A 72089-nucleotide genomic window follows, 5' to 3' on the forward strand; every position below is an offset into this window, starting at 1 on the left:
AAATGGTTTGTGTTTTTCCCCTTTCTTGGTTCTCTTCCTAAATGTCTCAATGGTACATTTTAAAAAAGTAATTAAAAAGTAATATGTAACTCCTACAAATCCTCCCCTACCTTCCCCCTCCTCAACACCTTGGTTGCATGTTTGTGTAAAGCTACTCACTTCAGTCAATCACTCAAAATCAAATCTTGAGATATTTCAATTTGAAAACATTTTAACCATTTCAGAGCTCTTTAAAAGCGTTTGGACTTCAAGACCTGGTTGAAACTTGTTTAGGTGAGGGGAAAATTGGCTTTTGCTTCAGTCTCTTCCAAAATCATGTTCGAAACTTAGGGGGAAAAAGTGTTTTTTACACTCATTTTTGGTGAAAAGTTCATTAAAAATCTTTAAATTCTTTCAAGTCTCACTGCAGCTTTGACAGAAGAAGTTGCTCCAAGTTTCTCCTTCCCCCCTTCAATGCTGTCGTTAAACATCCGACAAAATAAAGTCTAATTCCAAACGGAGCTCCAATCAGAAAGTGAATAAAGTGGTTAAACTTCCTAAGAAGGCGGCGAGGTTATCTATCCCCAGCCTAGGCGATGAGTTGGGATCAGTTTTTGGAGATGTTGTTTCCTCTTTTTCTGTTGCCGTTCCCTCCGTCTCTAAGACTCTGAGGTACAAACGGGGGCACAAACTATTTCCCTTTCTCGCAACATGATTTAAATGACCCTGGCTGATTTCCCTCTCTCTCTAACCCAGGGGTCACTGGACAATGATCAGGAGCAGGAACCCTGGCTGATTTCCCTCTCTCTCTAACCCAGGGGTCACTGGACAATGATCAGGAGCAGGAACCCTGGCTGATTTTCCCCTCTCTCCAACCCAGGGGTCACTGGGCATTGATCAGGAGCAGGAACCCTGGCTGATTTCCCCTTTCTCTAACCCAGGGGTCACTGGATAGTGATCAGGAGCAGGAACCCTGGCTGATTTCCCCTTTCTCTAACCCAGGGGTCACTGGATAGTGATCAGGAGCATGAACCCTGGCTGATTTCCCCTCTCTCTCTAACCCAGGGGTCACTGGGCAGTGATCAGGAGCAGGAACCTAGGCTGATTTCCCCTCTCTCTAACCCAGGGGTCACTGGACAGTGATCAGGAGCATGAACCCAGGCTGATCTCCCTTCTCTCTAACCCAGGGGTCACTGGATAGTGATCAGGAGCAGGAACCCTGGCTGGTTCCCCCTCTCTCTAACTCAGGGGTCACTGGATAGTGATCAGGAGCATGAACCCAGGCTGATCTCCCTTCTCTCTAACCCAGGGGTCACTGGATAGCGATCAGGAGCAGGAACCCTGGCTGATTTCCTCCTCTCTCTCTAACCCAGAGGTCACTGGACTGTGATCAGGAGCAGGAAACCTGGCTGATTTCACCTGTCTCTCTAACCCGGGGTCACTGGACTGTGATCAGGAGCATGAACCCTCGCTGATTTCCCTCTCTCTCTAACCAGGGGTCACTGGATAGTGATCAGGAGCAGGAACCCTGGCTGATTTCCTTCTCTCTCTAACCCAGGGGTCACTGGGCAGTGATCAGGAGCAGGAACCCTGGCTGATTTCCCCTCTCTCTAACCCAGGGGTCACTGGATAGTGATCAGGAGCATGAACCCTGGCTGATTTCCCCTCTCTCTCTAACCCAGGGGTCACTGGACTGTGATCAGGAGCAGGAACCCTGGCTGATTTCCCCTCTCTCTAACCCAGGGATCACTGGACAGTGATCAGGAGCGGGATATGCGTGGGATTGATCCGGGGCTATGGGGAGTGAGCGTGGCAGTGGGATTAGTTTGTGATTGATACAGGGCTATGGGGAGAGAGCAGTGCAGTGGGATTAGTTTGGATATAACACAGGGCTATGGGGAGAAAGCGGGGCAGTGGGCTTACGTTGGGGATTGATACAGGGCTATGGGGAGAGAGCGGGGCAGTGGGATTTGTTTGGGATTGATACAGGGCTATGGGGAGAAAGCGGGGCAGTGGGATTAATTTGGGGATTGATACAGGGCTATGGGGAGAAAGCGGGGCAGTGGGATTAGTTTGGATATAACACAGGGCTATGGGGAGAAAGCGGGCAGTGGGATTTGTTTGGATATAACACAGGGCTATGGGGAGAAAGCGGGCAGTGGGATTTGTTTGGATATAACACAGGACTATGGGGAGAAAGCGGGCAGTGTGCTTACATTGGGGATTGATACAGGGCTATGGGGAGAGAGCAGGGCAGTGGAAATAGTTTGTGATTGATACAGGGCTATGGGGAGAAAGCAGGGCAGTGGGAGTAGTTTGGAGATTGATACAGGGCTATGGGGAGAGAGCGCGGCAGTGGGATGAGGTTGGGGACTGATGCAGGGCTATGGGGAGAGAGCGGGGCAGTGGAAATAGTTTGTGATTGATACAGGGCTATGGGGAGAAAGCAGGGCAGTGGGAGTAGTGTGGTGATTGATACAGGGCTATCGGGAGAGAGCGCGGCAGTGGGATTAGTTTGGAGATTGATACAGGGCTATGGGGAGAGAGCGAGGCAGTGGGATTAGGTTGGCGATTGATAAAGGGCTAACAGGAGAGAGCAGGGCAGTGGGATTAGTTTGGGACTGAGACAGAGGGTTGTCAAGTAGCTGTTCCCAGTCCACTTTGGACAGATCCTGCCTTATCATATTAAAATCGGCCTGTTGTTTGCTAAATTTCCCCACTGAACTCATTGTTAATCTGCTTTATCAAAACGTGCCTGGATCTCCTGGTATATTTCAATACTCAACCTCGGTAGTTTAAAGAAAAGTGTTACCGTGATTTGATTTAAATGCAGAGGAGGGATTCACATGCGGATGAATGTTGGTCTGCAGATATCTGGGTACACCTTAGAAAAATGAAGCAAATAAAAGACAATTAAAGTCTGTTCTGGGTATTCTTACTGAGATTTGAATGAATTTTAGGCCGTGAGACTCACTGTCTTATACACAGGAGTGAAGGATTACATCAAACAAAGATAATGGCCCTGAAATCATGGTCTCCGTACCAACGACTTAGGCCTTGGTAGAGGCCCCGCAAGTTCCGTGTTTCTGTATGCGCTGAATCCCCGGACTTGCAATCTATCAAGGTTTGCTACAGAATCGATAGAGTAAAGCTCTCTTTAAATCAGCCCATCAAAAACTCCCAGGGCAGGAACAACACGGGTTAGATACAGAGTGAAGCTCCCTCTACACTGTCCCATCAAACACTCCCAAGGCAGGTACTGCACGGGTTAGATACAGCGTAAAGCTCCCTCTACGCTGTCCCATCAAACACTCCCAAGGCAGGTACAGCACGGGTTAGATATAGAGTAATGCTCCCTCTACACTGTCCCATCAAACACTCCCAAGGCAGGTACCGCACGGGTTAGATACAGACAAAAGGCTCCCTCTACACTGTCCCATCAAACATTCCCAAGGCAGGTGCTGCATGGGTTAGATGGGGCACTGGGATTAGTTTGGGATTGATACAGGGCTATGGGGAGTGAGCGGGGCAGTGGGATTAGTTTGCGGATTGATACAGGGCTATGGGGAGAGAGCGGGGCAGTGGGATTAGTTTGGGGATTGATACAGGGCTATGGGGAGAGAGCGGGGCAGTTTGATTAATTTGGGGATTGATACAGGGCTATGGAGAGAGCGGGGCAGTGGGATTAGTTTGGGATTGATACAGGGCTATCGGGAGAGATCGGGGCAGTGGGATTAGTTTGAGATTGATACAGGGCTATGGGGAGAGAGCGGGGCAGTGGGATTAGTTTAGGATTGATGTAGGGCTATGGGGGGAGAGCGGGGCAGTACGATTAGTTTGGGATTGATACAGGCCTATGGGGAGAGAGCGGGGCAGTGTGATTAGATTGGGATTGATGCAGGGCAATCGGGAGAGAGCGGGGCAGTGGGATTAGTTTGGGGATTGATACAGGGCTATGGGGAGAGCGCGGGGCAGTGGGATTAGTTTGGGGATTGATACAGGGCTATGGGGTGAGTGCAGGGCAGTCTGATTAGTTTCGGATTGATACAGGGTTATCGGGAGCGAGCGAGGCATTGGGAATAGTTTGGGATTGATACAGGGCTATCGGGAGAGATTGGGGCAGTGTGATTAGTTTGGGATTGATACAGGGCTATGGGGAGAGAGTGGGGCTTTGGGATTAGTTTGTGATTGATACAGGGCTATGCGCAGAGATTGGGGCAGTGGGATTAGTTTGGGGATTGATACAGGGCTATGGGGAAAGAGCGGGGCAGTGGTATTAGTTTGCGATTGATGCAGGGCTATGGGGAGAGAGCGGGGCAGTGGGATTAGTTTGGGATTGATGCAGGACTATGGGGAGCGAGCGAAGCATTGGGAATAGTTTGGGATTGATACAGGGCTATGCGGAGAGATCGGGGCAGTGGGATTAGTTTGGGAATTGATACGGTCGCTATTGTGTACTGCCGCTAATGCCACGCCTCATGAACGAATGTTTGTCTTTCCCCGGAAATCCACCTCAGGCGTATCCATGCCGTCATGGCTCTCCACCCCAGGTCCGGTATTCGTGCGAAGGCATGTGAGGGGCCACAAGACGGACCCTCTCGTGGAGCCAGTGTACCTACTCCACGCCAACCCCCAATACGCATATGTCCGGCACGCCGACGGAAGGGAGGACACCGTGTCCATAAAAGACGTCGCCCCAGCCGGTAATGACAACAACCACGGTGATAGCAGCGACAACGATCGCAGCAACTCTTACCCACCCACTACTCTTTCATCTCCCCCGGAAGAACATCGACCAATGGCACCCCCACCAACTACCCCTTCAACAACCCTGGCGGCACCCCCGGCAGAGACCCAGGAGGCTACCGGGGACACCCAGCCGACACCCGCAGCACCGCAACTGCCACGTCGGTCGCAGAGGACTATCAAACACCCGAACAGACTAAATCTATAGAAGGGGTGAATGTGATGAAATATTCCATTCATCACTGCCTGTGACTGTGGTCGGTAACAGTTTCATTTCCCTTCCCCCAGTTCCGTTTCCTCACCATTGTATTGTATATTGGAATGTGTTGTGTGTAGGGCTCCGCCCATACCTGGCCCCTATGTAAGCAAGCTCAGTCTGGCCACATATCCAGTACTGCAGCCCTCCGGATGGAAGATACCTCTCTCCACTACGTGTTACCTTCTAAGTTAATAAAAGCCTTGTTTTCTTTCGCTAACATCGAGTCTCGGAATTATTGAGGCACATCACTGGCGAGAGAGAGAAAGCTGGGGAGAGAGAGACAGAGAAAGCTGGCGAGAGACAGAGAAAGGTGGGGAGAGAGAGATAGAGAAAGCTGGAGAGAGACAGAAAGCTGGAGAGAGAGAGAAAGCTAGAGAGAGAGACAGAGAAAGCTGGAGAGAGAGAGACAGAGAAAGTTGGAGAGAGACAGAGAAAGCTGGCGAGAGAGAGAAAGCTGGAGAGAGAGAGACAGAGAAAGCTGGAGAGAGAGAGACAGAGAAAGCTGGAGAGAGAGAGACAGAGAAAGCTGGAGAGAGACAGAGAAAGCTGGAGAGAGACAGAGAAAGCTGGAGAGAGACAGAGAAAGCTGGAGAGAGAGAGAGAGAGACAGAGAAAGCTGGCGAGAGAAAGAGAAAGCTGGAGAGAGAGAGACAGAGAAAGCTGGAGAGAGAGAGAGAAAGCTGGCGAGAGAGGGACAGAGAAAGCTGGCGAGAGAGACAGAGAAAGCTGGAGAGAGACAGAGAAAGCTGGAGAGAGAGAGAGAGAGAAAGCTGGCGAGAGAGAGACAGAGAAAGCTGGCGAGAGAGACAGAGAAAGCTGGCGAGAGAGACAGAGAAAGCTGGCGAGAGAGACAGAAAGCTGGAGAGAGAGAGAGAGAAAGCTGGAGAGAGACAGAAAGCTGGAGAGAGAGACAGAAAGCTGGCGAGAGAGACAGAAAGTTGGAGAGAGTGACAGAAAGCTGGCGAGAGAGAGACAGAAAGCTAGAGAGAGACAGAGAAAGCTGGCAAGAGAGAGATAGAGAAAGCTGGTGAGAGAGAGACAGAGAAAGCTGGCGAGAGAGAGACAGAAAGCTGGCAAGAGAAACAGAGAAAGCTGGCAAGAGAGAGACAGAGAAAGCTGGCGAGAGAGAGACAGAGAAAGCTGGCGAGAGAGAGACAGAAAGCTGGCGAGAGAGACAGAAAGCTGGCGAGAGAGAGAGATGGAAAGCTGGAGTGAAATAGACACTAATAAATCCACAATCGGAACCACAGTAACATGCATTAAAATGTCTACCTGTGTCCAGGGGACGGTACCTGTGTCCAGGGCCGGTACCTGTGTCCAGGGTGCGGTACCTGTCTCCAGGGGGCGGGGCCTGTGCCCAGGGTGCGGTACCTGTTTCCAGGGGGTGGTACCCGTGTCCAGGGGGCTGTACCTGTGTCCAGGGGGCGGGGTCAGAGTTTAGGGGTGCTACCTGTGTCCAGGGGGCGGTACCTGTGTCCAGGGGGCGGTAATGTGTCAAGGGCGTGGGGTCAGTGTTCAGGGGGCGGGGTCAGTGTTTAGGGATGCTACCTGTGTCCAGGGGGCGGTACCTGTCTCCAGGGGGCGGGGCCTGTGTCCAGGGGGCGGGGCCTGTGCCCAGGGGGTGGTACCCGTGTCCAGGGGGCTGTACCTGTGTCCAGGGGGCGGTACCTGTGTCCAGGGGGCGGTAATGTGTCAAGGGCGTGGGGTCAGTGTTCAGGGGGCGGTACCTGTGTCCAGGGGGTGGAGTGAGTGTTCCGGGGGCGGTACCAGTGTTCAGAGGGCGGTAGCTCTGTCCAGGGGGCAGGGTCAGTGGTCAGGGGCGGTAGCAAAGTCCAGGGGGCGGGACCAGTGTCCAGGGGGCACAATCAGTGTTCAGGGGCGGGACCAGTGTCCAGGGGGCGGGGTCAGTGTCCAGGGGGCGGGGTCAGTGTCCAGGGGGAGTGGTCAGTGTCCAGTGGGCAAGGCCAGTGTCCAGGGGGCGGTACCTCTGCCTAGGGGGCGGGGCCTGTGTTCAGGGCGGTTCCTGTGTCCAGGGGTGGGGCCAGTGCCCTGGGGTCGGTTCCTGTTTTCGAGGGCGGGGCCTGTGTCCAGGGGCGGGGGCCAGTGTCCAGGGGGCGGTGCCTCTGTACAGCAGGCGGGGCCTGTGTCCAGGGGGCGGTACCTGTGCCCAGGGGGCGGTACCTGTGTCCAGGGGGCGGGGCCAGTGTCCAGGGGGCGGGGTCAGTTCCCAGGGGCGGTACCTGTGTCCAGGGGGCGTGGCCTGTGTCCAGGAGGTGTGGCCTGTGTCCAGGGAGCGGGCTCTGTGTCCAGGGGGCGTTCCCTGTGTCCAGCGGGCGGGGTCAGTGCCCAGGGGGCGTGGCCTGTGTCCAGCGGTCGGGCTCTGTGTCCAGGGGGCGGTCCCTGTGTCCAGGGGGCGGTGCCTGTGTCCAGCGGGCGGGGTCTGTTTCCATGGGGCGGGGCCTGTGCCCAGGGGGCGGTACCTGTGTCCAGGGGGCGATGCCAGTGTCCAGGGGGCGGTACCTGTGTCCAGGGGGCGTGGCCTGTGTCCAGTAGGCGTGCCCTGTGTCCAGGAGGCTGGCTCTGTGTCCAGGGGGTGGTCCCTGTGTCCAGGGGGCGTGACCAGTGTCCAGGGGGCGAGCTCTGTGTCCAGGGGGGACAAGCACGGTGGCATAGTGGTTAGCACTGTTGCCTCACAGCGCCAGGGACCCGGGTTCAAATCCGGCCTCGGGTGACTGTCTGTGTGGAGTTTGCACATTCTCCCCGTGTTTGCGTGGGTTTCCTCCGGGTGCTCCGGTTTCCTCCCACAGTCCAAAGATGTGCAGGTTAGGTTGATTGGCTATGATAAATTGACCCTTAGTGTTAGGGGGATTAAATACGTGGGGTTACGGGGATCAGGTGGGATATGTGTTGGTGCAGGCTCGATGGGCCGAAATGGCCTCTATCTGCACTGTGGGGTTTCTGTGATTCTGTGAAAACGGAGTGTTACTCCCAGTCCTGCCGCCCTTCTTCCCACCATTGTCCTTTTAGGCTCCGCGCTGACTAATCACTGGACCGCCTTGGCCTATTTCGAGGTCAATGCCTCAGATCGGAACCATACTGTACCCGGGGAGGCACCTCGTCACGTGGAGGTGCCTCAGGTGGGGCCGGCACATGAGGCAGGCCGTTCTCCAACGTCCCATTGGAGCGGCTGAGTCAATCTCACCATGCTCATGATCGTGGCTTGCTGTCTTCTTGACCTGCTTGTGGGCGGAAAAGCCTCATCCGGTTAATGTGAAACCATCTGATGTTGTTAGGTAACTGAACCGTGTATACCACAGGACTGGCTTTATCATCAATGGTAAATGGTCCATTGTACAGGGGTTCGAAAACTCCCACCCTCGCATAGTTTCGTACCATTACCTGGCTACCCACCTCCCATTCCTGGGGTTTACTCGGAGCCGGGTGTAGTCGCTGAGTCTTCCCAGTGCTGTGGGCAGCCCTCAAGATCAGTTCCTTCAAAGTTCCCCACAGGCCGCTCAGGAATTTGTCCCGAGTGACTTCTTTCATTTGCTTATCAGTCAGAGTGGGGTGTGAGGGGTTCGCATGGGTCTCCCTGTTACCAATCCATGAGGGGAGAGACCCGTTCCTTTGGATTTGTTACTACATTATCCCCATTAGGGGAAGTACTTCATCCCACTGAGTGTGCTGTTTGATAGAGCCAACTTCAATGAGCACTTCATTCTTTCCACAATCCGTGATGAATGCGGGTTGTGGGTTATGTGACATTTCCCTTCAATTCCAAACAATTTCAGGGTGGCCTCCATCACTTGACCTGTAAGATGACTTCCTTGATCTGATTCTACCACTTGGGGAAGCTCCCATCTGGAGAATAGCTCTTTGACTAGGGTCTTGGCTGTCCACAATGCTGTGGCCGACCTGCACGGGAAAGCTTCGACCCACTTTGTGAAATTATCCACCAAAACTAAACAGTATTTATTGTCTTTCTTAGTGGTGGCCAATGGTCCAATAAAATCTACCTGGACACACTGCCATGGTCCCTGTGGTCAATGGGGTGTCCGAAGGGAGCCTTTCTTTGATGTGGGTCAGGACTGTTTGCAGCACACACTAAACAGCTTTTACACTAATCTTCTACGTCCTCCTCAGATGAGGCCACCACCCTACCTCCTCGACCCGTTTCCGGGTTGTTTCGGGTCCAGGGTCCCCCCATGAGCTAGCTGCATGAATTCCTCCCTGTATCCCTCGGGCACAATCCACTTATCTCCTTTGAACAACATACCATCCCTGATGTTTACGTCTCTAGCCCCATAAGGCCCTTCTACAATCTGACCTGCTTCTCTTTCCTTAAGAACTGCTTTTAGCACTACATCTGTCAGCTGTATCGTTTTGTTATCCGGGGTAAGCGGAATAGTAACAGCCCGAGTGACGGCTGCTGCCACTCCCAATTGATACGGGTCCCACGGGACCTCTCGCTCCACTCCCACCTTAGCAAGCTTGTCCGCTTTCCTCTTTCCCTCCCTTCTGGGTTCTGCTTTAGAGTGGGCTTTGATCTTATGGCTATTGTATTCCTCACCTCCCCTGCTTATGACTCACACTATGGTTGCCAGCATTGGCGCATCTGCTGGTTTAAAACCTCTTCAAGCCCAAATCTCCAAATATTCTGTGCAAGAACTACGTGTAAACAGAGAGTCAGAGCAGATCGTATAGGGTGGGGGAATTTCGGTGGAATGTGTTACCGCATAAGTTACGGCAGCTAACTCTGCCAAGCACTAAGAGTGGTGCGTAACTTCATCGCCACTTCCATCCCTTTCTGTGGGTCGTAGATTCCACATCGTGTTTTACATTCCCCCTTTTCACAAAACTAGACCCATCCACATATATGTCTCTCCCCTCAGGGTGGATACCAGATCTAAGTCCGCCTTCTGTTTCCCACACCCCCTCGACTGTACAAGTGTGTGGTTCCCCCTTACATATAAAGTAGGGTGCTAGTTTTGGATCGGTTTATCGGTTTCACTTTCAGGTTCATCCATTCTAACTGTAGGGTCCATGTAGCCACCCGAGTGATAGACACTATTCCCTCCTTAATTCGGCCTTCCAACAGGAGGTGGGTTGGCGTGTGGTGGGTCAGGAGAGTGATGGGTGTGGTCGCCGGGAATATGGCAAAATGCTTCACCGCCCGGAATCTGGCCAGCAAGTATATCCCTTCTCCAGCTCAGCTAGCACTTCGGAGGCATAAGCAACTGGTCTCAGATGCCCGCTCACTTAGAAACATAGAAAAATAGGAGCAGGAGTGGGCCATTCGGCCCTTCGAGCCTGCTCCGCCATTCAATATGATCTTGGCTGATCCTCTATCTCAATACCATCTTCCCGCTCTCTCCCCATACCCCTTGATACCTTTTGTGTCTAGAAATCTATCTATCTGCTTCTTAAACATATTCAGTGAATTGGCCTCAATTGCCTTCTGTGGCAGAGAATTCCACAGGTTCGCGACCCTCTGAGTGAAGAAATTTCTCCTCATCTCAGTCCTAACTGTCCTACCCCGTATCCTGAGACTGTGAACCCTCGTTCTGGACCTCCTAGCCAGGGGAAACATCCTCCCTGCATCCAGTCTGTCGAGCCCTGTTAGAATTTTATACGTTTCAATGAGATCCCCTCATTCTTCTAAACTCTAGTGAATACAGGCCTAGTCGACCCAGTCTCTCCTCGTACAACAGTCCTGCCATCCCAGGAATCAGTCTGGCGAACCTTCGCTGCACTCCCTCTATGGCAAGTATATCCTCCCTTAAGTGAGGAGACCAAAACTGCACACAGTACTCCAGGTGTGGTCTCACCAAGGCCCTGTACAACTGTAGTAAGACATCTTTGCTCCTGTACGCGAATCCTCAAATTCAACTTCCTGCATTAAAACATCACTCAGACTGACGTCTGTTGCCGTTACTTCCAAAAAGAATTCCTTCTTCGGGTCCACGGCCCCCAATGCTGGAGCTGTTTGTAGGTCCTTTGTCAACTTTAAAAAAGCTCCCTCACAGCGCTCATCCCAATCCCATTCCACTCCCTTTCTGAGTAATCTCAACAAAGGAGCTGCCGTCGCTGCCTAATTCACAATAAATTCTCTACAGTCAGACCCAGGAATGACCTGAAAGCAGCTCTTGAACCTGGACAGTTCGTTGCTTTGCTTCATCTATCGTGTGCTCCCCTGATCGAATAGTCAATCCAAGAAACTGAACCTCCCTTTGCCCTAGCTGTGCCTTCTTGGGGTTTACCTTAAAACCTACGGCTGCAAACAACTCTAACAATTCCTGCTGTAGTTCCTCATGTTCCTCTTCGCTATCTGAGAACAGCAGTAAATCATTTACATCCTGCACAAGCTGGCCTGGGTGACTGAATTCTGTTAGCCATACACTGGTGGAAAATAGACGGGCTATTGTGGAATCCCAGTGGCAAACAAGTCCACGCGTATTGCTGACCTTTAAAGGTAAAAGCAAACTTATACTGGTCCTGCGAGTGTGAAGGAATCGACCAGAATCCATTAGATATATCCAGTACTGGGGACACAGGGGCAAAGCTGGGGATGTAATTAGGAAAGCTAATAGAATGTTATTGTTTATTGCGAGGGGAATTGAATACAAAAGTAGGGAGGTTATGCTTCAGTTATACAGGGCATTGGTGAGACCACATCTGGAGCACTGTGTACAGTATTGGTCTCCTTATTTAAGGAAGGTTGTAAATGCGTTGGAAGCAGTTCAGAGAAGGTTTACTAGACTAATACCTGGAATGGGCGGCTTGTCTTATGAGGAAAGGTGGGACAGGCTAGGCTTGTATCCGCTGGAGTTTAGAAGAGTAAGAGGTGCCTTGATTGAAACATCTAAGATCCTGAGGGGTCTGGACAGGGTGGATGTGGAGAGGATGTTTCCTCTTGTGGGAGAATCTAGAACTAGGGGTCACTGTTTAAAAATAAGGGGTCGCCCATTTAAGACAGCGATGAGGAGAAATTTTTTCTCAGAGGGTGGTGAGTCTTTGGAACTCTCTTCCTCAGAGGGGGTGGAAGCAGAGTCTGTGAATATTTCTAAGGCAGAGGTAGATCGATTCTTTGTAAGCAGGGGGGTGAAAGGTTATTGGGGGTAGGCGGGAATGTGGAGTAATCAGATCAGCCATGATCTTATGGAATGGCGGAGCAGGCTCGAGGGGCCGACTCCAGCTCCTAATTCGTATGTTCATATGTTCCCAATTAAATCAATCACAGTTGCTACCGTGGGAGCACAAGCAGGAATATTTTTATTGCGGACTCTAATCTACAGTCAGCCACCAGGAATTGTCTGACTTCTTTACTGGCCAAACAGGAGAGTTAACATGTGTCGCAATCGGCCTCAGGACCCCTTGTTCTACTAAGGACGCAACAGCTTTTTCTACGTCTGTCTCTGCTTCCTTGGGGAACGTCCACTGTTCCTGGGTCTGGGACATTGGCTCACCCCCCACACGCTCCTCTACTCCTGTCACCCTTCCACAATCCTGTCTGTGGGTAGCACAAGCTCCCTTGACATTCTGTACGATGGTTTGCTACCTCTCGGGAACACTGGCCGTTAGTGTTTCTATGTCATAGGGTCTTAGGAATCTTATGACCCGAAGGCAGTTTAACGATTACTTCCTCACCCCAGTCCACTCCGCCCCACAAACAGTTATTATCCACTGTCATATTGTGAGCCAACATCCAGTCAGAGCCCAGCACTCCCATTCCTGGCGGATCCCATTTCATTGGTATACGAATCCACTTTGTTTGGAGGGGTCCAACCATGAAGATGAAAGGATTCGACACCAGCCCAGCCACTGAGTTACCCCTGAAACCTTCTAAAACATAGAGGGCTCCTCTTGACCAGGGAGACGACATCGGGGAGGGAGAGTGGACTACCCTGCTTGACACTCCAGTATCTGCCAAATAGTACCTTCTCTCGTCCTCAATCACAATGTCTACACACGGTCTTCCCCAATCATCGTACCTGAGTGGACACAAGTACTCGGGCTGGGCGCGGCCCCGTCATGCTGAGGTCTGCCTGAGATCCTCTTTGAAATTTCCTTGAGATGGTTCAAGCTCCTTCATCTGCTTAGCTACATATCTAATGAAATCCTCATAACTGGGGGCCCTGGGCTGAGAATCTGCCACTGGTGCGGCAGCCTCAACCACTTCTTGCTTAGGTGATCTTTTGGGGAACGGGAACTTGCTTCCGTTGCTCCATCTCCGGTTGGAGAAGGATTGCGGAGCAGACGGTGGGTGTGTGGACCATCTGAGTGTCTTCTTCACCTTCACTGGGTCAGAGTGTGTCGGCTTTCTCCTCGCTCGCTTGTTCTGGACCTGACTGGTCAAGGGTCAAGCCAGACCCTGCTGTGATTGGCTGGCGTTAAATCAATTAATTTTGAGGCACAGAAGTGACAGATGTTTCTTCAACGGACGGAAAGTAAGGTTCTCAGGCTGAGGGCCTCACTTCCTGTCAGTGGGTCTCACTTCCTGCCTGGAGAGCCTCACTTCCTCTCTCTGGGTACCTCACTTCCAGTCTGGGTGTCCTCACTTCCTGTCTCTGGGTACCTCACTTCCAGTCTAGGGGACCTCACTTCCTGTCTTGGGCCTAACTTCCAGTCTGGGGGACCTCACTTCCTGTCTCTGGGTACCTCACTTCCAGTCTGGGGGACCTCACTTCCTGTCTTGGGCCTAACTTCCAGTCTGGGGGACCTCACTTCCTGTCTCTGGGTACCTCACTTCCAGTCTGTGGGCCCTCACTTCCTGTTTCTGACTACCTCTCTTCCTATCTCTAGGACCTCACTTCCTGTTGACCTTCCGTTCTGGTCCGGTACTTCTGGCGGGAGGCCATTGGCTGTGAAGATGGGGTTCAAGTCTCCAGCAAGGGGTGAGAGTGAGGCAATGCTGACACTTGAGCACATGAAACGAACGACACGGGCGGAGAAAACAGGCTTTAATTTTACAATGGAATTTATTTTGATAGATTCTGCAATTGACAGAAGAAGCGCCAGGGAAGGAAAGTTCTAACATGCCCAAAGTTCCCACCTCGATTCTCCACCAACAACCACTCGCTGCAAGAGGCTGTTATTATTTTATATTCCAAATAACAAAGGCCAGGTGGTATAAAGGCACAGGGAGCGAACGCGCTAGCGATCGAGAGAGTGGAGGGTCAGCTCTTCTATCCGCGGTGCACACGGCCTCCTGAATCTCGACTCAGTTATTCTGTTTTTTTGGACTTCATCGAGTTACTGGAAATGGCGGACTTCAGCACAACAGCACCCGCCGTCGCAATAACACCAACTGTCACAACACGTGTCACCACCGTCGCAGCCCCTGCCCCCATCGTCACAACACTTGTCCCCCCCGCCGCAGCACCTACCCCCACTGCCGCAGCACCTGTACCACCTGCCGCAGCACCTGCCGCCCCCGCCGCAACACCTGTACCCCCTGCCAAAGCAGCTGCCCCCACCGCCACAGCACCTGCTGACCCCACAACACCCACAACACCAATAAGGGTGCACTTTCCAACGTTTTTCCAGAACTTATTTTTGAAAGAATCGCAAAATATGTCGGTCTCCCTCTTCAATTTGTTACGCAGTTCCTTGGTCACCATCTTGATCTGCTCCGTGCTACCTCTCAGCTCCTTTTTAAAATCCTCTATCAGCTCCTTGGCTTTCACCTCCAACTGTTTCCTCATGTTATCTGGACGGGTCGTCAGGCTGCTGAAAGTTCCATCCGTACTTTGCTTCTGAATGCCAAATACAGAATGGGGTTAGATACAGAGTAAAGCTCCCTCTACACTGTCCCATAAACACTCCCAGGGCAGGTACAGCACGGGTAAGATACAGAGTAAAGCTCCCTCTACACTGTCCCATCAAACACTCCCAGGGCAGGTACAGCACGGGTTAGAGACAGAGTAAAGCTCCCTCTACACTGTCCCATCAAACACTCCCAGGGCAGGTACAGCACGTCGTTAGATACAGAGTAATGCTCCCTCTACACTGTCCCATCAAACACTCCCAAGGCAGGTACAGCACGGGTTAGATACAGAGTAAAGCTCCCTCTAAACAGTCCCATCATACACTCCCAGGGCAGGGACAGCACAGGTTAGATACAGAGTAAAGCTCCCTCTACATTGTCCCATCAAACACTCCCAGGGCAGGTACAGCACGGGTTAGATACAGAGTAAAGCTCGCTCTACACTGTCCCATCAAACACTCCCAGGGCAGGTACAGCACGGGTTAGATACAGAGTAAAGCTCCCACTACACTGTCCCATCAAACACCCACAGGGCAGGTACAGCACGGGTTAGATACAGATTAAAGCTCCCTCTACACTGTCCCATGAAACACTCGCAGGGCCGGTACAGCACGGGTCAGATACAGAATAAAGCTCCCTGTACATTGTCCCATCAAACACTCCCAGGGCAGGTACAGCACGGGTTAGATACAGAGAAAAACTCCCTCTACACTGACCCATCAAACACTCCCAGGGCAGGTACAGCACGGATTAGATATAAAGTAAAGCTCCCTCTACATTGATCCATCAAACACTCCCAGGGCAGGTACAGCACAGGTTAGATACAGAGTAAAGCTCCCTCTACACTGTCCCATCAAACACTCCCAGGGCAGGTACAGCACGGGTTAGATACATTGTAAAGCTCCCTCTACACTGTCCCATCAAACACTCCCAGGGCAGGTACAGCACAGGTTAGATACAGAGTAAAGCTCCCTCTACACTGTCCCATCAAACACTCCCAGGGCAGGTACAGCACAGGTTAGATACAGAGTAATGCTCCCTCTACACTGTCCCATCAAACACTCCCAGGGCATGTACAGCACGGAATAGACACAGAATAAAGCTCCCGCTACACTGTCCTATCAAACACTCCCAGGGCATGTACAGCACGGAATAGACACAGAATAAAGCTCCCGCTACACTGTCCTATCAAACACTCCCAGGGCAGGTACAGCATGGATTAGATACAGAGGAAAGCTCCCTCTACACTGCCCCATCAAACACTCCTGGGGCAGGTACAGCACGGGTTAGATACAGAGTAAAGCTTCCTCTACATTGTTCCATCAAACACTCCCAGGACAGGTACAGCTTGGGTTACATACAGAGTATAGCTCCCTTTACACTGTCCCTTCAAACATTTCCAGGGCAGTTACAGCACGGGTTAGATACAGAGTAATGTTCCCTCTGCACTGTCCCATCAAACACTCACAGGGCAGGTAAAGTATGGGTTAGATACAGAGTAAAGCTCCCTCTATTATGTCCCATCAAACACTCCCGGGGCTGGTACAGCACGGGTTAGATACAGAACTTAGCTCCATCTAAAAAAAAATAATCAAAAATCAACTTTTATTGTCATTGTTATTGCACAAGTGCAGTATAATAAAATGTAGGCTTGCGGCTCCCGAGAGTGTACATTTAGATTTAGATTACACTGCCCCATCAAACTCTCCCAGGGCAGGTACAGCATGGGTTAGATAGAGAGTAATGCTCCCTCTACACTGTGCCATCAAACACTCCCAGGGCAGGTACAGCATGCGTTAGATACAGAGTAAAGCTCCCTCTACACTGTGCCATCAAACACTCCCAGGGCAGGTACAGCACGCGTTAGATACAGTGTAAAGCTCCCTCAATACTGTCGCATCGAACACTCCGAGGGCAGGTACAGCACAGGTTGGATACAGAGTAAATTTCCCTTTACACTATCCCATCAAACACTCCCAGGGCAGGTACAGCACGGGTTAGATACAGAGTAAAGCTCCTTCTACACTGTGCCATCAAACACTCCCAGGACAGGTACAGCACGGGTTAGATACAGTGTAAAGCTTCCTCAACACTGTCCCATCGAACATTCCTAGGGAAGGTACAGCACGGGTTAGAAACATTGGAAATCTTCCTGTAGACTGCCACATCAAACACTCCCAGGGCAGGTACAGCATGGGTTAGATACAGTGTAAAGCTCCCTCAACACTGTCCCATCGAACTGTAGGGGTTGCAAAATTTCCCCTATTTCCCTGAAGATTGAAAAATATTGGTCCACATCGTTGACGAAGAATTGGGTGATGTGACTTGTCTACAATGTTTTAAAATGTGCCTAAAATCGCAAAAGACTGCTCTGAGATGAAAATGGCGTGGACAACAATGGAATCGAGGAGTTCATGGAAATATTCGCACACATTGAGACAGTACATCTTAATAAAGTCGTTCCCTGGAGTTTGGGCAATCACAAAAAGTTTTAAAATGGCCAGAAAAAGCATTGGCCAAGATACTGGGGCTTAAAAAGCAGCTCGAGAGGTCTGTGTGTATAAAGTGGGAGGATCTACAGCGGCAGTCAATGACATGCCAATCAAAGGGAGGTTCCCTTTGAAGCACTTGAAGTTGCTTATTAACTTAAGAGATTAGCCCACTTGAGAATGACTGCAGGACAATCGATTTGAAACTGCTTCTATTTCCATAGCCATTCAGAGCTCTCTCAGACAATGATAGAATGAAATCATGGAACGGATTTTGATTTGCAACAGTTTAAGAACTGAATGGGTTTAAATCACCCATCATTCTGGACAATAGAGCAGTTGCATTTCCCTTTTGTTTAAGCCAAGGTGGGCTCCGGTTTTGGGCGGGAACATTTCGGCCCCACAGTGCAGAAACATTAACCCAGTCCAACCACATTGAGTTAGCCAATCACAGCTTTTCTCTTGTGAATTGGAACTTTTTGGGCGCGAATTTTCCAGACAGGCAAATAGCAGGGGTGCGGGCTCACCAAGTATATATGATAGCTCCTGAGAAGCTATGGGTTTATTTTAACTTCCTGGGACCACAGGTGAGCCTCTCTCTCTCTCTCTCTCTCTCTCTCTCACTTCGCTGGACCACAGGTGAGCCTCTCTCTCTCTCTCTCTCTCTCTCTCTCTCTCTCACTTCGCTGGACCACAGGTGAGCCTCTCTCTCTCTCTCTCTCTCTCTCTCACTTCCCGGGACCACAGGTGAGCCTCTCTCTCTCTCTCTCTCACTCTCTCTCTCTCTCTCTCTCTCTCTCTCTCACTTCGCTGGACCACAGGTGAGCCTCTCTCTCTCTCTCTCTCTCACTCTCTCACTTCGCTGGACCTTTGGGAGCAGAGTTTCTGACTCCGGAGCAAAACAACGTAGTAAGGAGTTAGGGGCTGGTAATTAAGGGGATATTGCTAAGATTGTTTAATTTACATTGTAGCCATCTAATCCCTCGTTTTTACCGTCTGCATTCCCCCATTTAAGCAATTTTACTGCAATTACTGTGTTCGTGCGGTATAGTTTACAATTTGATTGCAGTTCATTTAGTTAATAAAACTTGATTTTTTCTCTCATCCAAACCACGTGTCCATTTTAATTTCATTAATTATATGTCCTTCAGCCAGAACTGGAAGGTGGGGTTGCGATTCGAAACCACTGTTTGAAAATTGGTTTATTGGAATTAGGTTTACAGTGTAGCAGCAGGCTCCCTGACCAGGTGAATTACCGTAAACCAGGTAAAAGATTGGAATTGGTCAGGGTGCAGGCAAAGGCTGTAAGACTAGGGAAACTACCTTAAACCAGGTAAAGGAAGGCCCCTACAGAACACTCCTAGGGCAGGTACAGCACGGGTTAGATATATAGGAAATCTTCCTCTAGACTGCCACATCAAACACTCCCAGGGCAGGTACAGCACGGGTTAGATACAGAATAAAGCTCACTCTACACAGCCCCAACAAACACTTCCAGGTCAGGTACAGCACGGGTTAGATACAGAGAAAATCTTCCTCTAGATTGCCCCATCAAACACTCCCAGGGCAGCTACAGCACGCGTTAGATACAGAGTAAAGCTCCCCCTACACTGTCCCATCAAACACTCCCAGGGCAGGTACAGCACGGATTAGATATAGAGTAAAGCTCCCTCTACACTGTCCCATCAAACACTCCCAGGGCAGGTACAGCACGGATTAGATATAGAGTAAAGCTCCCTCTACACTGTCCCATCAAACACTCCCAGGGCAGGTACAGCACGGGTTAGATACAGAGAAAAGCTCCCCCTACACTGTCCCATCAAAAACTCCCAGGGCAGATACAGCACGGGTTAGATACAGAGTAATTCTCCCTCTACACTGTCCCATCAAACACACCCAGGGCAGGTACAGCACGGTTTAGATACAGAGCAATGCTCCCTCTACATGGTCCCATCAAACACTCCCAGGGCTGGCACAGCAAGGGTGAGATACAGAGTAAAGCTCCCTCTACACTGTCCCATCAAACACGCCCAGGGCAGGTACCGCACGGGTTAGACACAGAGTAATGCTTCCTTTACACTGTCCATTGAAACACTCCCAGGGCAGGTAGAGTACGGGTTAGATACAGAGTTAAGCTCAGTTTACACTGTCCCATCAAACACTCCGGGGCAGGAACTGCATGGGATAGATACAGAATAAAGCACCCTCTACACTGTCCCATCAAACACTCCCAGGGCAGGTACAGCACGGGTTAGATACAGAATAATGCTCCCTCTACATGGTCCCATCAAACACTCCCAGGGCAGGCACAGCACGGGTGAGATACAGAGTAAAGCTCCCTCTACACTGTCCCATCAAAGATGCCCAGGGCAGGTACCGCACGGGTTAGACACAGAGTAATGCTCCCTCTACACTGTCCATTGAAGCACTCCCAGGGCAGGTAGACCACGGGTTAGATACAGAGTAAAGCTCACTTTACACTGTCCCATCAAACACTCCCATGGCAGGCACAGCACGGGTTAGATACAGAGTAACGCTCCCTCTACACAGTCCCATGAAACAATCCTAGGGCAGGAAAAACACGGATTAGATACAGAGTAAAACTCCCTCTACACTGTCCCATCAACCACACCCAGGGCAGATACAGCACGGGTTAGATACAGAGTAATGCTCCCTCGACACTGCCCCATCAAACACTCCCGGGGCAGGTACAGCACGGGTTAGATACAGAACGAAGCTCCCTCTACACTGCTCCATCAAACACTCCCAGGGCAGATACAGCACGGGTTAGATACAGAGTAATTCTCCCTCTACACTCTCCCATCAAACACACCCAGGGCAGGTACAGCACGGGTTAGATACAGAATAATGCTCCCTCTACACTGCTCCATCAAACACTCCCAGGGCAGGTACAGCACGGGTTAGATAGAGAGTAAAGCTCCCTCTACACTGTGCCATCAAACACTCCCAGGGCAGATACAGCATGTATTAGGTAGAGAGTAAAGTTCCCTTTAAACTGTCCCATCAAACACTCCCAGGGCAGGTACAGCACGGGTTAGACACAGGGTAAATCTCCCTCTACACTATCCCATCAAAGACTCCCAGGGCAGGTACAGCACGGGGTTAGATACAGAGTAAAACTCCCTCTACGCTTTCCCATCAAACACTCATAGGGCAGTTAAAGTATGGGTTAGATACAGAGTGAAGCTTCCTCGACACAGTCCCATCAAAGAATCCTACGGCAGGTACAGCACGGGTTAGATACAAAGTAAAGCTCCCTCTACACTGTCCCATCAACCACACCCAGGGCAGGAACAGCACAGGTAAGATACAGAGTAAAGCTCCTTCTACACTTTGCCATCAAACACTCCCAGGACAGGTACAGCACGGGTTAGATACAGTGTAAGGCTTCCTCAACACTCCCATTGAACACTCCTAGGGAAGGAACAGCACGGCTTAGATACATAGGATATCTTTCTCTAGACTGCCACATCAAACACTCCCAGGGCAGGTACAGCACGGGTTAGATACAGAGTAAAGCACCCTCTACACTGTCCCATCAAACACTCCCAGGGCAGGTACAGCACGGGTTAGATACAGCGTAAAGCTCCCTCTACATTGTCCCATCAAACACTCCCATGGCAGGTACAGCACGGGTTAGATACAGAGTAAAGCTCCCTCTACACTGTGCCATCAAACACTCCCATGGCAGGTACAGCACGGGTTAGATACAGAGTAAAGCTCCCTCTACACTGTGCCATCAAACACTCCCAGGGCAGGTACAGCACGGGTTAGATACAGCGTGAAGCTCCCTCTACACTGTCCCATCAAACACTCCTAGGGCAGGTACAGCACGGGTTAGATACAGAGTAAAGCTCCATTTACACTGTCCCATCAAATACTCCCAGGGCAGGTACAGCTCGGGTTAGATACAGAGTAAAGCTCCATTTACACTGTCCCATCAAATACTCGCAGGGCAGGTACAGCACGGATTAGATACAGAGTAAAGCTCCCTCTACACTGTCCCATCAAACACTCCCATGGCAGGTACAGCACGGGTTAGATACAGAGTAAAGCTCCCTCTACACTGTCCCATCAAACACTCCCAGGGCAGGTACAGCACGGGTTAGATACAGAGTAAAGCTCCCTCTACACTGTCCCATCAAACACTCCCATGGCAGGTACAGCACGGGTTAGATACAGAGTAAAGCTCCCTCTACACTGTCCCATCAAACACTCCCAGGGCAGGTACTGCACGGATTAGATACAGAGTAAAGCTCCATTTACACTGTCCCATCAAATACTCCCAGGGCAGGTACAGCTCGGGTTAGATACAGAGTAAAGCTCCATTTACACTGTCCCATCAAATACTCCCAGGGCAGGTACAGCTCGGGTTAGATACAGAGTAAAGCTCCATTTCCACTGTCCCATCAAACACTCCCATGGCAGGTACAGCACGGGTTAGATACAGAGTAAAGCTCCCTCTACACTGTGCCATCAAACACTCCCAGGGCAGGTACAGCACGGGGTTAGATACAGAGTAAAGCTCCCTCTACACTGTGCCATCAAACACTCCCAGGGCAGGTACAGCACGGGTTAGATACAGCGTGAAGCTCCCTCAACACTGTTGCATCGAACACTCCTAGGGCAGGTACAGCACGGATTAGATACAGAGTAAAGCTCCATTTACACTGTCCCATCAAATACTCCCAGGGCAGGTACAGCTCGGGTTAGATACAGAGTAAAGCTCCATTTACACTGCCCCATCAAACACTCCCAGGGCAGGTACAGCACGGGGTTAGATACAGAGTAAAGCTCCATTTACACTGTCCCATCAAACACTCCCAGGGCAGGTACAGCACGGTTAAGAAACAGATTAAATCTCCCTCTACATTGTCCCATTAAACACTCCCAGGACAGGTACAGCTCGGGTTACAAAAACCCTGACAATGTACAGACTTAATGAACATAGCCTGGCGATCGAAAAAGGTAGACACAGGCAGACCCGGCTACCAAGGTAGGACAGGATATGCTCTCACTGCAGTCAGGGAATGGTGGAGACAGAGATGCACTTCCTCACAGCTTGTAGAAAATATCAGGGCATAAGGGAGAATTTCTACCCAAAATTTACAAAAATATGCCCGGAATTCAGAAAATTGAATGACGACCAAAAACTCCCATACCTACTAGGGGAAGAGAGAAGTTGCATAACACTGGCGGCACACTATGTTACAGCTTGCCATAAACAGAGGGACAACCACTAAAGATAAGATAAAAGAATATATAAATTATATGAAAGTATATTTATACACTCAGGGATATATCTGTTTATCCACTCTATGGATAGATCTGTATTTTTGTGAACAAACATGAATGTTTTCCGATGCTTTGGCAACATAAGATGTAACTTGTCATGCCAATAAAGCGATTTGAATTGAATTGAATTGAGTATAGCTCCCTCTACACTGTCCCATCAAACACTCCCAAAGCAGGTACAGCATGGGTTAGATACAGAGTAAAGCTCCCTCTACACTGCCCCATCAAACACTCCCAGGGCAGGTACAGCACAGATTAGATACAGAGTAAAGCTCCTTCTACACTGTGCCATCAAACACTCTCAGGATAGGTACAGCACGGGTTAGATACACTGTAAAGCTTCCTCAACACTGTCCCATCGAACACTCCTAGGGAAGGTGCAGCACGGGTTAGATATACAGGAAATCTTCCTCTAGACTGCCACATCAAACACTCCCAGGGCAGGTACAGCAAGGGTTAGATACAGAGTAAAGCTCACTCTAAACTGCCCTTTCAAACACTCCCAGGGCAGGTACAGCATGGGTGAGATACAGAGTATAGCTCCCTCTACACGGTCCCATCAAACACTCCCAGGGCAGGTACAGCATGGGTGAGATACAGAGTATAGCTGACTCTACACTGTCCCATCAAACACTCCCAGGGCAGGCACAGCACGGGTTAGATACAGAACATAGCTCCCTCTACACTATCCCATCAAACATTCCCAGGGCAGGTACCGCACGGATTAGATATAGCGTAAAGCTCCCTCTACACTGTCCCATCTAACACTCCCAGGGCAGGTACAGCACAGGTTAGATACAGAGTATAGCTCCCTCTACACTGTCCCATCAAACACTCCCAGGGCAGGTGCAGCAAGGGTTAGATACAGAGTAAAGCTCCCTCTACACTGTCCCATCAAACACTCCCAGGGCAGGTACAGCACGGTTTAGATACAGAGCAAAGCTCCCTCTACACTGCCCCATCAAACACACCCAGGGCAGGTATAGCACGAATTAGATATAGAGTAAAGCGCCCTCTACACTGTCCCATCAAACCCTCCCAGGGCAGGTACAGCACGGGTTAGATACAGAGTAAAGCTCCATCTACACTGTCCCATCAAACACTCCCAGGGTTGTTACAGCACAGGTCAGATACAGAGTAAAGCTCCCTCTACACGGTCCCATCAAACACTCCCAGGGCAGGTACAGCACGGGTTAGATACAGAATATAGCTCCCTCTCTACACTGTCCCATCAAACACTCCCAGGGCAGGTAGGGCACGGGTTAGATACAGAGTAAAACTTCCTTTACACTGTCGCATCAAACACTTCCAGGGCAGGTACAGCACGGATTAGATACAGAGTAAAGCTCCCTCTACATTGTCCCATCAAACACTCCCAGGACAGGTACAGCTCGGATTACATACAGAGTATAGCTCCCTCTACACTGTCTCATCAAACACTCCTAGGGAAGTTACAGCACGGGTTAGATACAGAGTAAAGCTCCCTCTACACTGTCCCATCAAACACACACAGGGCAGGTAAAGTTTGGGTTAGATACAGAGTAAAGCTCCCTCGACACAGCCCCATCAAACACTCCCGGGGATTGTACAGCACTGGTTAGATACAGAGTAAAGCTCCCACTACAATGTCCCATCAAACACTCGGAGGACAGTTACAGCACAGGTTAGATACAGTGTAAAGCTTCCTCAACACTGTCCCATCGAACACTCCTAGGGCAGGTACAGCACGGGTTAGATACATAGGAAATCTTCCTCTAGACTGCCACATCAAACACTCCCAGGGCAGGTACAGCATGGATGAGATACAGAGTATTGCTCCCTCTACACGGTCCCATCAAACACTCCCAGGGCAGGTACAGCATGGGTGAGATACAGAGTGTAAGGATTCGCAATAATTTACAGTTCTGAAGATTAATTTTTTTGATTAAAATATCCCTGGGCGTTGTGCTTTTAAATTTCCAGGGTTAAAAATGGCTGTCACACCACATGGCCGAAGACAAAAGACTTGGAAAGCAGCTTTCTGTGTCTGGAAGCAAGATTCAATGGAGCTGCCAATCAAAGGGAAATCCCCACCACCGCCCCTGCAGCAGGACAATTGATGCCTGTTTGCAAAACGTTCTACAATGTTGACTCTAAGATCGAGTGCTTGAAACTGCTAGCATGAACAAAGGAACTTTGTTTGCTTAGCATTCAAGACTGTCAATCAATTGTGGTTACAAAGCAATTGAATGCTATTAGCATTTGTTTGTATATCGAGTGGATACATCTAAACTGCAGAAGAGACTTTTGGATCTTGAATGGGAACCGTTTAAGAACTGAATGGGTTTAAATCACCTAGCATTCTGGACAATAGAGCAGTTGTATTTCCCTTTTGTTTCAGCCCAGGGAGCTCTGGAAGACACATTAACCCAGTCCAACCATTCTAAGATAGCCAATCACAGCTTTCTCTTGTGTATTGGACCCTTTGGGTGGGGATTTTGCACACAGCCCTTGCAGGGCAGAATGGCAGGGGGCTCACTGGGTATATAAGATAGCTGCTGAGAAGCTATCACTCTCTTTTTACTTTGCTGGACCACAGGTGAGCAGGGTGTTCTGACTCCTCAGCAAGGCAACCTAGTAGGAGTTAGGGGGCGGTGATTTTAGGGTAATTGCTAAGATTGTTTAAGTAACATTGTAGCCATTTTATCCCTCATTATTGCCGTCTGCAACCCCCTGTTATATCGTTTTACTGTAATTACTGTGTTCGTGTGGTATAGTTTATTCTTTTGATTGTAGTTTATTTAGGTAATAAAACTTCATTTTTCTCTCATACAAACAACTTGTTCCGTTTTAATATCATTAATTATAAGTTCCTCCACTCAGAACTGAAGGAGGGGTAGCGATTCGAAACTGATGTTTGTAAATTGGTTTAGAGTGCAGCAGCAAAAGGCTGCTGAACAGGTGAATTACCGTAAAACAGGTAAAAGGTGGTAATTAGTCAGAGCTCAGAGGCAAAGGCTGCTGGCCAGGTAAATTACCATAAACCAGTTATAAGATGCCCCCCTTACACAGAGTATAGCTCCCTCTACACTGTCCCATCAAACACTCCCAGGGCAGGCACAGCACGGGTTAGATACAGAGTAAAGCTCCCTCTACACTGTCCCATCAAACACTCCCAGGGCAGGTACAGCATGGATTAGATACAGACTAAAGCTCCCACTACAATATCCCATCAAGCACTCCCGGGGCAGGTACAGCATGGTATAGATACAGAGTAAAGCTCCCACTACACTGCCCCATCAAACACTCCCAGGGCAGGTACAGCATGGGTTAGATACAGAGTAAAGCTCCTTCTACACTGTGCCATCAAACACTCCCAGGACAGGTACAGCACGGGTTAGATACAGTGTGAAGCTCCCTCAACACTGTCCCATCGAACACTCCTAGGGCAGGTACAGCACGGGTTCGATACATAGGAAATCTTCCTTTAGACTGCCACATCAAACACGCCCGGGGCAGGTACAACATGGGTTAGATAGAGACTAAAGCTCACTCTACACTTCCACATCAAACGCTCCCAGGGCTGGTACAGCACGGGTTAGATACAGAGTATAGCTCCCTCTTCATTGTCTCATCAAAAACTCCCAGGGCAGGTACAGCACAGTTTAGATACAGAGTATAGCTCCCTCTTCATTGTCCCATCAAAAACTCCCAGGGCAGGTACAGCACAGGTTAGATACAGAGTAAAGCTCCCACTACACTGTCCCATCAAACTCTCCCGGGTCAGGTACTGCACGGGTTAGATACAGAGTATAGCTCCCTCTACACTGTCCCATCAAACACTCCCAGGGCAGGTACAGCACGGGTTAGATTCAGAGTAAATCTCCCACTACGCTGCCCCATAAAACAGTCCCGGGGCAGGTACAGCACGGGTTAAATAAAGAGTAAAGCTCCCACTACACTGTCCCATCAAACACTCCCGGGGCAGGTACAGCACGGTTTAGATACAGAATAAAACTCCCTGTACACTGTCCCATCAAACATTCCCAGTGCATTTAAAGGACAGGTTAGGTAGAGAGTAAAGCACCATCGACACTGTCCGTCAAACTCTCCAAGGGCAGGTAAAGGACATGTTCAATACAGAGTAAAGCTCCCTCAACACTGTCCCATCAAACACTCCCAGGGCAGGTAAAGCACGGGTTAGATTCAGGGTAAAGCTCGCTCTACACTGTCCCATCAAACACTCCCGGGGCAGGTACAGCGCAGGTTAGATACAGAGTAATGCTCCCTCTGCACTGCCCATCAACACTCCCAGGGCTGGTACAGCACGGATTAGATGCAGAGTAAGGCACCATCTACACTGTCCCATCAAACACTCCCACTATAGGTACAGCACGGGTTAGTTACAGAGTAAAGCACCCTCTACACTGTCCCATCAAACACACGCAGCGCAGGTACAGCATGGGTTAGATTCAGTGTAAAGCTCCCTCTACACTGTGCCATCAAACACTCCCAGGACAGGTACAGCACGGGTTAGATACAGAGTAAAGTTCCCTCTACACTGTCCCATTAAACACTCCCAGGGCAGGTACAGCACGTTTTAAATACAGAGTAAAGCTCCCTCTACACTGTCCCATCAAACACTCCCAGCGCAGGTACAGTACGGGTTAGATACAGAGTAAAGCTCCCTTTACCCTTTCCCATCAAACACTCCCAGGGCAGGTACTATTATGTCCGTGTATAATTGAGACACAGACAGCAGGAGTTGATTAAAACAAGTCTTTACTGAATGGAGACAGTTGGGAAACTGAAACGACAGAAGGCTGGTAGTGCCTTTTATACAGGGGTGGTCACTGCCGGTACTGCAGTCTGAGACCAGCTATTCCCTTAAAGGTACATACACAACAATTCCTCCCCTTTTAGATAAACAGTACATAACTTTCATTTAACAACTAAATAATAACTAATTACAATTACAATTATGGTTGCTAGATACATTGGTTGAGGTTAAGCAATTATAAGTTCAGTCTTTGAGGAGGCTTCCTGATTCTGTCTGGATAACGCCTCTTTGGGGTATCAGGTTCTTCTGGTAAGGTTGAGTCGGGATCAATGTCGTTGTTTGGTTCGTCTGCTTCCAATATCACCGATTCTGCGGTAGATGCAATTGGTACTTTGGTTTCATCGCCAGGTGTATCAGATCGTGGTGTGGAGTTGATGTTTTCCAGTGACTCTAGAATCTGGTCAGCATGGCGTCTTACAATGCCCTCTCCCACGTCCACAGTATACATTAAAGGTCCTTGCCGTGTACAGATCGTTCCTGGCTGCCATTTCTCTGTGCGGTAGTCCCGGGCCAAAACTGGTTGACCTATCTTAAAACTCCTGGTCGGCCTTTCATTCATATTCTGAAACTGCCTGTTCTCCACATCTCTTCGGACGTTTGGCTTAACCAAATCCAAGCGGCATCGTAGTCTTCGATTGAAGAACATCATGGCTGGAGTTTGGTTGGTAACCGCATGTGTCACATTCCGGTAGGCAAACAAGCAGTTATCCACCTTGTGTTGTAGGGGTATATCTTCATTACACATTGCCTTGATAGCCTTCTTGAATGTTTGAACAAACCTCTCGGTCAATCCATTAGTGGCTGGATGATATGGGGCGGATGTGTAATGCTTAACACCATTGTTCTTTAAGAACCTCCGGAACTCTTCAGACACAAACTGTGGTCCATTGTCAGAGCAAATCTGTTCAGGCAGCCCATTCCTGGCGAATATGGTTCGTAAGACTGTGGTAGTTTTTTCTGTGGTGGTTGAGGACATTTTTATTACCTCTGGCCACTTTGAATGTGCATCCACCACAATTAAAAACATCGAGTCCATAAAGGGACCAGCAAAATCAACGTGCACACTTTGCCATGGAGATGAGGTCCACTCCTATGGATGTAGAGGAGCTTGTGGTGGGGCGTTTTGGACCTTCTGGCATCCTGTACAGCTCTTGGTCATCTCTTCGATTTCTCTATCGATTCCCGGCCACCACACAAACGCTGTGGCTAAGTTCTTCATTTTTACCCCACCCAGATGACCCTCATGAAGCTCATTGAGTACTCTATCCGTCAATTTGGGTGGAATTACTACTCTGGATCCACACATCAAGGTCCCTCTGCACACTGACAGCTGTTCTCTTCTCGGCGAGAATGCTGGCAGCAGTGGTTCACCATGTGCTGGCCATCCCATCACCGTTAAATCATAGACCCAGGAGAGTGTCGTATCATTTCGTCTTTCCTTTTCTATGTTTGCATTCGTCACAGGGAGACATTCGACTAAAGCCGAGTGGAATAACTCCACTGGATCCACTGCCAGTTCTTCTTCCACCGTCGGTAATGGTGGGCGCGACAATCCATCAGCATTCCCATGCTGTTTAGTTCCCTTGTACTCGATGTCGTATTGGTGTGCCTCTAGGAAAAGGGACCACCTCTGCAGCCGTTGTGCCGTCATTATCGGTACGCCCTACTGAGGGTTGAAAATGGAGATGAGAGGTTGATGATCAGTCAGTAGAGTAAATTTCTGACCGTGATTGAACTTCTTCACCCCCCACACCAGGCTGAGGGCCTCTCTGTCAATCTGGGTGTAGTTACGCTCGGCTGAAGTTAACGACACAAAAGCTATCGGCATCTCTGAACCATCAAGGAATTTATGTGACAGTACCGCCCCAATGCCATAGGGAAATGCATCACACGCCAGTCTTATCGGTAGTGATGATTTGTAGTGAGCCAATACTTCTCTTGAAGTCATTAGGTCCTTACTCTTCTGAAAGGCCCGCTTACATTCATCGCACCATCTCCATGCTACTCCCGTTCGTAGTAGGGCGTTCAGTGGATGCAGCATTGTGGACAAATTCGGCAAAAACTTATGGTAGTAATTCACCAATCCGAGGAATGACCTCAGTTGCGACATATTTTCAGGTGCCGGAGCCATAACTATCGCTTCAATTTTGTCAGGGGACTTATGCAATCCCTCTTCATCAATCACGTGACCACAATACGATATCTGCGTCTTAAAAAATTTGCACTTGGGGTGATTGGCTCGTAGCCCATGTTCACATAGTCTCGTGAGCACATGCTCTAGGTTGGCAAGGTGTTCACTGTCATTTTCACCTGTCACCAGGATGTCGACTAAGTAACACTGAGTCCCCGGAATCCCTTGCAGGACGTGTTCCATTGCTCTTTGCCATATTGCCGGAGCTGATGCTACTCCAAATACCAGTCGATTATACTGGTAAAGACCTTTGTGAGTGTTTATCGTGAGATACTTCCTAGAGGATTCTTCAATCTCCATCTGCAAATATGCTTGTGCTAGGTCAATTTTTGTAAAACACTTCCCTCCAGATAGTGAGGCGAAGATATCTTCTGTCCTTGGGAGAGGATATTGTACTGTGTGAAGGACTGGGTTCACCATCACCTTGAAGTCCCCACAGACGCAAACTTTCCTTGGCTCCTCAGACTTATTGTTTAACGTTTTCTTCATGACAGGAATGATGGGTGTTGCCCACTCGCTCCAGTCTACCTTAGATAACACGCCTGCATTCTCCAGATTCTCCAGCTCTGCCTCGACGGCTGGGCGAGTTGCATATGGTACCGGTCTTGCTTTGAAAAACTTGGGAATTGCATTCTCCTCTATTTTTATCGAGGTGGTTACGCCTTTAAGAGTGCCCAGTTCTTGTTGAAATACCTCTTTGGCATCAGCTAAGATTGTTGACAATCTTCCAGGAGTGACGTCGTCATCCTTTTTACCAGCCACCGTCAGTGCCTGAATGGAGTGCCAGTGTAAACTTATCTTTCTGATCCGTTCACGTCCCAATAACGGTGGTCCACCATCTTGCAGAATGTAGAGATAAAATTTCCGTATTTTCTTGCCGTTGTATTCGACAGGCACCCTTATTTTTCCTCTGGGGTATACTTTTTGCCCCGTATACGTCCTCAAGACAATGGGTGTCTCTCTCAAGGGTATGTGTGAGAATAGCCGCTCGTAGTCTCGTCGATTCATGATGGTTAGCGCTGATCCTGTATCCAATTCCATTTTGACTTGGGACCCTGCTATCGTGAGGGTGACCCAAATGGTTCAGTGATCCTCTTTTGCGATTACGTTGTGAAGTTTGAGACAGCTTAGTCTCTTGTTCCCGGATTCACTATCGCTCCTCTGGTCTTCGGAACTACTGTCCGTCATCTTTTGTACTTTCCTGTACAGTTCCTTAGTAGCCTTTTTGTTGTCATTGGTCTTCTTCCCAGACCTGCAAACTCGTGCAATGTGTCCCATCTTTCCGCATTGCCTGCATATTTTGTCCTTGGACCAGCAGTCCTTCTGGTGATGGTTTGTTCTGCCGCAGCGATAACATTTTGCAAATCCCTGTGTCATTTCGTGGATGCCGTATTCCTGTGGCTTTTGTTGTATTTCTGCAGCTCCCCTGGCTGCTGCTTCGTACGATACTGCCACGCTGAAAGCCTTATCCATCGTCAGCTCTTTCTCTGAGAGTAACTTCTTCTGGATTCCTTCACTTAGGAGTCCACAGACAAATTTGTCCCGTAGGGTATCTGCCAGTCCTGCTCCGAACTGGCAGTGCTTTGATAGCTTGCGTAGTTCCGTAAGGTACTCAGCATTGCTCTCATCTTTATGCTGAGTTCTCCTGTGGAATTTAAATCTTTCTGCTATCAGCAGCGGTGCAGGGTTTAGGTGTTCCTGTAGGATAGCAACAATTTCGTTAAAACTCTTCGCCTTCGGTTTGGCTGGAGCAATCAGGCCCCGCAATAGGCCGTACGTTCTTGCGCCCAATAAGTTTAGCAGTACCGATACCTTTTTCTCATCGGCTATTTCGTTTGCCTCGCAATATACCTCGACTCTTTTCACATACGTGGTCCAGCCTTCTATTGTATTATCAAAGGCAGTGATATGGCCAGGCTTCGGCATCTTGGAAATCTAAAATGGCGCCTCCCGCGCTTTGCCTTCTTCCCCGATTTAACAAAATGGCGCCTCCCGCGCTTTGCCTTCTTCCCCGCTGGATTAAGATGGAGCCACCCGTGCTTTGCCTTCTTCCCTGCTGTTGCTAGCGCTGCTTTCCGCGGTTTCCGTGGCAACCTGCAGCTCCTCGCGGCTTTCTGCGCGTTTAATATTTTATTATTTTCCCGTCGTGGAACAATACTGTGGGACTCTTGCCTCCCTCTTCTCGGGTCTGTACGCTGCCCGGCTTCGTAGCACCGGCCGCGCCCTGTGTGCTTCACCCTCTCCTCTACCCGACAACGCTGATCGGCCCCATTGCAAGCCACCCGCTCGAGTTCTAGACCGCCGCAGCCCAGGAAGGATCAGCGTACTACCTGCCACCAGCCCGATTAGCTGAAGCACTATCGACAGGAACCAAGCCCCGCTCTCGACAGCCTCTCCTGCAATTCTTCAACTCCGCTGACTCAGGGGTGGAAGCCCACAGTCGACGCCCATTTCTACTGTTTCTTTCTTCTTTCTGGCCTCGACTTCTGCTCACTTGGCTTCAGGGATGGATCCCATGAGGTGGTGCAGACTGTAGGTAAGTTCGTATCAGCTCGTTGCCAGTATTATGTCCGTGTATAATTGAGACACGGACAGCAGGATTAGATTATAACAAGTCTTTACTGAATGGAGACAGTTGGGAAACTGAAGCTACAGAAGGCTGCTAGTGCCTTTTATACAGGGGAGGTCACTGCCGGTACTGCAGTCTGAGACCAGTTATTCCTTTAAAGGTACATACACAACAGGTATAGCACGTGTTAGATACAGAGTAAAGCTCCCTCTACACAGCCCCATCAAACACTCACAGGGCAGTTACAGCACGGGGTTAGATACAGAGTAAAGCTTATCGACACTGTCCCATCATCACTTCTAGGGCAGGTAAAGCACGGGTTTAGATACAAAGTAAAGCACCCTCTACACTGTCCCATCAAACACTCCCAGAGCAGGTACAGCATGAGTTAGATGCAGAGTACAGCTCCATCTACACTGTCCCATCAAACACTCCCAGGGCAGGTTCAGCACAGGTTAGAAACAGAGTAAAGCTCCCTCTACACTGACACATCTAACACTCCAGGGCAGGTACAGATGGAGTTAGATACAGAGTAAAGCTCCCTCTACACTCTCCCATCAAACGCTGCCAGGGCACGTGCCGCATGGTTTAGATACAGAGTAAAACTCACTCTACACTGTACCTTCACACACTCCCAGGGCAGGTACACTACGGGTTAGATGCAGAGTAAAGCTCCCTCTACACTCTCCAATAAAACGCTCCCAGGGCAGGTATAGCACGGGGTAAATACAACGTAAAACTCCATCAACACTGACCCATCAAACACTACCAGGGCAGATACAGCACGGGTTAGATATAGATTAAAGCTACCCCTACACTGTCCCCATGAAATACTCCCGGGGCAGGTACAGCATGGGTTAGACACAGAGTAAAGCTCCCTCTACAGTGGTCCATCTAACAGTCCCAGGGCAGATAGAGCACGGTTTAGATACAGAGTAAATCTCCCCCTACACTGTCCCCATGAAACACTCCCAGGGCAGGTACAGCACGGGTTAGATATAGAGTAAAGCTCCCTCTACACTGTCCCATCAAACACTCCCAGGGCAGGTACAGCACTGGTTAGCTACAGAGTAAAGTTCCCTCTACACTGTCCCATCAAAAACTCCCACGACAGGTAAAGCATGGGTTAGATACAGAGTAAAGCTCCGTCTAAACTGTCCAATCAAACACTCCCAGGGCAGGTACAGCACGGGTTAGACACAGAGTAAAGCTCCCTCTACACTGTCCCATCAAACACTCCCAGGGCAGGTACAGCACGGGTTAGATACAGAGTAAAGCTCCCTCTACACTGTCCCATCAAACACTCCCAGGGCAGGTACAGCACGGGTTAGATACATTATAATCTCCCCCTGCACTGTCCCCATGAAACACTACCAGGGCAGGTACACAACGGGTTAAGTAAAGAGTAAATCTCCCACGACACTGTCCCATCAAACACTCCCAGGGCAGGTACATCATGGGTTAGCAACAGAGTAAAGCTCCCTCTACACTGTCCCATCAAACACTCCCAAGACAGGTATAGCACGGGTTAGATATAGAGTAAGTCACCATCTACACTGTCCCATCAAACACTCCCAGCGCAGATACAGTACTGGTTAGATACAGAGTAAAGCTCCCTCTGCACTTTCCCATCAAACTCTCCCAGGGCAGGTACAGCATGGTTAGATACAGAGTAAAGCTTATCGACACGGTCCCATCATCACTACTAGGGCAGGTAAAGCACAGGGTTAGATACAAAGTAAAGCACCCTCTACAATGTCCCATCAAACACTTTCAGTGCAGCTACAGCACAGATTAGATACAGAGTAAAGCTCCCTCTACACTGTCCCATCAAACACTCTCAGTGCAGCTACAGCACAGATTAGATACAGAGTAAAGCTCCCTCTACACTGTCCCATCAAACACTCCCAGGCAGCTACAGCACGGGGTTAGATACAGAGTAAAGCTTATCGACACTGTCCCATCAAACAATCCGAGGGCAGGTAAAGCACGGGACTAGATACAAAGTAAAATACCCTCTACACTGTCCCATCAAACACTCCCAGAGCAGGTACAGCATGACCTAGATGCAGAGTAGAGCTCCATCTACACTGTCCCATCCAACACTCCCAGGGCAGGTTCAGCACAGGTTAGAAAAAGAGTAAAGCTCCCTCTACACTGACCCATCAGACACTCCCAGTGCAGGTACAGAACGAGTTAGATACAGAGTAAAGCTCACTCTACAATGTCCCATAAAGCACTCCCAGGGCAGATACAGCACGGGTTAGATACAGAATAAAGCTCCCTCTGCACTACCCCATCAAGCTCACCCAGGGCAGATACAACACGTGTAAGATACAGAGTAAAGCACCCTCTACACTCTCCCATCAAATGCTCCCATGGCATGTACCGGATGGTTTAGATACAGAGTAAACTCGCTCTACACTGTCCCAACAAAAACTCCCAGGGCAGTTACACTACGGGTTAGATACAGAGTGAAGTTCCTCTACACTCTCCAATAAAACGCTCCCAGGGCAGGTATAGCACGGGGTAAATACAGCTTAAAACTCCATCAACGCTGTCCCATCAAAAATTCCCAAAGCAGATACAGCACGGGTTAGATACAGAGTAAAGCTCCCCCTACACTGTCCCCATGAAACACTCCCAGGGCAGGTACAGCACGGGTTAGACACAGAGTAAAGCTCCCTCTACACTGTCCCATCAAACACTCCCAGGGCAGGTACAGCACGGGGTTAGGTACAGAGTAAAGCTCCCTCTACACTGTTCCATCCAACAGTCCCAGGGCAGATGCAGCACGGGTTAGATACAGAATAAAGCTCCCACTACATTGTCCCCATAAAACACTCCCAGGGCAGGTGCAGCATGGGTTAAGTAAAGAGTAAAGCTCCCACTACCCTGTCCCATCAAACACACCCAGGGCAGGTACAGCACGGTTAGCTACAGATTAAAGTTCCCTCGACACTGTCCCATCAAAAACTCCCATGACAGGTACAGCATGGGTTAGATAAAGAGTAAAGCTCCCTCTACACTGTCCAATCAAACACTCCCAGGGCAGGTACAGCACGGGTTAAACACAAAGTAAAGCTCCCTAAACACTGTCCCATCAAACACTCCCAGGGCAGGTACATCACGTGTTAGATACAGAGTAAAACTCCCGCTACACAGTCCAATCAAACACTCCCAGGGCAGGTACACGACGGTTTAGATACAGAGTAACGCTCCCTCTACACTCTCCAATGAAACGCTCCCAGGGCAGGTATAGCACGGGGTAAATACAGCATATTACACCATCAACACTGTCTCATCAAACAATGCCAGGGCAGATACAGCACGGGATAGATACAGATTAAAGCTCCCCCTACACTGTCCCCATGAAATACCCAAGGGGCAGGTACAGCAGGGGTTAGACACAGAGTAAAGTTCCCTCTACACTGTCCCATCAAACACTCCCAGGGCAGGTACAGCACGGGTTAGATACAGAGTAAAGCTCCCTCTACACTGTCCCATCAAACGCTCCCAGCACAGGTACAGCATGGGTTAGATACAGAGTAAAGCTCCCTCTACACTGTCCCATCAAACACTCCCAGGGCAGGTACTATTATGTCCGTGTATAATTGAGACACGGACAGCAGAAGTTAATTATAACAAGTCTTTACTGAATGGAGACAGTTGGGAAACTGAAACTACAGAAGGCTGCTAGTGCCTTTTATACAGAGGTGGTCACTGCTGGTACTGCAGTCTGAGACCAGTTATTCCCTTAAAGGTACATACACAACAGGTATAGCACGTGTTAGATACAGAGTAAAGCTCCCTCTACACAGCCCCATCAAACACTCCCAGGGCAGTTACAGCACGGGGTTAGATACAGAGTAAAGCTTATCGACACTGTCCCATCATCACTCCTAGGGCAGGTAAAGCACGGGTTTAGATACAAAGTAAAGCACCCTCTGCACTGTCCCATCAAACACTCCCAGAGCAGGTACAGCATGAGTTAGATGCAGACTACAGCTCCATCTACACTGTCCCATCAAACACTCCAAGGGCAGGTTCAGCACAGGTTAGAAAAAGAGTAAAGCTCCCTCTACACTGACACATCTAACACTCCAGGGCAGGTACAGATGGAGTTAGATACAGAGTAAAGCTCCCTCTACACTCTCCCATCAAATGCTCCCAGGGCACGTGCCGCACGGTTTAGATACAGAGTAAAACTCACTCTACACTGTCCCTTCACACACTCCCAGGGCAGGTACACTACGGGTTAGATGCAGAGTAAAGCTCCCTCTACACTCTCCAATAAAACGCTCCCAGGGCAGGTATTGTGCGGGTGCCAGTCAGTTCCTTCTGTGGCCTCTAGATGGCACCTTCACTTGTTTTGACTCTAGCCCTTTGTTAATTGTTCCTTAGCTTCCTGTTAATTCTTAACGGCCTGTTAGCTGTTCATGGGTTGCACCTGGTTTTCTTGTGTATATAAGTTCTATGGTTGTTTCACTCTGTGCTCAGTCCTCACTAGGGACTAGCCATTGTTCTGTGGCTCCTGACTTTAACTAGTTGGGTGCCATGGTTCTTTCGAGCTTTGTGTTTAGGATGTATTCTCGAGCTTTGTGTTTAGGATGTATTCTCGAGCTTTGTGTTCTTGTTGTTCGTAGTCTTGATAAGGTCTGGACTGGCGTGTTGCCATGCTGGCGCTTGTCTTGAGCTCTTGAGAAGCCTGTTACCCGGCAGCAGCCCCTCGTGATAGTTTGTCTCGAGTCTCGTCTCGGCAAAGCTGGTTGTGCCTGTGGTAAGCTTATCCCAGCTCAGTTTGGACAAGTATGATGCCTCATGGAAGCTGTCCTGAGTTCTTATTCTTGACGAGTCGTTTTGTAACTTGTCTCGAGTTCTATGTATATTGTTCTTCTCTCTAGTTCTATGTATGATGTGGTGTTCCAATCTCGAGTTCTATGTATATTGTTGTGTTCCTGGTATGAACCTAGTTATGTGTGAATCTAGTTAAGTAATGAATAAAGTACGGTTCCTTAAGATTGTATACCTGCCTTTAGCCTGGTTTCTGCACTTGGGTCCAGAACCTACCTTACCCGGAGATCACGGCCTCGTGGCTCCCCAAACCCTGACAGGTATAGCACGGGGTAAATACAACGTAAAACTCCATCAACGCTGACCCATCAAACACTACCAGGGCAGATACAGCACGGGTTAGATATAGAGTAAATCTCCCTCTACACTGACCCATTAAACACTCCCAGTGCAGGTACAGCATGGATTTAGTAAAGAGTAAAGCTCCCACTACACTGTCCCATCAAACACTCCCAGGCCAGGTACAGCACGGGTTAGCTACAGATTAAAGTTCCCTCTACACTGTCCCAGCAAAAACTCCCACGACAGGTACAGCATGGGTTAGATACAGACCAAAGCTCCCTCTACACTGTCCAATCAAACACTCCCAGGGCAGTTGCAGCACAGTTTAGATACAGAGTAAGGCTCTCTCTGCACTCTCCCATCAATTACTCCCAGGGCAGGTACAGCACGGGTTAGATACAGAGTAAAGCTCCCTCTGCACTCTCCCATCAATCACTCCCACGGCAGGTACAGCACTGGTTAGACACCGAGTAAAGCTCCCTATACACTGACCGATCAAACACTCCCAGCGCAGGTACATCACGGGTTACATACAGAGTAAATCTCCTTCTAAACTACCTCATCAAACACTCCCAGGGCAGGTACAGCAGGGGTTAGATTCAGAGTAAAGTTCCCTCTACACTGTCCCCATCAAACACTCCCAGGGCAGATACAGCACGGGGTAAATACAGTGTAAAACTCCATCATCACTGTCCCATCAAACACTCCGAGGCCAGATACAGCACGGGTTAGCTACAGAGTAAAGCTCCCCCTTTACTGTCCCCACGAAACACTCCCAGGGCAGGTACAGCACAGGTTAGACACAGAATAAATCTCCCTCTGCACTGCCCCATCAAACACACCCAGGGCAGATACAACACGTGTAAGATACAGAGTAAAGCTCCCTCTACACTCTCCCATCAAACGCTCCCAGGGCAGGTACCGGATGGTTTAGATACAGAGTAAACTCGCTCTACACTGTTCCAACAAAAACTCCCAGGGCAGTTACACTACGGGTTAGATACAGAGTAAAGTTCCTCTACACGCTCCAATAAAATGCTCCCAGGGCAGTGTATTGATTTCTTTGTGTGTTCAATGACGAGACATTTATGAAAGAGAATGTCTTTTAATCTAAAGCTTTGTTCAACTCTTTATACAGCTTTACAGGAGACACGATGCTAGTGATGCATCTAGAACGAAACTGAAACTGAAACTAACTGCCTTGCTTCTCTCGGTCACATGCCCTCTGCTGGTCAGGCACAAGCAATCAATACATGCAAACATGCTATTAAGGCATCATAATCGAACAGGCAAATACCATCTCTGTTTGCTGATATCATTACATCTCCTTTTCTTAAAACAAAAGTATTTTACTTTTAACTAACAACATGTTTTCTTTGTATTAATCTGCATTTTAACTGTAACACTTAATGAACTTACATTATCATTATCATGATCAAGGTTCTTTAACCTTGCTTTGTGTGTACACATGAAATATGTCAATACACTAGAACTTGAAGAAAGAATAAGATAACATTACTTCCTTCTATAACAATAGTCCTTAAATTTGCTCAATGAGTCTCTCAGGAGGCTTCACGTGTCTTGAGGATTTTCTGATTGATTGTCCTTGAATCTGAGTTGTTGCCTCAGATGATTGGTTCTCAGCTGTGCGATCAGGTTGTTCAACAGTATCAGTCTCTTGACCTGCTGTGGCTGGTCCCATGAGAAGATCTCGATGATTTCTTCTCAGAACAGCACCCTCATCTGTCTGAATGGTGTATGATCTTGGTTGAACTTCACTCAGGACAGTTCCCTTCTGAGTCCATGTGTTTGTTTTGTCTTTCAACCTTACTTGGTCACCAGTGTGGAGTTCAGGTAGGTTTTGTGTTCCTCTGTCATAGTAGTACTTTTGCTTTTCTTTCTGTTGTTCTTTGAACTTCCTCACTTTCTCCCCCTCTTTTGTTTTCAGGAGGTTCTCCGGGATGGGTAGGTTTGACTTTAGCCGATGTCCCATCAGGAGTTGGGCTGGTGACTTACCACACTTGAGCGGCGTTGTGCGGTATACAAGCATGCTTTGGTAGAAGTCAGTTCCACTGTCTTTTGCCTTGTACATCAGTCTTTTCACTGTCTTGACCGATTTTTCCACTAATCCATTGGACTGTGGATAGTGAGGACTTGAGGTTGTGTGGACAAAGTCCCACTCTTTGGCAAAGTGTCGGAAACTTGCATTGTAAAACTGGGGTCCGTTGTCTGTGAAGACCTCGCTTGCCACGTCATGTCTGGAGAATATGGCTTTCATACATGTTATCACAGCAGCTGCAGTGGAGGTGTACAGTCTACAAACCTGTGGATACAGGGAGTAATAGTCTGTGACTACAAGATAGTCCTTCCCTTGACATACGAATAGGTCAGCGCCTACCTTCTGGTAAGGTCTGTCTGGTGCTGGGTGTGGCTTTAGTGGTTCTACCGGATTGCTTGCTCGATATTTCAGGCATATTGTGCAGTTTGACACCTCATTTGTCACATCTTGGTTGATTCGTGGCCAGTACATCACCTCTCGTGCTCTTTTCTTACACTTTTCGATTCCCAGATGTCCTCCATGGATCTTTTTTAACATCTCTTTTCTCAGACTCTTTGGGATAACAATTTTAAATCCTTTGTAGATGATGTCTTCGACCAGTGATAGTTCCGCCCTACAGTTCCAGTACTCTGCTATATCAGGTGAGCAGTCTTGCTTCATGTTGGGCCATCCATCCAAGATGCTTTTTCTCAGCCGTCTCATTGTTTCATCTTTGTTTGTCTCAGCCTTTATGAGCTCCGTTTTTGCATCTGCTATGGGCAGTGCACTTGTGATCATGTCCACGTAGGCATTCACTTTTTCATCCATTGTGGTGTTTGCGGGCTCACTTGGGTCAACAGCTCTGGACAACGTGTCTGCTGTATACATCAGCTTACCCGGTGTGTACGCAACATTCAGTGTATAGCGTTGCAGCCTGATCATCATTCTTTGTATTCTAAGCGGAGAGCTATTTAGTGGCTTTTGGAACAATGCAATCAAGGGCTTATGGTCAGTCTCTACACTGATTGCTTGTCCTGCCACAAACTGGTGTAATCTTTCACAGGCGTATGTGATGCTGAGCAGCTTCTTTTCTATTTGAGCATATCGCGTCTCCGCGTCTGTCATTGAGCACGATGCATATGCAATAGGTTGCCAGTAGTCATATTGTTGCAGAAGAACGGCACCGAGCCCACTCTGTGATGCATCTGATGATATCTTGATGGGTCTCGCTGGGTCATAAAACCTCAGAACTGGTTCCTCTGTGAGCAGTTTCTTTAGATCGCTCCATGACTTCTCATGCTCATGATTCCATTCCCATTCTATGTTCTTTTCAGTTAGTCTTCTCAGTGGCGCCATCTTTTCTGAGAGGTTGGATATGAATTTCCCCATGTAGATGACCATTCCATTAAACCTCTGCACGTCCTTTTCTGGGTCTAATTTTCTTAAAATCAGTCTCTGATATCACATTAACTTGTGCTCCAGTATCCAATTTAAATGGAATGTGTATGTCATTCACTTTTAGTGTCAACATCCAGTCTCTTTCTTCTTTTTTGTTTTCAGACACAACATCTACATAGAACTCCTCTATGTCGCTTTCATCTACTGCATGGACCTTGCTTTGTTGCATTTGGTTCTTACAGCAACGGGCATAATGGTTGTTCTTGTTGCAACAATTGCATATTTTACCATATGCTGGACACTTTCTTGGTGGATGCTGTGTACCACATCAACTACATGACTTTCGATTGTCCCTTTCATTTTCGTTCACTGGCCACGCCTCTTTTTTCATATTGGCGCTCTTTTTGTTAAACAGTTTGTGTCCGTTCTTACTCACTGCATCCACGTTGCAGCTACTGTCACTGAACAGCTCCTTTGCCTGCGACTTCATAGTCTCTGTAGCCTTACACAGTGCTATGGCTTTTCCCAGGTCTAGATCTTGCTCTCTTAGCAGTCTTTCCCTTAGACCATTATTCAGAATACCACACACCAGTCTGTCTTTTATCAGCGAGTCTGTCAGTCCCCCAAATTCACACGATTTGTTTCTGTTTCTCAGTTCAGTCACATACTGATCAATAGTATCACCCATTTTCTGTACACATGTGAAAAATCTGTGCCTCCCAAACGTCACATTATGTTTAGGTATGCAGTAGACCTCAAACTGTTCCATTATTTAATCTAGCTTCATTTTGTCTCCATTAGCAGCAAATGTGAAGTTATTATACACCTCCAGTGCTTCATCACCCACGACGTGTAAGAACAGTGACGATTTCCTTTTATTACTTTTCTCGTCAGCTCCGATTGCTGATAAATACAACCCCACACGTTGTTTGAACCTTCTCCAATTTTAAGCCACATTACCTGTCAACTGAAGCGTCGCCGGTGGGAGTAAACCTTCCATTTTTCACTTCGTTAGCTATTCTCTAATGGTAAGCAACGATGTTCTCTTTTGGCTTGCTAATTTGTGGAGAGCTGATTTAACTTCAGATTTGTGGAGAGCTGATTTAACTTCAGATTCTTTCTCTTGATCTCTTTCAATCACCTCTGACACCATGTATTAATTTCTTTGTGAGTTCAATGACGAGACATTTATGAAAGAGAATGTCTTTTAATATAAAGCTTTGTTCAACTCTTTATACAGCTTTACAGGAGACACGATGCTAGTGATGCATCTAGAACGAAACTGAAACTGAAACTAACTGCCTTGCTTCTCTCGGTCACATGCCCTCTGCTGGTCAGGCACAAACAATCAATACATGCAAACATGCTATTAAGGCATCACAGTCGAACAGGCAAATACCATCTCTATTTGCTGATATCATTACAGGCAGGTATAGCACGGGGTAAATACAGCGTAAAACTCCATCAACGCTGTCCCATCAAACATTCCCAAAGCAGATACAGCACGGGTTAGATACAGAGTAAAGCGTCCCCTACACTGTCCCCATGGAACACTCCCAGGGCAGGTACAGCACGGGTTAGACACAGAGTAAAGCTCCCTCTACACTGACCCATCAAACACTCCCAGGGCAGGTACAGCACGGGGTTAGGTACAGAGAAAATCTCCCTCTACACTGTTCCATCCAACAGTCCCAGGGCAGATACAGCACGGTTTAGATACAGAGTAAAGCTCCCACTACACTGTCCCCATAAAACACTCCCAGGGCAGGTACAGCATGGGTTAAGTAAAGAGTAAAGCTCCCACTACACTGTCCCATCAAACACACCCAGGGCAGGTGCAGCACGGTTAGCTACAGATTAAAGTTCCCTCTACACTGTCCCATCAAAAACTCCCACGACAGGTAAAGCATGGGTTTGATACAGAGTAAAGCTCCCTCTGCACTGTCCAATCAAACACTCCCAGGGCAGGTATAGCACGGGTTAAACACAAAGTAAAGCTCCCTAAACACTGCCCCATCAATACACTCCCAGGGCAGGTACATCACGGGTTAGATACAGAGTAAAACTCCCTCGACACTGTCCAATCAAACACTCCCAGGGCAGGTACACTACGGTTTAGATACAGAGTAACGCTCCCTCTACACTCTCCAATGAAACGCTCCCAGGGCAGGTATTGCACGGGGTAAATACAGCATATTGCACGATCAGCACTGTCCCATCAAACAATCCCAGGGCAGATACAGCACGGGATAGATACAGATTAAAGCTCCCCCTACACTGTCCCCATGAAATACCCTCGGGGCAGTTACAGCAGGGGTTAGACACAGAGTAAAGCTCCCTCTACACTGTCCCATCAAACACTCCCAGGGCAGGTTCAGCACAGGTTAGATAAAGAGTAAAGCACCCTCTACACTGACCCATCAAACACTCCCAGGGCAGGTACAGCACGAGTTAGATACAGAATAAAGCTCCCTCTGCACTGTCCAATCAAACACTCCCAGGGCAGGTACACTACGGTTTAGATACAGAGTAACGTTCCCTCTACACTCTCCAATGAAACGCTCCCAGGGCAGGTATTGCACGGGGTAAATACAGTATATTACACCATCAACACTCTCCCATCAAACAATCCCAGGGCAGATACAGCACGGGATAGATACAGATTAAAGCTCCCCCTACACTGTCCCCATGAAATACCCTCGGGGCAGGTACAGCAGGGGTTAGACACAGAGTAAAGCTCCCTCTGCACTGTCCCATCAAACACTCCCAGGGCAGGTTCAGCACAGGTTAGATAAAGAGTAAAGCACCCTCTACACTGACCCATCAAACACTCCCAGGGCAGGTACAGCACGAGTTAGATACAGAATAAAGCTCCCTCTGCACTGTCCCATCATGTTGTGTCTGTGTGTTAATAGAGACACTGAAGGCAGGAGTTGGTTTCACAGGTGTTTAATGAACAAAGTCTGGAGGTGAACTAACTGATACAACACAATATACAGGCTTATATTGCCCGAGTGGCCATTACCGGCATTACAGTACACAGGGGGCTCTTAAAGGCACATACACTACAATTCCTCCCCTTTAAGCCAACCAGTACATAATGTTTTAAGTAATCATTAATTACATGTTACAAGAACAATAATCTACACATTGCTGCAGTTAATCAATTATTAGTCAGTCTCTCTGGAGGCTTCCTGACTCGGTCCGTATAATGCTTCGGTGGTGTAGTAGTTTCTTTTGGCAAGGTTGATTCGGCTTGAATGCCAGTGTCCGGTTCATCTGGTTCCAGTATCACCGGATCGGAGGTAGATGCTATGGGTATCTCTACTTCATCAGTAGGCGTATAGAGTTGTGGTGTAGGTTGTCCCTTTTCGGATGACTCTATGATTTGGTCAGCATGGCGCCTTATTATGCTTTCTCCAATGTCCACGGTATACATCAGCGGTCCTAGTCATGTGCAGATAGTTGCAGGCTGCCATTTCTCGGTACAGTAGTCCCTGGCCAAAACTTGTTGACCTATCTGGAAGGTTCTAGTTGGCCTTTCATTCATGCCTTGAAATTGCCGGTTCTCCATGTCCCTTCTGATGTTGGGCTTGATCAAATCCAGCCGGCATCTTAGGCTTCTATTGAAGAACATCATGGCAGGAGTTTGGCTTGTAACCATATGTGTTGCATTCCTATATGCAAACAAGAAGTTAGCCACCTTATGCTGAAGTTTTATGTCTTCATTACCCATGGCCTTTATGGCCTTGAAGGTCTGGACAAACCTTTCAGCCAATCCATTGGTGGCGGGATGGTATGGGACGGACGTGTAGTGCTTAACCCCATTGTATTTTAAGAATTTCCTGAATTCTTCGGACAAAAATTGCGGTCCATTTTCAGAACAGATCTGTTCAGGCAGCCCATTCCTGGCAAATATGGTCCTTAATACTGTGATGGCTTTTTCCGTGATGGTGGAAGACATCTTTATTACCTCTGGCCACTTGGAGTGTGCATCAACCGCGATTAAGAACATTGAGTCCATAAATGGACCAGCAAAGTCGATGTGTACCCTTTGCCATGGAGATGAGGGCCACTCCCATGGATGTAGAGGGGCTTGTGGTGGAGTGTTTTGGACCTTCTGTCATCCTAGGCAGCTCTTGGTCATTTCTTCGATGTCTCCACCTATACCTGGCCACCATACAAACGCCCTGGCTAGGTTCTTCATTTTCACTCCACCCAGATGCCCCTCGTGAAGCTCCTTTAGAACTTTATCCTGGACTTTGGGTGGAATCACCACTCTGGATCCACACATCAAGGTTCCTCAGCACACTGACAGCTGTTCTCTTCTTTGCGAGAATGCTGGCAACAGTGGTTCGCCATGTGCTGGCCATCCCTTCACTGTTAAATCGTAAACTCGTGAGAGAGTCGGGTCATTTCTCGTTTCCCTTTCAATGGCAGAATTTGTTACTGGTAGACATTCGACTATGGTAGAGTGGAACATCTCCACTGGGTCTACGGTAGGTGCCTCTTCTACCATTGGCAACGGTAGGCACGATAAACTGTCAGCATTCCCATGCTGTTTTGATCCTTTGTATTCTATGTTATATTGGTGTGCCCCTAGAAAAAGGGACCACCTCTGTAGCCTTTGCGCTGTCATAATGGGAACACCCTTTTTAGGGTTGAATATGGAGATGAGGGGTTGATGGTCAGTCAACAAGGTAAATGTTTGTCCGCGTAGGTAATGGTTGAATTTCTTCACTCCCCATACCAGGCTGAGTGCTTCCCTGTCGATTTGGGCATAGTTACACTTAGCTGAGTTCAATGAGCGTGACGCAAAAGCTATCGGCCGTTCTGAGCCATCAGGGAATCTATGCGATAATACCGCTCCTACGCCGTAAGGGGATGCATCGCACGCCAGTCTGATTGGCAGTGATGGGTTGTAATGAGCCAGAACTTCCTTGGACGTGATTAAGTCTTTGCATTTATGGAAGGCACGTTTACAGTCTTCGCTCCATTTCCAAATTACTCCTGTTTGTAGCAGCTCATTAAGAGGGTGCAGAAGAGTTGATAAGTTCGGTAAAAATTTATGATAGTAATTTATTAATCCCAGGAACGACCTTAATTGTGAAACATTTTCAGGTGCTGGGGCTTTTATGACCGCTTCATTTTTTTCAGGGGACTTATGCAACCCTTCCTTATTAATTATGTGGCCACAATATGATATTTGATTCAGGAAAAATTCGCACTTGGGGCGATTTGCTCGTAGGCCCCGTTCTCTCAGCCTAGTGAGCACCTGCTCCAAATTGGCAAGGTGCTCGTTGTCGTTTTCTCCTGTTACAAGGATGTCGTCTAGGTAGCATTGAGTCCCCGGAATCACTTGGAGGACTTGCTCCATAGCTGTTTGCCAGATAGCTGGAGCTGATGCTACTCCGAAAACCAGTCGATTGTACTGGTACCGGCCTTTGTGTGTATTTATCGTGAGATACTTTTAGAGGCCTCTTCAACCCCCATCTGTAGATATGCCTGTGCCAAGTCAATTTTGGTGAAACGTTTCCCTCCGGATAGTGAGGCGAAAATATCTTCTATCCTCGGAAGTGGATACTGTACCATGTGAAGGACCGGGTTTACAGTCACCTTGAAGTCTCCACAGATGCGAATTTTTCTCTGTTCTTCAGATTTATCATTATTCAACGTTTTCTTCATGACCGGGACGATGGGTGTTGCCCACTCGCTCCAATCTATCTTGGATAATACGCTTGCCTTTTCCAAATTCTCCAGCTCTGCCTCGACTGCTGGACGAATTGCGTATGGCACCGGTCTTGCCTTAAAAAACTTGGGAATTGCCGCACCTTCCACTGTTATTGAGGCGGTGATGCCTTTCAAGGTTCCTAGTTTCTCTTGAAACACTTCCTTGGCATTGGCCAAGATGTCTTTTAATCATTCAGGTATGACGTCATCGTCATTTTTTTCCTTACTGGTCACCGTCAGTGCCTGAATGGAGTGCCAGTCTAAACGTATCTTCCTGATCCATTCACGTCCCAACAGCGGTGGACCACCATCTTGTAGAACGTATAAATACAACTTCTGTATTTCCTTGCCGTTGTATACAACAGGCACCCTTATTTTTCCTTTGGGGTATACTTTCTGCCCCGTATATGTTTTCAAGATAATGGATGTGTCTTTTAAATGTATATGCGGAAATAGCCGCTCGTAATCCCGTCGATTTATGACGGTCAGAGCTGATCCTGTATCTAGCTCCATTTTAACTGGGGACCCTGCTATCGTGAGGGTAACCCAAATGGTCTGGTAATCTTCTTTGGCAATTACATTATGTAATTTGAGACAGCTTAGTCTCTTGTTTCCGGAGTCGCTATAGCTCTTCTGGTCTTCGGAGCTACTGTCCGTCATCATTTGTACCTTTCTGTACTTTTCTTTATTGATTTTTTTTTCCTGTCCATGGATTATTTTTGTCCAGATCGGCATACCAGTGCAATGTGTCCAATCTTTCCGCATTGCCTGCATGTTTTGTCCTTGAACCAGCAGTCCCTCTGGTCATGGGTGGATCTGCTGCAGCGATAACATCTCTCGAAAACCTGTGTCATTTCATGGGTGCCGAATTCCTGTGTCTTTTGCTGTATCTCTGCAGATCCTCTTGCGGCTGCTTCAAATGATACAGCCATACTGAAAGCCTTGTCCAGTGTCAAATCTTTCTCAGAAAGCAGCCTTTCCTGTGTTCCTTCACTTAGGAGACCGCAGACGAATTTGTCTCGAAGATAATCTGCCAGTCCTGCCCCGAATTGGCAGTGCTTTGATAGCTTTCTTAATTCAGTCAGGTAATCAGCGTTACTTTCATTCTTGTGTTGATTCCTCTTGAAGAATTTGAATCATTCTGCTATCAGCAGCGGTGTTGGGTTTAAGTGCTCTTGTAGGGTATCAACAATTTCCTTAAAATTCTTGTCATTTGGGTTGGCTGGAGTGATTAAGTTTCGTAACAGCCAGTTTGTCTTTGCGCACATTAGATTTAGAGGTACTGACGCCTTTTTATCATTTTCTATTCCATTTGCGGTGCAATATACCTCCACTCTTTCCACATATGAGGTCCAATCCTCTATATCGTTATCAAAAGCATCAATATTGCCAGCCTTAGGCATCCTGGGAAAAAAATGGTGCTTTCCGTGCTTTTCTTTCTTTCCTGCAGAAAAGATATGGTGCTTCCCGTGCTTTCCCGCCACTGCTGCCGATGATAACGCTGTTTTCCGCGTTTTTTAAAAAAAAATTTTTTATTTACAGGTGGAGACTCGTTCCCGCCGGACTCTCTCTGCTAGGTCCGAACGCCGACCTGCTAGCAGCGCCGGCCATCTCCCGAGTGCTCCCCCCCCCGTCTGTTACTGTTTGCCTCCGCCTTCGTTGCTTGGCCTCGCTGCAGAACCAGCCGATGGAGCCCCAGGCCACCGCCAAGGAAGGATTATTGCAGGACCTGCCACCAGCTCGGCGAGCTGGTGAAACCACAGCATTTTTTTTTCCTTGCTTTCCTTCGATTCTGGACGTCTGAGGATTCAATGTCATAGAGTCATAGAGTTATACAGCACGGATAGAGGCCCTTCGGCCCATCGTGTCCGCGCCGGCCATCAAGCCCTGTCTAATCTAATCCCATATTCCAGCATTTGGTCCGTAGCCTTGTATGCTATGGCATTTCAAGTGCTCGTCCAAATGCTTCTTAAATGTTGTGAGGGTTCCAGCCTCCACAACCCTTTCAGGCAGTGAGTTCCAGACTCCAACCACCCTCTGGGTGAAAAAGTTTTTCTCAAATCTCCTCTAAACCTCCCGCCCTTTACCTTGAATCTATGCCCCCTAGTTACTGACCCTTCTACTAAGGGAAAAAGCTCCTTAGTATCCATCCTATCTATGCCCCTCATAATTTTGTACACCTCAATCATGTCCCCCCTCAGCCTCCTCTGCTCCAAGGAAAACAAACCCAATCTGCCCAGTCTCTCTTCATAGCTGAAGCGCTCCAGCCCTGGTAACATCCTGGTGAATCTCCTCTGCACCCTCTCCAAAGCTATCACATCCTTCCTGTAGTGTGGCAACCAGAAGTGCACACAGTATTCCAGCTGTGGCCTAACCAGTGTTTTATACAGCTCCATCATAACCTCCTTGCTCTTATATTCTATGCCTCGGCTAATGAAGGCAAGTACCCCATATGCCTTTTTTACCACCTTATCCACCTGTTCTGCCGCCTTCAGGGATCTGTGTACTTGCGCACCCAGATCCCTCTGACCCTGTGGCTTGCCTAGGGTCTTACCATTCATTGTGTATTCCCTTGCCTTGTTAGTCCCCCCAAAGTGCATCACCTCGCACTTTTCCGGGTTAAATTCCATTTGCCACTATTCCGCCCATCTGACCAACCCATCTATATCATCCTGCAGACTGAGACTACCCTCCTCGCTATTTACCACCCTACCAATTTTTGTATCATCCGCGAACTTACTGATCATACCTTTTACATTCATATCCAAGTAATTAATGTAGACCACAAACAGCAAGGAACCCAGCACCGATCCCTGTGGTACCCCACTGGCCACAGGCTTCCAGTCACAAAAACAACCTTCGACCATCACCCTCTGCCTTCTGCCACTAAGCCAGTTTTGTATCCAGTGTGCCAAGGCACCCTGGATTCCATGGGCTCTTACCTTCTTGACCAGTCTCCTGTGTGGCACTTTATCGAAGGCCTTACTGAAATCCATGTATACCACATCCAATGCGTTACCCTCATCCACACACCTAGTCACCCCCTCAAAAAATTCAATCAAATTAGTCAGACATGATCTTCCCTTGACAAAGCCATGTTGACTATCCCCGATTAATCCTTGCCTCTCCAAGTGGAGACTAATTTTGTCCCTCAGAATTTTTTCCAATAATTTTCCTACCACTGATGTTAGGCTCACTGGCCTGTAGTTCCCTGGTTTTTCCCTACTCCCCTTCTTGAATAATGGTTCCTCATTAGCGGTTCTCCAGTCCTCTGGCACATCCCCTGTGGCCAGAGAGGTTCTGAATATATGTGTTAGAGTCCCCGCAATCTCTTCCTTTGCCTCACACAGCAGCCTGGGATACATTTCGTCCGGGCCTGGGGATTTATCCATTTTTAGGCCTGCTAAAACCGCCAATACCTCCTCCCTCTCGATGTTAATATGTTCGAGCATATCACCGTCCCCCCGCCCTATTACTATGTCTACATCGTCCCTCTCCATAGTGAAAACAGATGCAAAATATTCATTTAGAACCCCTCCTTCATCTTCTGGCTCCACACACAGATTGCCACTTTTGTCCGTAATGGGCCCTATTTTTTCCCTAGTTATCCTCTTACCCTTAATATACTTATAAAACATCTTAGGATCTTCCTTTATTTTGCTCGCCTGTGTTATTTCATAGCCTCTCCTTGATCTCCTAATTTCTTTTTAAATATCCCCCTGCACTATTTGTACTCCTCTTGGGCTTCCACCGTCTTTAGCCTTTTGTATCTGCCAAAAGCCCTCCTTTTTTTTCTAATCCATTCTCGTATATCCCCTGACATCCAAGGTTCCCTGTGGTTTTTGGAACCACCCTTGACCTTTACGGGAACATGTTGCCATTGTATGATCTCAATCTCCCTTCTGAAAGCCTCCCATTGCTCCGACGTGGATTTTCCTACAAGTAGCTGATCCCAGTCCATTTTGGCCAGATCCTGCCTTATCCTATTAAAATCGGCCTTCCCCCAATTTAGAACATTTATTTCCGGCCCATCCCTGTCCTTTTCCATGACCACCCTAAATCTCACCATATTATGGTCACTGTCACCAAAGTGCTCACCTACTAGCACTTCTTCCACTTGGCCGGCCACATTCCCTAGAATTAGGTCCAGCAACGCCCCCTCTCTTGTAGGACCTTCTACATGCTGGCTCAAAAAGCTCTCCTGGATGCACTTTAAGAATTCTACACCCTCTGTGCCTTTCACACTCTGACTATCCCAGCTAATATTGGGGAAGTTGAAATTCCCCATTATTATTACCTATTATTTGCACATTTCTCTGAGATTTGCCTACATATCTGTTCCTCTATCTCCCCCTGACTGTTTGGAGGCCTATAGTACACTCCCAGCAAACTGCTTGCCCCCTTTTTGTTTTTAAGCTCCTCCCATATGGCCTCATTAGAGGAACCTGCTAATATGTCATCCCTCCTTACTGCAGTAATTGACTCCTTAATTAATATTGCGACACCCCCTCCTTTATACCTCCCCCCCTGTCTCGCCTGAAGATTCCGTACCCCAGAATATTGAGCTGCCAGTCTTGCCCCTCCCTCAACCATGTCTCCGTGATAGCAACAATATCATACTCCCATGTGTTTATCAACACCTTCAGCTCATCCACCTTATTTGCAAGACTTGAGGTGCTGCCGAATTGCAGGTAAGTCCGTTTCCAATTCATCGCCACTGTTGTGTCCGTGTGTTAATAGAGACACTGAAGGCAGGAGTTGGTTTCACAGGTGTTCACTGAACAAAGTCTGGAGGTGAACTAACTGATACAACACAACATACAGGCTTATATAGCCGGAGTGGCCATTACTGGCATTACAGTACACAGGGGGCTCTTAAAGGCACATACACTACACATCATACGCACCCAGGGCAGGTACACTATGGGTTAGATACAGAGTAAAGCTCCCTCTACAATCTCCGATGAAACACGCCCAGGGCAGGTATAGCATGGGGTAAATACAACGTAAAACTGCATCAACACTGTCCCATCAAGCACTCCCAGGGCAGATACAGCACGGGTTCGATACAGGGTAAAGCTCCCTCTACACTGTCCCATCAAACAGTCCCAGGGCAGATACAGCACGGGTTAGATACAGAGTAAATCTCCCCCTACACTGTCTGCATGATACACTCCCAGTGCAGGTACAGCACGGGTTAAGTAAAGAGTAAACCTCCCACTACACTGTCCCATCAAGCACTCACAGGGCAGGTATATCACGGGTTAGCTGCAGCGTAAAGAACCTCTGCACTGTCCCATCAAAAACTCCCACGACAGCTACAGCATGGGTTAGGTACAGAGTAAAGCTCCCTCTACACTGTCCCATCAAACACTGCCAGTGCAGGTACAGCACGGGTTAGATACAGAGTAAACCTCCCTCTACACTGTCCCATCAAACACTCCCAGGACAGGTACAGCACAGATTAGATACAGAATAAAGCTCCCTCTACACTGTCCCATCAAACACTCCCAGAGCAGGTACAGCACGAGGAATATACAGAGTAAAGCTCCCTCTACAATGTCCCATCAAACACTCCCAGGGCAGCTACAGCACGGTTTAGATACAGAGAAAAGCTCCCTCTACACTGACTCATCAAACACTCCCAGGGCAGGTACAGCACGGGTTAGATACAGAGTAAAGCTCCTTCTACACTGTCCCATCAAACACTCCCAGGGCAGCTACAACACGGGTTAGTTACAGAGTAAAGCTCCCTCTACACTGTCCCATCAAACACTCCCAGGGCAGGTACAGCATGGGTTAGATACAGAGTAAAGCTCGCTCTACACTCTCCCATCAAACACTCCCAGGGCAGGTATAGCACGGGTTAGATACAGAGTAATGCTCACTCTACACTGTCCCATCAAACACTCCCAGGGCGGGTACAGCACGGGTTAGATAGAGAGTAAAGCTCCCTCTACTCTCTCCCATCAAACACTCCCAGGGCAGCTACAACACGGGTTAGTTACAGAGTAAAGCTCCCTCTACACTGTCCCATCAAACAATCCCAGGGCAGGTACAGCACGGGTTAGATACAGAGTAAAGCTCCCTCTACACTGTCCCATCAAACACTCCCAGGGCAGGTACAGCACGGGTTAGTTACAAAGTAAAGCTCCCTCTACACTGTCCCATCAAACACTCCCAGGGCAGGTACAGCATGGGTTAGATACAGAGTAAAGCTCGCTCTACCCTCTCCTATCAAACACTCCCAGGGCAGGTACAGCACGGGTTAGTTACAAAGTAAAGCTCCCTCTACACTGTCCCATCAAACACTCCCAGGGCAAGTACAGCATGGGTTAGATACAGAGTAAAGCTCGCTCTACACTCTCCCATCAAACACTCCCAGGGCAGGTACAGCACGGGTTAGATACAGAGTAATGCTCACTCTACACTGTCCCATCAAACACTCCCAGGGCGGGTACAGCACGGGTTAGATAGAGAGTAAAGCTCCCTCTACTCTGTCCCATCAAACACTCCCATGGCAGGTACAGCTCGGGTTAGTTACAGAGTAAAGCTCCCTCTACACTGTCCCATCAAACACTCCCAGGGCAGGTACAGCACGGGTTAGATACAGAGTAAAGCTCCCTCTACACTGTCCCATCAAACACTCACAGGGCAGGTACAGCACGGGTTAGATACCGAGTAAAGCTGCCTCTACACTGTCCCGTCAAACACTCCCAGATTAGTTAAAATATGAAGTACCTGCTTGTCGATGTATTTTTGAAACCCCTTCAGCTTCTCCTCCTTCAGTCTTTCATTCCTGAAGCTGTTTGCCAGCTGTAAAGAAACGTTATTCAGTAGCTGGAAACGGAACAAATGTAGTGTCTCTCAATCCGCCCTCTCTCAGGGGAATATCTGTGCACTGACTGGTGTCTCTCAGTCCCCTCTCTCCCAGGGAGATATCTGTGCACTGACTGCTGTCTCTCAGTACCCCTCTCTCAGGAAGATATCTGTACACTGACTGCTGTCTCTCAATACCCTCTCTCTGAGGGAGATATCTGTACACTGACTGGTGTATCTCAGTCCCCTCTCCCTCGGGGTGTTTTCTGTACACCTACTGGTGTCTCTCAGTCCCCTCTCCCTCAACCAGATATATGTACACAGACTGGTGTCTCTCAGTCCCTCTCTCCCAGGGAGATATCTGTACACAGACTGGTGTCTCTCAGTCCCTCTCTCTCAGGGAGATATCTGTACACTGACTGGTGTCTCTCAATACCCTCTCTCTGATGGAGATATCTGTACACTGACTGGTGTCTCTCAATCCCCCCTCTCTCAGGGAGATATCTGCACACTGACTGGTGTCTCTCAGTCTCTCTCTCTCAGGGAGATATCTGTACACTGACTGGTGTCTCCCAATCCCCTCTCTCTGATGGAGATATCTGTACACTGACTGGTGTCTCTCAGTCCCCTCTCTCTCAGGGAGATATCTGTACACTGACTGGTGTCTCTCAATACCCTCTCTCTGATGGAGATATCTGTACACTGACTGGTGTCTCTCAGTCCCTCTCTCTCAGGGAGATATCTGTACACTGACTGGTGTCTCTCAATACCCTCTCTCTGATGGAGATATCTGTACACTGACTGGTGTCTCTCAATCCCCCCTCTCTCAGGGAGATATCTGTACACTGATTGGTGTCTCTCAGTCCCTCTCTCTCAGGGAGATATCTGTACACTGACTGGTGTCTCCCAATCCCCTCTCTCTCAGGGAGGTATCTGTACACTGAATGCTGTCTCTCAGTCCCTCTCTCTCAGGGACATAACTGAACATTTACTGGTGACTCTCAGTCCCATCCCCTCAGGCAGATATCTGTACACTGACAGTTGTCTCTCAATGCCCCCTCTGTCAGGGAGATATCTGTACACTGACTGGTGTCTCTCAGTCCCTCTCTCTCAGGGAGATACCTGTACACTGACTGGTGTCTCTCAGTGTCCCTCTCTCAGGAAGATATCTGTACACTGACTGCTGTCTCTCAATACCCTCTCTCTGAGGGAGATATCTGTACACTGACTGGTGTCTCTCAGTCACTCTCTCTCAGGGAGATATCTGTACACTGACTGGTGTCTCTCAGTCCCTCTCTCTCAGGGAGATATCTGTACACTGACTGGTGTCTCTCAGTCCCCTCTACCTCAGGGAGACAACGTTAAACTTACTGGCGTCTCTCAGTCCCTCGCTCACAGGGATTTATCTATTGACTGACTGATGTCTCATAGTCCCCTCTGTCTCAGGGAGATAGCTTTAGACTGACTGGTGTCACTCAGTCCCCTCTCTCTCAGGGAAATATCTGTACACTGACAGATGTCTCTCAGTCACCACTGTCTCAGGGAGATATCTGTACACTGACTGATGTCTTTCAGTCCACTCTGTCTCAGCAAGATATCTGCACACTGAATGGTGTCCCTCAGTCCCATCTCTCAGGGAGATTTCTCTACACTGACTGGAGTCCCTCAGTCCCCTCTCTCAGGGAGATATCTGCACTCAGACTGGTGTCTCTCAGTATTCTCTCTCTCTCTCAGCGAGATGTCTGAACACTGACTGGTGACTCTCAGTCCCCTCTCCCTCAGAGAGTTATCTGTACACTGACTGGTGCCTAAGGAGGGATGATATATTTGCAGGTTCCTCTAATGAGGCCATATGGGTGGAGCATAAAAACAAAAAGTGGGCAAGCACTTTGCTGGGAGCATACTATAGGCCCCCAAACAGTCAGGGGGAGATAGAGGAACAGATATGTTGGCAAATCTCAGGGAAATGTGCAAATAATAGGGTAATAGTCATGGGGGATTTCAACTTCCCCAATATAAACTGGGATACTCAGAGTGTGAAAGGCTTAGAGGATGCAAAATTCTTAAAGTGCATCCAGGAGAACTTTTTGAACCAGCATGTCGAAAGTCCTACAAGAGAGGGGGCGGTACTGGACCTAATTCTAGGGAATGTGGCCGGCCAAGTGGAAGAAGTGCTAGTCGGTGAGCACTTTGGTGACAGTGACCATAATACGGTGAGATTTAAGGTGGTCATGGAAAAGGACAGGGATGGTCCAGAAATAAAGGTTCTAAATTGGGGGAAGGCCGATTTTAATAGGATAAGACAGGATCTGGCCAAAGTGGACTGGGATCAGCTACTTGTAGGAAAATCTGCATCGGAGCAATGGGAGTCTTTCAGAAGGGAGATTGAGATCATACAATGGCAACATGTTCCCGTAAAGGTCAAGAGTGGTTCCAAAAACCACAGGGAACCGTGGATGTCAGGGGATATACGAGACGGGATTAGGAAAAAAAGGAGAGCTTTTGGCAGATACAAAAGGCTAAAGACGGAGGAAGCCCTAGAGGAGTGCAAAAAGTGCAGGGGGACACTTGAAAAAGAAATTAGGAGATCAAGGTGGGGCCATGAAATAACATTGGCGAGCAAAATAAAGGATAATCCTAAGATGTTTCATAAGTATATTAAGGGTAAGAGGATAACTAGGGAAAAGATAGGGCCCATTAGAGACAAAAGTGGCAATCTCTGTGTGGAGCCGGAAGATGTAGGGGGGGTTCTAAATGAATATTTTGCATCTGTGTTCACTATGGAGAGGGACGATGCAGGCATAGAAATGGGGCAGGGGGACTGTAATCTACTCGAACATATTAACATCGAGAGGGAGGAGGTATTGGCGGTTTTAGCAGGCTTAAAAATGGATAAATCCCCAGGCCCGGACGAAATGTATCCCAGGCTGCTGTGTGGGGCAAAGGTGGAGATTGCGGGGGCTCTTACACAAATATTCAGAACCTCTCTGGCCACAGGGGATGTGCCAGAGGACTGGAAAACCGCTAATGTAGTGCCATTATTCAAGAAGGGGAGTAGGGGAAAACCGGGGAACTACAGGCCAGTGAGCCTAACATCAGTGGTAGGAAAATTAATGGAAAAAATTCTGAGGGACAAAATTAGTCTCCACTTGGAGAGGCAAGGATTAATCAGGGATAGTCAACATGGCTTTGTCAAGGGAAGATCATGTCTGACTAATTTGATTGAATTTTTTGAGGGAGTGACTAGATGTGTGGATGAGGGTAACGCAGTGGATGTGGTATACATGGATTTCAGTAAGGCCTTCGATAAGGTCCCGCGCAGGAGACTGATCAAGAAGGTAAGAGCCCATGGAATCCAGGGTGCCTTGGCACATTGGATACAAAACTGGCTTAGTGGCAGAAGGCAGAGGGTGATGGTCGAAGGTTGTTTCTGTGACTGGAAGCCTGTGGCCAGTGGGGTACCACAGGGATCGGTGCTGGGTCCCTTGCTGTTTGTGGTCTACATTAACGACTTGGATGTGAATGTAAAAGGTATGATTAGTAAGTTCGCAGGTGATACAAAAATTGGTAGGGTGGTAAATAGCGAGGAGGGTAGCCTCAGTCTGCAGGACGATATAGATGGGTTGGTCAGATGGGTGGAACAATGGCAAATGGAATTTAACCCTGAAAAGTGTGAGGTGATGCACTTTGGAGGGACTAACAAGGCAAGGGAATACACAATGAATGGTAAGACCCTAGGCAAGATGGAGGGTCAGAGGGATCTGGGTGTGCAGGTACACAGATCCCTGAAGGCGGCGGAACAGGTGGATAAGGTGGTAAAAAAGGCATATGGGATACTTGCCTTCATTAGCTGAGGCATAGAATATAAGAGCAAGGAGGTTATGATGGAGCTGTATATAACACTGGTTAGGCCACAGCTGGAATACTGTGTGCAGTTCTGGTTGCCACACTACAGGAAGGATGTAATCGCTTTGGAGAGAGTACAGAGGAGATTCACCAGGATGTTACCAGGGCTGGAGCGCTTCAGCTATGGGGAGAGTCTGGTCAGGTTGGGTTTGTTTTCCTTGGAGCAGAGGAGGCTGAGGGGGGACATGATTGAGGTGTACAAAATTATGAGGGGCATAGATAGGATGGATACGAAGGAGCGTTTTCCCTTAGTAGAGGGGTCTATAACAAGGGGGCATAGATTCAAGGTTAAGGGTGGGAGGTTTAGAGGGGATATGAGAAAGAACCTTTTCACCCAGAGGGTGGTTGGAGTCTGGAACTCACTGCCTGAAAGGCTTGTGGAGGCAGGAACCATCACAACATTCAAGAAGCATTTGGATGAGCATTTGAAATGTCATAGCATACAAGGCTACGGACCAAATGCTGGAATATGGGATTAGATCAGGCAGGGCTTGAAGGTCGGTGCGGACACGATGTGCCGAAGGGCCCCTATCCGTGCTGTATAACTCTATGACTCTATCAGTTCCTCTCTCTCTCAGGGGTATATCTGTACACTGACTGGTGTCCCTCACTCCCCTCTGTCGGAGAGATATCTGTACACTGACTGGTGTCTCTCAGTCCCTCTCTCAGGGAGATATCTGTACACTGACTGGTGTCTCTCAGTCCCTCTCTTTCAGGGAGATATCTGTACATTGACTGGTGTCTCTCAGTCCCCTCTCTCTCAGGGAGATATCTGTACACTGACTGGTGTCTCTCAGTCCCTCTCTCTCAGGGAGATATCTGTACACTGACTGGTGTCTCTCAGTCCCTCTCTCTCTCCGGGTGATATCTGTACACTGACTGGTGTCTCTCAGTCCCTCTCTCTCAGGGAGATATCTGTACACTGACTGGTGTCTCTCAGTCCCTCTCTCTCAGGGAGATGTCTGTACACTGACTGGTGTCTCTCAGTCCCCTCTCTCTCAGGGAGATATCTGTACACTGACTGGTGTCTCTCAGTCCCTCTCTCTCAGGGAGATATCTGTACACTGACTGGTGTTTCTCAGTCCCTCTCTCTCTCCGGGTGCTATCTGTACACTGACTGGTGTCCCTCAGTCCCCTCTCTCAGGGAGATACCTGTACACCGAGTGGTGTCTCTCTGTCTCCTCTCTCTCAGGGAGATATCTGTACACTGACTTGTGTCCTTCAGTCTCCCTGCTCTCAGGGAGATATTTGTACATTGACCCGTTTCTCTCAGTCCCTCTCCCTCAGGGAGGTATCTGTACACTGACTTCTGACTCTCAGCCCCTCTCTTTCAGCGAGATACCTGTAGACTGACTGGTGTCTCTCAGTCCCTCTCTCTCAGGGAGTTATCTGTACACTTAATGGTGTCTATCAGTCGCCTCACTCTCAGGGAGATATCTGTACACTGACTGGTATCTCTTAGTCTCCTCTCTCACAGGGAGATATCTATACACTGACTGGTGTCTCTCAGTCCCCTCTCTCTCAGGGAGATATCTGTACCCTGACTGGTGTCTATCAGTCACCTCACTCTCAGGGAGATATCTGTACACTGACTGGTATCTCTTAGTCTCCTCTCCCTCAGCGAGCTATCTGTACACTGATTGGAGCGTCTCATTCCACTCTCTCAGCCAGGGATATCTCAGTACACTGACTTGTGACTCTCAGTCCACACTCCCACTCAGGGAGATATCTGTACACTGACTGGTGTCTCTCAGTCTCCTCTCTCTCACAATGTGATATCTGTGCACTGACTGGTGTGCCTCAGTCCCTCTCTCTCAGGGAGATATCTGTACACTGACTGGTGTCTCTCAGTCACCTCTTCCTCAGGGAGATATCTGTACACTGACTGGTGTCTCTCATTCCCTCTCTCTTAGGAGGATATCTGTAAACTGACTGGTGTCTCCCAGTCCCTCTCTCTCAGGGAAATATCTCTGCATTGACTGGTGTCTCTCGGTCGTTCTCTCTCAGGGTGATATCTGTACACTCACTGGTGTCTCTCAGTCCCTCTCCCTCAGGGATATATATGTACACTGACTGGTGTCTCTCAATCCCCTCTCCCTCAGGGATGTATCTGCACACTGACTGTTGTCTCGCAGTCCACTCTCTCACTCAGGGAGATATCTGTACACTGACTGGTGTCTTTCAGTCCCCTCTCTCTCAGGGAGATATCTGTACACTGACTGATGTCGCTCCGTCCCTCTCTCTCAGGGAGATATCTGTACACAGACTGGTGTCTCTTAGTCCCACTGTCTCAGGGACAGGTCTGTATACTGAATGGTGTCTCTCAGTCCCTCTGTCAGGGAGATAGCTGTACACAGACTGTTGTCTCTCAGTCCCTCTCCCTGAGGGAGATATCTGTACACTGACTGGTCTCTTATCAGTCCCCTCTCTCTCAGGGAGTTGTCTGTACACTGACGGATGTCTCTCAGTCCCCTCTCCCTCAGCGAGATATATGTACACAGACTGGTGTCTCTCAGTTTCCTCTCTCTCACAATGTGACATCTGTACACTAACTGGTGTCCCTCATTGCCCCCTCTATCAGGGAGATACCTGTGCACTGACTGGTGTCCCTCAGACCCCTCTCTCTCAGGGCTCTTTCTGTCCACTTACTGGTGTCTCTCAAACCCACTCTCCCAGGGCGATATCTGCACACTGACTGGTATCTCTCAGTCCCCTCTCTCTCAGGGAGATACCTGTACACTGACAGGAGTCTCTCAGTCCCTCTCCCTCAGGGAAATATCTGTACACTGACTGGTGTCTCACAGTCCACTCTCCCTCTGTGAGATACCTGTAGGCTGACCGGTTTCTGTCAGTCTCCTCTCAGTGCCAGTGAGATATCAGTACACTGATTGGTTTCTATCGTAATCTGGGATGTAATGTTTAAGATATCCACCAGATGGAGCCAAATACTAAGGGATCACATTCACCAGTTTTTAAGGTAATGTGGCATTGCATTGTGTGTATGACTCAGAGGTGAATCCTCCATCTTGCATCATGCAGTAAGAAATGCTGTGTTTTGCTTGCAGATTGTAAGAGATGTTTCTCTGCCACACCGTAGAATTAAAAGTTGGGTTTTGTTCCTTATATCTCGCTTATCTCAGTTTCTGACCTTACTACTCGGATATCACATATTGGCGACGAGGATCAACTGATCACATCGTGACGGAGAAAAAAAAAGAGCACTGAATAAAGGATCAACAGATCATGGCTGCTATTGTAGGAAAGATCTCTGCTTTTGATGTTCAGCCTCTGACCTGGGATGAGTACTGTGAGGTGCTGATGCATTTCTTTGAAGCAAATGATATGGATGATGTCGGAAAAAGGAGAGCTATTTTGCTCACTTCCGTGGGAAGTCAGATGTATCGTTTAATGGGAAACTTATGAAGTCCTGCAAAGCCGGGTGACAGTACATTTGCTGAATTAGTAGCCTTGCTGAAGGAACATTCAATCCCAGACCGAGTGAGATTGTACAGCGTTTCAAATTTAATTCACGGAACAGAAAACCGGGAGAGACTGTCTTGGACTATGTAGCAGTGTTGAGAAAATTGGCACATGATTGCAATTATGGGGACAACCTGAAAGACATGCTGAGAGATAGGCTCATTTGCGGGATAATGGATGATCGAATGCAAAAGAGATTATTGTCCGAGACTGGGCTTACATATGAAAAAGCACTGGAACTTGCTCAAGCCATAGAGACAGGGAACCGAGATGTGAAAGAAATACAAGGTTCCGGCTGGGCTACTAAAAAGCAAGTTGCAAGTGAGGTTGCTGTGCACAAGTTAAATATGCATCAGAAACCACAACGTAAGCATGTAAAGGCATGTTATAGATGCAATGGCGATCACCTGGCGAGGGAATGCAGGTTTCTGGAGGAAAAGTGCCACAAATGTGGGAAAAAAGGACACATAAAACATGCATGCAGGGCAAAAGCAAACCAAAAGGGGGAGGAAAGCAAAACCTAGGAATAGCAGTGAAAAAACAGGGAGCACATCACATCAGCGGAGAAGCTGAGAAAGATAACGACATGTTCATAATACATAGTATGGTAGAGAACATTCCAAAAGTGGATCCTATCACTTTGCAACTGACAGTAAATGACTCTAAGGTCAACTTTGAAGTGGATACAGGATGCGGCATAACCATAATGAACAGGGAGGAGTACTCAAAATTGTAGAACCATGCAAAAGTTCCAGAGTTAAAGTCTTGCTCTATGCAGCTTAAAATATATACCGGTGAACGAGTTGTGACATTGGGTACAGCTACTGTAACTGTGCAACACAGGGACACCGTGGAACAGCTACCTGTAGTTGTAGTATCGGGTTCTGGACCAAACTTGTTAGGTCGGGGCTGGATACAAGAACTTAAATTAGATTGGGGAGCAATAAATCAAATAGAGGGAGGCAAACAGTTGTCTTTGCAAGAAGTGTTGATTGAACATGAGAACGTGTTCAAGTAAGAACTTGGCACATTTAATGGCCCCCCAGCTAAGATTTATGTAGACAAGGAGGCACTACCAAGGCTTTTTAAACAACGACCTGTGCCGTATGCCATGAAACCGAAGGTAGAGGCTGAGCTTGAGCGTCTTTTGAGAGAGAACATTCTGGAACCCGTGAAATGTTCAGAATGGGCAGCTCCCATTGTACCTGTTTTAAAACCGGACAATTCGGTAAGAATCTGTGGAGATTATAAATTGACAGTAAATAGGGTGTCTAAGCTAGAACAGTATCCTATTCCCAAAACAGAGGATCTCTTTGCAAATCTGGCTGGAGGGGAGACATTCACAAAGCTGGATGTGAGTCATGCTTACTTGCAGATTACACTAGATGAGGAATCCAAGAAGTATGTAACCATAAATACACACAAGGGTTTGTTTACCTGTAACCGCTTACCATTCGGTGTCTCATCTCATCTAGTCCAGCTATTTTCCAGACGACTATCGAGGGTGTACTGCAAGGGATCCCATATGTTTCAATCTATCTGGATGATACTCTGGTGATGGGAAGAACCAACCAGGAGCATCTGAGCACTCTGAGAGAGGTGCTACAAAGATTGGATAAGGTTGGGTTACGGCTCAAGAGGAGTAAGTGCACTTTCCTGGGGAATGAGGCCGTGTTCCTGGGACACAGAGTGGACACCACTGGGCTCCATCCAATCAAGGAGAAGGTACAAGCACTGCAGGAGGCCCCAGCTCCTACCAATGTGACTGAGTTAAAGGCTTACCTGAGGCTGCTAAACTATTAAAACAGATGTTTACCAAACTTAGCAACAGTGTTAGCACCTCGTCACAAACTTCTGCGTAAGGAGACAGAGTGGCAGTGGGAAGAGGAACAGGGGGTTTCATTTGAACAGTTCAAGAAACTGATGCTGTCCTCGGATGTGCTGGTTCACTACAATGCAGAGAAAGACATCATTCTCTCTTGTGGTGCTTCACCTTATGGGGTGGGGGCGGTTCTTTCACACAGCTTGGAAGATGGAACGGAAAGACCAATAGGGTTTATGTCTCGAACTCTGACACCAGCGGAAATAATCTATTCCCAGTTAGACAAAGAGGGGTTAGCAATAATGTTTGGGTTACAGAGGTTTCACAAGTACATATATGGCAGGAAATTCACCATATGCACTGATCATAAACCTCTTCTATCTCTTTTTAATGAAATGAAAGCAGTACCACAGATGGTGTCACCCCAGATCCAGAGGTGGGCAGTGACGTTGAGGGCATATAAGTATGTCATCGTTTACAAGGCGGGCAAGTACCATGGGAACGCTGTATCCCCCCCCCCGCTGTATCCCCCCCCCCGCTGTATCCCCCCCCCCCGCTGTATCCCCCCCCCGCTGTATCCCCCCCGCTGATTTCCCCCCCTCCGATTTTCCCCCGCGCTGTATTCCCCCCCCCGCTGAATTTCCCTCCCCTGCTGAGTACCCCCCAGCTGAATTATTCCCCCCGCGCTGTATCCCCCCCTGCTGAATTACCCCTCCACCGAATTTCCCCCCCCCCGTGCTACTCACTTCCCCCCTCTTCTGCCCATCTAATACCCCCGTGATACTCTCTTCTCCCACCCCCCCAGCTCGTCCAATACCCCTGTGATACTCTCTTCCCCCCAGCTTGTCTAATACCCGTGATATTCGCTTCTTCCCCCCCCCGTCGAATACCCGATACTCTTTCCCCCCCAATACCCGTGATACTCTCTTCCCAATACCCCCGTGATACTCTCTTCTTCCCCCCCCCCCCGTCTAATACCCCCGTGATACTCTCTTCTTCCCCCCCCCCCCGTCTAATACCCCCGTGATACTCTCTTCTTCCCCCCCCCCCGTCTAATACCCCCGTGATACTCTCTTCTTCCCCCCCCCCCCCGTCTAATACCCCCGTGATACTCTCTTCTTCCCCCCCCCCGTCTAATACCCCCGTGATACTCTCTTTCCCATCCCCCCCCCAATACCCCTGTGATACTCTCTTCTCTCCCGTGTCTAATACCCCTGTGATACTCTCTTCCCCCCCCCCATACCCCTGTGATACTCTCTTCCCCCCCCCCCCAATACCCCTGTGATACTCCCCCCAATACCCCTGTATACTCTCTTTCCCCCCCCCCAATACCCCTGTGATACACTCTTTCCCCCCCCCCATACCCCTGTGATACTCTCTTTCCCCCCCCCCCCCAATACCCCTGTGATACTCTCTTCCCCCCCCCCCCAATACCCCTGTGATACTCTCTTCCCCCCCCAATACCCCTGTGATACTCTCTTTCCCCCCCCCCCCAATACCCCTGTGATACTCTCTTCTCTCCCGTGTCTAATACCCCTGTGATACTCTCTTCCCCCCCCCCCCCAATACCCCTGTGATACTCTCTTCCCCCCCCCCCCATACCCCTGTGATACTCTCTTCCCCCCCCCCCCAATACCCCTGTGATACTCCCCCCAATACCCCTGTATACTCTCTTTCCCCCCCCCCCAATACCCCTGTGATACTCTCTTCCCCCCCAATACCCCTGTGATACTCTCTTCTCTCCCGTGTCTAATACCCCTGTGATACTCTCTTCCCCCCCCCCAATACCCCTGTGATACTCTCTTCCCCCCCCCCCCATACCCCTGTGATACTCTCTTCCCCCCCCCCCCAATACCCCTGTGATACTCCCCCCAATACCCCTGTATACTCTCTTTCCCCCCCCCCAATACCCCTCTGATACTCTCTTTCCCCCCCCCCCAATACCCCTGTGATACTCTCTTCTCTCCCGTGTCTAATACCCCTGTGATACTCTCTTCCCCCCAGCTCGTCTAATACCCGTGATACTCTCTTCTCACCCCTGTCTAATACCCCTGTGACTATAGCTCCGTGACATCCCCCCTATAATGCAACCCATTAAAATCCCCCATAATACCCCTGCATATTACACCCTCGTGAAGTTACCCCACCGTGAAACTCTCCACCTATAATTTTCCCCCGTTTAATCCCCGTCAATTCCCCCCCACATGTAGAATTCCCCTCGCTTATCTCCTGCGCCCCCCCCCTGCTGTATTGTCCACCCGTGTGTCACTGCTGTAAAATAACTCCCCCTGTATAATTCACCCCATCTCGCTGTACACTCCGCCCCCTGTACACCTCTCCCTCTGTGAAACTCCTTCCCTCCTCCCCCTTGGTGAAACTCCACAGCCCCCCCTGTATAAGACCCCCATATATCTCCATCCCTGTATAATCGCCCCGCCCTGTCAATCTCCCTCCCCACCGCTGGTGAAACTCCACAGCCCCCCCCTGTATAAGACCCCCATATATCTCCATCCCTGTATAATCCTGCCCGCCCTGTCAATCTCCCTCCCCACCGCTGGTGAAACTCCACAGCCCCCCCTGTATAAGACCCCCATATATCTCCATCCATGTATAATCCCCCCGCCCTGTCAATCTCCCTCCCCACCGCTGGTGAAACTCCACAGCCCCCCCTGTATAAGACCCCCATATATCTCCATCCATGTATAATCCCCCCGCCCTGTCAATCTCCCTCCCCACCACTGGTGAAACTTTATTTTGCCCCGTGTGTGAATCACTCACTTACCTGGTGTGGCTCCAAATCACAACTCTCTTTAATTTGCTTTAATTCACGTCCAAACAAACAAACAATGTAAAACACTCCCCCCGCACCGAGCACAAAATGGCTGCCCACCCGCACCGAGCACAAAATGGCTTCCCCCTGCACCAAGCACAAAATGGCTGCCCTCCCCTGCACCAAACACAAAATGGCTGCCTCCCCCCGCACCAAGCACAAAATGGCTGCCTCCCCCCACACCAAACACAAAATGGCTGTGGCCGCTCACTCAGTCGGTGGCTGTATAATGAGTGTCTGGAACCTATTTGGAGAGAGATTGAGAAGCCTGGGAATACAGGAGGGTGAGAGTGTGAGATGGGGGGCATTAGAGATCAGGGGGGGGTGCAGACGTGGAGCAAGAGATGACGGACATTCCCAACCTTCCCGCACAGTACCATCCCAGCTCCAGGTATGTTCCTCACTGCAGGAAGGTGTTTCCCCCCCCGCCAACCCCCATCAGTGTAGTGGGAAACAAAACCTGAGCTGGGTGTCCCTGAACAGAGAAAAGACACACAGAGATTTGGGTGACATAGGAGGCCATTCAGCCCTTCGAGCCTGTCCCACCAATGTTAGATTGTGGCTGATCTGCACCTCGACTCCATTTACCCACAGGAGAGAGGCAGAGACGTAGAAGGAAAGAAACTGTTTGACTTGGCGTTATACAACAAACCGGGTGATGGTGAATCAGCCTCCCGTTTCACATCTCGCCCTACTGTAACATTGATGGAAATCAACCTCGGCAGAGATGTGACGCAGGATTCTGGTTTATTGTCACTGGGTTCACACTGTGGCACCGGGTCAACATCTGGCCCAGTGAGAGGGACTGAGGAGCAGAAAGCAGAGATACGGAAAGTGAGAAGGACAAAGAGGCAGAACAGAGTGAAAGGGAGCAAGATTGGGAATAAGAGAGAGGGAGCCAGAACCAGTGAGAGGAGCGGAGAGCAGAAGGCAGAGAAACTGAGATTCAAAATAGAAAGAGACAGGCAGATGGACAAAGAGAGAGGGAGAGAGTGGCTGGCAGAGAGAGAGAGAGAGAGTTAGGGAGAGAGATACTGAAATAGAGAGTTGGAGATCGAGAAAGACAGAGAGTGCTGCAGAGAAAGAGTTGGAGAGGCAGAGATATCAAGAAAGATGTAGATAGAAAGAAGATTCGAGAGGGAGATGAAGGGATGCAAAGATTAACGTTGCAGTAAGAGATAGAGAACAATGAAGAGAGAGAGACTGACGTAGAGATACAGATATAACGAAAGATGTGCCGATACAGAGATGTGACTCGAGAGGGAGGGAGGTGGAGAGTGGAATATACAGCTTACAGTGGGCGATCTGGAGAACTAACTCCAGTGGAAATTCAAGCCCCCCGATGTGTCTACGGGGACAGGTGTCTCTGACTGACTGTACAGCCTGGCCTGCGTGTGTCTCTGTCACTGGTCCCAGGCTGTAAGGGACAGACAGAGAGATGGGGAAATAGGGAGAGAGAGAGAGGGAATTGTACAAGTTTACAGCACAGAAGGAGGCCATTTGGCCCCTCATGTCTGCGCCGGACGATTTATAAAGCTATCCAGCCTAATCCCACTCTCCTGCTCTGGGTCCGTCACCTTATCGGTTACGGCACTTCTAGTGCATATATGGCCCCTGGTTATTGACCTCTCTGCTGGGGGAAAGCAGTCCGTCCCATCCACTCTATCTAGGCCCCTCATCATTTTATACACCTCCATTTAATCTCCCTCAGTCTCTATTCCAAAGAAAACCAACCCAGCCTATCCAGTCTTTCCTCATAGCTAATAAAGGAAAGTATCTAGTCTGCCATCTTCAGTGCCTTTTCTACAGAGGTAAAGAGAGAGAGGGTGGTGCAGAAAGATGTACATGTTACATTGGGGGGAGCAAGCGATGGCAATGAATCGCGGGCTGTTAAAACAGACACATTGGGGGGCAGGCAGGCAGCCTGTGCTGAGGGGGCCTCGGTCACTCTCCTCCCTCTGAAGGAAGCTCTTCTCCAGGATTCCACCTCCCAAAAGACTCTCTCTCTGCATCGTCACGTTGCAGCTTCTGGAGAGAGAGAGAAATGAAAATTGATTAAAAGAAAGCACGCAATGAATTAAAAAACTACATGCACAGCTCTGACCCAGGAAATGGAGTTTTATTGCTGATTTGTCATCATTTACTGGTTTCTAAAAATGTCCCAATCCTCTGGCCTAACACTAATCTTGACAACATTGCCTGCCTTTTCTTTCAATGTGATCCCATCTTTAACTCCCTTAGTTAGTCACGGATGGTGCATCCTCCTCGTAGAGCCTTTCTTTCTCACTGGAATACACCTTTGCTGAGATTGATGAAATATCTCCTTAAATGTCTGCCACTGCTGAGCTAGCGTCTTACCCTTTCATCTATTTTCCCAGTCCGCTTCAGCCAACTCTGTCCTCGTACCCTTGTAATTGCCTTTATTTCAGTTTAGGACACGAGTTTCAGACCCAAGTTTCTCACCCTCAAAATGAATTTGAAATTCTACCAATCACTCTTTCTTAGGGGATCCTTTACTATGAGATCATTAATTAATCCTGTCTTATTACACATTACCAGATCTAAAATAGCATCTCCCACTTCTGGCATTTAACAGTCACCTCCATCTGCGTCCCTCCCTCTCTGTCCCCATCGCTTGTTCTCTCTCCCCCTCTCTCTGTTCCTATCTAGCTCCCCATCTCTGTCGCTCTTTTTCATTCACTCATCTGCTCTCTCTCTCTGATTCTTTCCCTCTATCTCAGCTTTAATCTTGATTCAAATGTATTCTGAAATGTTTCTGTCTCACCACTTAAAATAACGACAAATCCAATTGCATTTTTTATGTTAAGGGGGAAAAATTCGGTTGCAATGCAAAAAGAGAGCAAGCGAGAGAAAGCTAGAGAGAAATAACAACAACAATTATATTTGTATAGTGCCTTTAATGTAGTTAAACCTCCCAGGGAGCTGCACAGGAGTGTTATAAAACAAAATTTGACATCGAGCCACACAAGAGAAAGCTGGCGAGAGAGAGACAGAGAGAAAAAGGTGGCGAGAGAGGGAGCAAGACAGAGAAAGCTAGGGAGAAAGAGAGAAAGCTGGGGAGAGAGAGAAAGCTGGGGAGAGAGAGAGACAGACAGAGAAAGCTGGTGAGAGAGAGAGACAGAGAAAGCTGGCGAGAGAGAGAGAGCAAGACAGAGAAAGCTAGGGAGAAAGAGAGAAAGCTGGAGAGAGAGAGACAGAGAAAGCTGGCGAGAGAGACAGAGAAAGCTGGCGAGAGAGACAGAGAAAGCTGGAGAGAGAGACAGAGAAAGCTGGAGAGAGACAGAGAAAGCTGGTGAGAGAGAGAGACAGAGAAAGCTGGCGAGAGAGAGAGCAAGACAGAGAAAGCTAGGGAGAAAGAGAGAAAGCTGGAGAGAGAGAGACAGAGAAAGCTGGCGAGAGAGACAGAGAAAGCTGGCGAGAGAGACAGAGAAAGATGGCGAGAGAGACAGAGAAAGCTGGAGAGAGAGACAGAGAAAGCTGGAGAGAGACAGAGAAAGCTGGAGAGAGAGACAGAGAAAGCTGGAGAGACAGAGAAAGCTGGAGAGAGAGACAGAGAAAGCTGGAGAGAGAGACAGAGAAAGCTGGAGAGAGAGACAAAGCTGGAGAGAGAGACAGAAAGCTGGAGAGAGAGACAGAGAAAGCTGGAGAGAGACAGAAAGCTGGAGAGAGAGACAGAGAAAGCTGGAGAGAGAGACAGAGAAAGCTGGAGAGAGAGACAGAGAAAGCTGGAGAGAGAGACAGAAAGCTGGAGAGAGAGACAGAGAAAGCTGGAGAGAGAGACAGAGAAAGCTGGAGAGAGAGATAGAGAAAGCTGGAGAGAGACTGAGAAAGCTGGAGAGAGAGACTGAGAAAGCTGGAGAGAGAGACTGAGAAAGCTGGAGAGAGAGACTGAGAAAGCTGGAGAGAGAGACTGAGAAAGCTGGAGAGAGAGACTGAGAAAGCTGGAGAGAGAGAGAAAGCTGGAGAGAGAGACAGAAAGCTGGCGAGAGAGACAGAAAGCTGGAGAGAGAGACAGAAAGCTGGAGAGAGAGAGACAGAGAAAGCTGGAGAGCGACAGAGAAAGCTGGAGAGAGACAGAAAGCTGGAGAGAGAGAGACAGAAAGCTGGAGAGAGAGAGACAGAAAGCTGGAGAGAGAGACAGAGAAAGCTAGAGAGAGAGAGAAAGCTGGAGAGAGACAGAGAAAGCTGGCGAGAGAGAGACAGAGAAAGCTGGAGAGAGAGAGAAAGCTGGAGAGAGACAGAAAGCTGGCGAGAGAGAGACAGAGAAAGCTGGCGAGAGAGAGAGACAGAGAAAGCTGGAGAGAGAGAGAGAGAGAGAAAGCTGGCGAGAGAGAGACAGAAAGCTGGCGAGAGAGACAGAGAAAGCTGGCGAGAGAGAGAGAGAAAGCTGGCGAGAGAGACAGAGAAAGCTGGAGAGAGAGACAGAGAAAGCTGGCGAGAGAGACAGAGAAAGCTGGCGAGAGAGAGAGAGAAAGCTGGCGAGAGAGAGACAGAAAGCTGGCGAGAGAGACAGAGAAAGCTGGCGAGAGAGACAGAGAAAGCTGGCGAGAGAGACAGAGAAAGCTGGCGAGAGAGAGAGAGAAAGCTGGCGAGAGAGAGACAGAAAGCTGGCGAGAGAGACAGAGAAAGCTGGCGAGAGAGAGAGAGAAAGCTGGCGAGAGAGAGACGCAAAGCTGGAGTGAAATAGACACTAATAAATCCACAATCGGAACCACAGTAACATGAATTAAACTGTCTACCACACATCTCATTGAAGCCTCAAATTAATGGCACTGCGCAAACCACCAGCATTATTGTGGAATTATAACACGGGTTGACGCTGAGGACTTTGATTTCCTCTTGGGGGGGCCTCTTTGTCCCGCACCAGGGGTTAACGTGTTTGTGCCACATTGCAAGGCCAGGGCTGCTTTAAACCTGTTGAAAACTCCAGGCCCACAATCCAACAGGAACAAGTTAACCCCAGGCCCCAGAATCCCAGGCTCCCCGAGAGGAAATGAAAGGCCGGGGTATTAAACAGACACAAACTCACGTGGGCCCATTGGGTGCAGCCTCTGGCGCAGGCCTCAGATTGTCCACTGCGGAGGAAGCTCTTGTCCCAGGTATTCCTCGTCCCAAAACTCTCTCGCTCTCTCTGCATCTTGGTACAGCTTTGCAAATATAATAAATGTCCTTGGGAGAAAAGAGAGAGAGAAATGAGATTGATTAATAAACAAAGCAATGATAAAAAAAAAGCACAGCAAGAGCCCAGGGCTCCGTCTCTCAGTTACACAGACAATCTCCCAACAACATCCCATTACAAACAATTACATTACATTAGAAACCAGAGGATCTAAAGAGTTAAAGATGGAGACAGAGAATTTGCACACAGCATACACACACAGCAGATTGAGAGAAATGGCCCTTCTGGAGGAAGGAGTTATTAGGACCCTCCCACCCCCAGGACTGGGACCCTCCCCCCACCCCAGGACTGGGACCCTCCCACCCCCCGGACTGGGACCCTCCCAACCCCAGGTCAGCAGATTGCAGAGTCCACCCCTTGAGCCATTGACATGTTGGCTTTGCTCCCTAGGGGGTCTGTCTATTGACATGCTAATCCATGGATAGCCCAGGGCAGCACTCTGGCAAGGGAAATAACTACAGGAAATGCTGGAAAAACTCAGCAGGCCAGGCAATGACTGCAGAGAAATTAGAGTCAACGTTTCGGGTCAAAACCCTTTGTCATTACCTTTACATTGCAAATGACTAGAATAATGATCAGTGATATTACATTGCAATATTCCATTACATTGCAAATGACTAGAATATTGATCAGTGATATTCCATTACATTGCAAATGACTAGAATAATGATCAGTGATATTACATTGCAATATTCCATTACATTGCAAATGACTAGAATAATGATCAGTGATATTACATTGCAAATTACTTGAATATTGATCAGTGATATTCCATTGCAATATTCCATTACATTGCAAATGACTAGAATATTGATCAGTGATATTACATAGCAAATTACTTGAATATTGATCAGTGATATTACATTGCAATATTCCATTACATTGCAAATGACTTGATTATTGATCAGTGATATTACATTGCAAATGACTAGAATATTGATCAGTGATATTACATTGCAAATGACTTGATTATTGATCAGTGATATTACATTGCAAATGACTAGAATATTGATCAGTGATATTACATTGCAAATGACTAGAATATTGATCAGTGATATTACATTGCAAATGACTTGATTATTGATCAGTGATATTACATTGCAAATGACTAGAATATTGATCAGTGATATTACATTGCAAATGACTAGAATATTGATCAGTGATATTACATTGCAAATGACTTGAATATTGATCAGTGATATTACGTTGCAAATGACTAGAATATTGATCAGTGATATTACATTGCAATATTCCATTACATTGCAAATGACTAGAATATTGATTAGTGATATTACATTGCAAATTACTTGAATATTGATCAGTGATATTACATTGCAATATTCCATTACATTGCAAATGACTTGAATATTGATCAGTGATATTGATCAGTGATATTACATTGCAATATTCCATTACATTGCAAATTACTAGAATATTGATCAGTGATATTCCATTGCAAATGACTAGAATATTGATCAGTGATATTACATTGCAAATGACAAGAATATTGCTCAGTGATATTACATTGCAAATGACTAGAATATTGATCAGTGATATTCCATCGCAAATGACTAGAATATTGATCAGTGATATTCA

At 48.4% G+C, this 72089-nt stretch overlaps 1 long non-coding RNA gene across 1 annotated transcript; it reads right to left on the minus strand.

Annotated features, from left to right (window-relative positions):
* Positions 1 to 13943: 13943 nt before the first annotated feature.
* On the minus strand, positions 13944 to 56987 carry LOC147094561 (uncharacterized). The gene is made up of 2 exons (XR_015074747.1): positions 53178 to 56987; positions 13944 to 14739 (listed from the first exon to the last, which is right to left on the minus strand). It is a non-coding gene; the product is annotated as an uncharacterized LOC147094561 (long non-coding RNA).
* Between the last annotated feature and the right edge of the window lie 15102 nt (positions 56988 to 72089).

This window comes from Somniosus microcephalus, unplaced genomic scaffold (assembly GCF_052327205.1).
Source record: "Somniosus microcephalus isolate GS21.2 unplaced genomic scaffold, FLI_Smic_1.0 unresolved_chr1, whole genome shotgun sequence".
NCBI lineage: Eukaryota > Metazoa > Chordata > Chondrichthyes > Squaliformes > Somniosidae > Somniosus > Somniosus microcephalus.